Source organism: Pseudophryne corroboree, chromosome 6 (assembly GCF_028390025.1).
Source record: "Pseudophryne corroboree isolate aPseCor3 chromosome 6, aPseCor3.hap2, whole genome shotgun sequence".
NCBI lineage: Eukaryota > Metazoa > Chordata > Amphibia > Anura > Myobatrachidae > Pseudophryne > Pseudophryne corroboree.
The window spans coordinates 747767462-747839550 of NC_086449.1; the positions used below are offsets into that span (position 1 = coordinate 747767462).

The following is a 72089-nucleotide window of genomic DNA, read 5'->3' on the forward strand; positions in this document are numbered from 1 at the left end:
GATTAAGGGGATGGAAAAGCCAGAATATGAGGAAAGGCTTGCTAATCTAGGCATCTTCACTTTGGAAAAGAGGAGATTAAGAGGGGACATGATTAACATTTACAAGTATATAAGGGGACAATACACAGAACTTGCAGAGGATCTGTTTTTGGTAAGATCAACACAGAGGACATGCAGACACTCGCTTAGGTTAGAGGAGAGGAGATGTCGCACAATGAGATGAAAAGGTTTCTTCACAGTAAGGATAATACGAGTTTGAAACTCCCTGCCTGAGAGAGTGGTAATGGCGGACTCTTTTAACACTTTTAAGAATGGGCTAGACAATTGCTTAATGGATAAGGATATACATGGTTATGGTGGGTATATTGCGCACTATATTTAAAATAAATAATAAAATAACGGCCAACTTCTTCATCATTTTCAACGTATACAATTAGTGCTAATAAAGTAATACAGTGTAGTACTAATACACCAATAGGTTGAACTGGATGGACACACTGTCTTTTTTCAAGCTCAGAAACTATGTTACTATGTAACTCATACTTACCTACTCTCCCGGAAGCTGCGGGAGGCTCCTGTTTTTTGGGGTAGCCCCCCGCACCCCCCGAAGAGTGGGCAGGTCTCCCGCATCCTGCTCGCACCTTAGTGATGCGAGCAGGATGGAGAGATAATCTCCCGTTTTCGCGGGTCCGTCGGGTGGGGAAGGGGTTAAAATGACGCAAATTGCATCATTTTAGCTCCGCCCCCTTCCCGTGGACCCGCGAATTGCGGCATTTGCCGATGTGGGGGTGGGGCTTGTGATATCACCATCCGGCCCCGCCCCCCAAAGACTACTGCAGCGTCCCCTCTCCGGGCTTCTCCCGGAGAGAAGACATACAATCAGTGGCGTAACTACTGCCCCCGCAGTCCTCGCGGTGGCTTGGGGGCGAGGGGCTGCGGGGGCGCCACTGACTTAGAACAGATTGACGTGCGGACGAGCGTCCGCATGTCAATCTGCGGTCTCCTCTCCCTCCCTGCTGTGTTGGAGGGACACGGAGCGCATCGCGCGCCTCTCCTGTGTCCCTCCCTGGCTCTCCCCCGGCCGGTCTAAGGAAGTGCCGTTCGTGAGCTCTGATTGGCTCACGAACCGGCACTTCCTTTATTAGACCAGCCGGGGGGAGAGCCAGGAGGGACGCAGGAGAGACGCGCGATGCGCTCCGTGTCCCTCCAACACATGGGGGGGGGAGCAGGCACTTGGGGCATATACCTGGCACTGTGGGGGGCAGATCTGGCACTGGGGGCATATACCTGGCACTGTGGGGGGCAGATCTGGCACTGGGGGCATATACCTGGCACTGTGGGGGGGAGGATCTGGCACTGGGGGCATATACCTGGCACTGTGGGGGCAGATCTGGCACTGGGGGCATATACCTGGCACTGTGGGGGGAAGATCTGGCACTGGGGGCATATACCTGGCACTGTGGGGGCAGATCTGGCACTGGGGGCATATACCTGGCACTGTGGGGGCAGATCTGGCACTGGGGGCATATACCTGGCACTGTGGGGGCAGATCTGGCACTGGGGGCATATACCTGGCACTGTGGGGGGAAGATCTGGCACTGGAGGCATATACCTGGCACTGTGGGGGCAGATCTGGCACTGGGGGCATATACCTGGCACCGTGGGGGCAGATCTGGCACTGGGGGCATATACCTGGCACTGTGGGGGCAGATCTGGCACTGGGGGCATATACCTGGCACTGTGGGGGGAAGATCTGGCACTGGAGGCATATACCTGGCACTGTGGGGGAATATCTGGCACTGGGGGCATATACCTGGCACTGTGGGGGAATATTTGGCACTGGGGGGAGCAGGCACTGAGGGGGCATATGTGGCACTGTGGGGGAATATTTGGCACTGGGGGGAGCAGGCACTGAGGGGGCATATGTGGCACTGGGGGGGGTGTATATGTGGCACTCGGGGCATGTAGCTGGCACTGTGGGGGAATATCTGGCACTAGGGGCATATACCTGGCACTGTGGGGGAATATCTGGCACTGGGAGCATGGCCCTAGCAACAAGCACTACCCCCTAGCAACGAGCATGACACCCAGTGCATGAAACCCCTGGCAACGAGCATGACACCCTGAGCATGAAAACCCCTGGCACCGTGCATGGAACCAAGAGCATGAAACCCCTGGCAACGAGCAGGTAATTTAAAAGTAATTAGAAGCCTTACTGTATAACTTAATGTGTAATGGGCATTACGGTGTGTGTCATAATGTATCAGGCATTACGGTGTGTTGTATACTATATCACGGGCATTGTGGTATGTGGTATAATGTCTCAGGATCATTGTGGTGTGTGTCATACTGTGTCACAGACATTGTATGTGCTATAATGTATCAGGGACATTGCAGTGTGTAGCATAATGTATAACGGGCATTGCGATTCCTGTCATAATGTGTCACAGGCATTACGGTGTGTGGCATAATGTGTCACAGGCATTACGGTGTGTGGCATAATGTGTCTGGGGCATTACAGTGTGTGCATATTGTGTCATGTGCATTATTGTGTGTGGAATAATGTCTAAGGGCCATTGCAGTATGTGGAATAATGTATACTGGGCATTACTATGAGGAGGAAAAATGACAAATAATGTAAGGGGCATGAATCAGGATTATTTTTCTTTCCTGTGGTGGCCAACGTCTGGGCGTGCAGGTTGCAAAACTGGGGTATAAGGTAGTCTTTTCCTGCAATGCCACGCCCTCCACGCAAAGCCACGCCCATTTCGACAAAGCCACACACCCTTTTTGCCGGCACGCGCATTTTTCTACCTTTGCTAGTGCCAATTACGGGGGGTATGGGGGGGGGGGGGGGCGCCGAAGGATTTTTTGGCTTGGGGGAGAAAAATTTCTAGTTACGCCACTGCATACAATGTAGGCAAGTATGATGTAACTCTCTAGAAGTACTGGGTCAGGGACCCCTTCAGTATGTTGCTATGGGGCCCACAATGTTCTGGCTACACCCCTGGTTTATGGGTCAATATTATTGGCTGCAACCAGTGGGGGGTTTTTTCTTGCAGGTGGGAGCACTGAGACAAAGTACCCAGGCTCCAACCTCTGCAGAGACCTGGGGTTGCAGGAGAAACATAACCACAGCACCTGCAAGACGCAACCACATTCCCTGCAGAGAAAATCACATACTGTAAGCTAATACCAAGACGTGGCATAGCCATACCCCTTCCACTGACCTCATCCCGCAGTACCGGGCTCACCTAATGTCTCGGCAGCCCTGTAGCCGACAGTAACTGAGTGACATTACAAAGGAGCACTTGTACAGTGGATTTACACTTCTATGATCTGTGCATTACCCTTTCTGTATACATAACCAATGTGTATTTTTATTGCATCTAAAAAGACCAAGGGGGTAATTCTGAGTTGATCGCAGCAGCAAGTTTGTTAGCAATTGGGCAAAACCATGTGCACTGCAGGGGGGGGGGGCAGATATAACATTTGCAGAGAGAGTTAGATTTGGGTGAGTTATTTCGTTTCTGTGCAGGGTAAATACTGTCTGCTTGTTTTTACACTGCAATTTAGATTGCAGATTGAACTCACCACACCCAAATCTAACTCTCTCTGCACATGTTATATCTGCCTCCCCTGCAGTGCACATGGTTTTGCCCAACTGCTAAAAACTTTCCTGCTGCGATCAACTTGGAATTACCCCCCATATACACACGTCTGAGTTGCCATAATGAGCAAACTGCTGATACATAGTAGGAAATCTCTGTGAAACTCTACCACAATATCGCTTTAAGCTGAACAAAGTCTGGTAAAGATAAAACTGTGGAAACAGTACATCAAACAATGAATAACACATCAGGATTGCTGAGTCAAGCTAGCTCTGGTGCAGCCTCCCAGCCTGGAGAATGTGCTGTGTCATGGTCACGGGACCTGAGGCTTTGCTTGAGAAATGTACAAGCGTCCGTTAGGAATGTTCCTTCATTCTGTAGCTGACGCATAGTTCACTAAAGGTTTAGCTGCCAAACATCTGTTACACTATGAAAACCTTCATGCATGTATATAATGTATATACGTATATAATGTAAAATATGCTTTCAGTTTATATGCAGAATTATTTTCAGTATTATTTTTTTTCCTTTCTTTTAAAGTTATCTTTCACAATAAAACATAGAAGATACACAGAGTGGTAGTGGCACAAATCAGTTTATAGGCCCATCACATAGGGGTCTATTCAATGCATGTTGGGTCCTCTCCGACGGAGAGGATCCGACAGTGCAGTATTTAATTAGTGGGCAGGAGGGGCTCACACTGTAGGCAGACACAAGGGGCCTGATTTAGAGTTGGACGCAATGTTGATGTTCTCACAGTTGAGCGATTTTTTGCAAGTGCACATAACATTTCTAAACACGCACGTGTTATACAGAGTATACGCACAAAGGGGGCTATTCAGTATGGATTGCAGATTCCGCTAAAAAGCAGAATCTGCAATCCTTTCTTTCACATGCTGGGGGCCGCCCATCGCAGGATAGCCTGACCAGCGGCTGCGACCGCACTTTAAATGCGGTTGGAGCAACTGTGGATGAGCCCTTGCAGCCGCAGCTATGCAGGCAGTCAGCCACCATTTTTTTTCATCATTGATGTCACACAGCCGCCCCGAAAATGCAGCTGACCTACCCCCATTTTTCCCGTGCCGCCCCCGCAACGATCTGTCGCCACCCGTCACCCACCTCGCAAACGCCTCTGGACCTGCGTGTGCGCATTGGCGTCAGTAACGGGGTTATTGTGGTCGCATCACTTAGCAATGCTACCTGAATAACACCCAAAGGCACAGTTGTGTTTGGGTCAGACAGTGTCAGAAATGTGGAAAAGTGATGGGTGTTCCTGGGCAGTGACTGGGAGGTGGCTTGTAGTGCACGCAATGATGGTGTGCTCAGTGGGCGTGTCGGTGGCAGGTCAGTGAAAGCGGCTGCGTACACAGACGCACAGCCGCCGGCATAGGAGGCCATGGTCACACGGAGAAACTGCACCTGCCATAGTGTCGCTGCAAATTTCAATGGTGCGACTGATGGTGGACGTATGCGTACGCTGAAAGTGGGCATCTCAGTCCTTGCACATTCGCCGTGCGGATGTACACAAGAGAAGGGGTTCTATAGCCATTTGCACAAAGTTGCAGATGGCCGACCTCCAATAGACGCCGCTGCTGGGTGTGACTCAGAATCAGACCCTAGAAGGGCGCAGTGGAAGAGCACTGAGGGCACACAGCATGCTGGGCAATAGGCAATAGATAGACGGCAACAATAATGTCAATAGTGACAATTCCCTAAGAAGCAGCAATGTGCACAGCAATGCATCTTATAGCTTCCACAATAATACCCTATGTAAAGGTAATTACTTATACAGCTTAAATATACCCTTTGTTAGAGAAAACAATATATAATGAAACTAATGTATGTAATACTAAAGTAAAAGCCAATGTCTCTGTAATGTGGGGACCCCTGAAATCACTGAGACACAAATCTGTGCATGTTGGCAAAACTATAAACTAAGCCGTCAGCAGAATCAGAAACACATCCTGTTATGCAGCCTCCTGCACTTCCCCATGCTCCTTCCAGTAACAAGGGCTCAGAGCTCCTGTGTCATCAGGAGAGGAGGGAGCTGTCCTCCCTATAAAGGGAGCAGACTGGAACTTAGAACAATCACAGCAGCAGCAGCCAGCAGTGACCGAGCAGCGTCAGACAAGGGGACAAGATGGAATCCTCAACAAAGCAGCACACTAACAGGTACAATACACAACTTATATATTGCTGTACACCATGTGTTATCCTGTAGCTGCTATATTGCTGTGATGTGAGGTCACTGATGTATCTTTGCCTATGAACTTCTGTATAGTATAGTTCTTTTATGCACGTTATCCAAATGGATGTACCTAGTTATCAAGTGAGGCTGAGGAAAAAAATCTGTTCTCTAAACTTCTTATGAAATATAGGGGGAGATGTACTAAGCAGTGATAAAAGTGGTGAAGTGATCCAGTGAAGAAGTTGCCCATGGCAACCAATCAGCTGCTCTGTATACTTTAATAGTATGCAAATGATAAATGTTACGTCAATGCTAATTGGTTGCCATGGGCAACTTCTCCACTAGCTCACTTCTCCACTTTTAACACTGCTTAGTACATCTCCCCCATAGTTCAGAAAGTTTTTCTAAAACTTTTAACCCTCTATCCACGCAACACGCAGTATGTGACTGTATGTTTTACCTGCTTCTGCTCTCAGGAACAAAGTAAATTGTGTCTATAGTCACATTGTGTGTCATATAGTCATATGTGCGTATAGTCATATTGCGTGTCATATAGTCGTATGTGCATATATACTCATATTGCCCACAGGGAACCAATAGAATCAGTGCAACAAACAGTTCTGTACACAGGAAATAGTTTTGCTTTGATCTGTATCTAGAACTTTAAAGAAAGATAAGACAGTGGTAAGGAGAGATTGAAGCAAATAAATAGGTGATGGCAATGGACAGTAATATGAAGTGACATGCCTATAGTAATTTTGGCCAGCTGACAGGTGTTGATTCTGCAACCTTGAGAGATGAGTTATTAGTCAACATCTAATTAAGCTGTGTATTAAGTTGTATTATGTTTTCGGGTAGATAAAGCAATTTAAAGCAACAGAAAATAACATTTTAATCTGTGGGGGTTTCCTGTTGCTGGGCTGGTAAGCGTTGCACTGGTATTTCCAGTTTCCACAGGCCACATAAACAGACTGTAGATGTAAATTTTATTGAACTTTGAAAAACAAATTTATAGGAACAACATTAAGTAGCAGAACTGTATATCAGGGAGGTTGCTGGGTGCAGCCATCTTCTCACATGAGAAATGACAGCGGTGCCAGTCTGCCCGCACATCACATGGTCGTGGCACATAGACTTTCCGGAGCAGCATAATTGAATGCCAGCACTGTTCTACTGGGCACTGTCACAGGCTACCAACAACTTATATGCCCGCTGGCCCCAGCTCTCGATAGCCCTGAAATATAACATTTAATGTCAAACATTACAGAATTATTCAGTCAATTTACTAAGCCTTGGAGGGAGATAAAGTACCAGCCAATCAGCTCCTGGCATTTTTCAAACCTAGCCTGTGACATGGCAGTTATGAGCTGCTTGGCTGGTACTTTATCTCCATCCAAGGCTTAGTAAATAGACCCCTAGATCTTTAACGTTGAATGCATTGCTAAATATCCCCATCACACACTACTGTACCATTCACTGATTTTGTTCTTCATTTTTGTACTTGTAGAGCCGAAATGGTGCTTGTAAGCACTCATACTGTACGTCAGGGACCAAATAATTCAGATTATAATGGATGTGAAAGGCAGACAATAAATATATTTAAGGCATACTTGCCTATTTTTGGGAAGTGCATAGGGTATATTACCATGGATTGAATTATTGTGGCCCCCGCTGTGCAATGACGTGATATGCAGCATCTGGAATGTACGGTGCAGACATGGTGATGTGATTTGCTGAAAATCATGTCAAGTTCCCGGTCCCCCCCATTGTCTGCAGATAGTCTACTCACCTCACTAGGAATGTGAGCAGGATGTGAAAGGCAGGTATACTCTGCAGTCTGCAGGTTATGGGGGGAAGGGGGGTATTCTGTTAGCTGCTGAAAATCTTCCCGGGCTATCCAATTAGCCCTGACTGCTGGCACTTATCAGGGATCAATGCATGTGAAAGTCAGGGCATGGAATAAAAACCTTTATGCAAAGTAGATTTACTAAGATTTATGATAGCAACCAATCAGATCCTACCTATCATTTCTCTACAGTAGTGCCAGAAAAATTATAGACAAAATCTGATTGGTTGCTATAGACACCACCACTGTTTTAGAAACTCTACTAATTCTACCCCCAAGCATACAAAACTTACAACATTCCCAACTTTCCTCTGGATTTTGGCTACATAGGAAATACAGTTTATTTCTTGTAAAATCAAAAGTTTATATATAGTATGTATAAGGATATTTACTTTTTCCCCCCAGCAGTTCCATTTGGGAGTTGTCTGAGGCACTGAAGGAGGCAACAAAGGAAGTCCATCAGCAAGCGGAGGATACTGAATTCATGAGGAACTTTCAGAAAGGCCAAGTCTCATTAAATGAGTTCAAGGTAGGAAAAAATGTATTAGACACCGGGACCTTGGTGATTTAACATAAATTTAGCTAAACTGGAAACTTTTAAAAATACAGTAAAAAATTTACTATGCCATTTTTTTAAATGTGATCTAATTATCCTTGTAAAATATGTCACATCAAGACTCATCCTACACTCTTGTTTTTTAGCTGGTCATGTCCTCCTTATACTTTGTGTATGAGGCTCTGGAGGAAGAGATTGAGTACAACAAAGAGAATCCTGTTTTTTCACCAGTTTATTTCCCATTGGAGCTCCATCGCAAAGCTGCTCTCGAGCAAGATCTTGAATATTTCTATGGTCCACAATGGAGAGGGAAGATCACTTGCCCAAAGTCTACGAAGAATTACGTAGACAGACTTCATCATGTTGGTCATAAGGAGCCAGAGCTGTTGGTCGCTCATGCATACACACGGTACTTAGGAGACCTCTCAGGTGGTCAAGTTCTGAAGAAGATAGCCCAGAAGGCACTTCAACTACCAATCACAGGGGAAGGATTGGCTTTCTTCACATTTGACTATGTTACTAACGCAACAAAGTTCAAGCAACTCTATCGCTCACGAATGAATTCTATAGAAATGGACAAGGCTAGCAAACAGAGAGTCTTGGAGGAAGCAAAAACAGCATTTCTACTGAATGTGAAGGTGAATATCTTTCTTTATTAGAAACTAAACATTGCCCTTAAAATGAGTCACTGCTGACTTACACTTTGATTACCTCTACTGTATCAGTATTATTAATATTTCCACTGATGAATACTGCCACACATTGATTCTTTGAAGAGACCTAACTCCAAAAACATCATGTTTTTGTCCTTTCGCCCAACTTACGAAGATGTTGCCAAGAAACGTAGCCATGGACGAAGAGGTCCACTGGCAGGACCCCAGAGTTTACATACCTTGATTAAACTTCTTACACCTACATATTACATTTTGCAAAAATCAGTTAATTATACTATGCGGTTCTGTTCTAACTGAGCTAAGTAATTTAAAGGAGAATAATTTAATTAATAATAGATAAGTTTGCACCATAGAGACATTTGCACCATAGAATAATGTGATCTGTCCTAAGAGATCATATGACTGTAATGTTCAACCACTGGGCAATTACATACATATATTGGTTAATGCATTCCCCTTTCTGTGAAATGTAATGATATTAGAAGTCACCAAGGAGTTGCATAGCAGTATTATAAAGCATTAGGCATTGTTCATGCAGTGTATAAGCAATTGCTCTATTCTGTTATTATATGACTGAGTTCTGTCCTAACTGGCAACCATAGTGACAAACACTATCATTAATAATGCCTGGAAACTGACATCCTACTTTATCCCAAGAAACTACAGCTTCTGTTATCCCAGCTCCGTATTACATTGAACTTGATTCCATGCTTGCTTTCATAAAAATAACATAATCATCATACATTCCAGGATGTCCTTACTAAATTATATATATTTTTCCTATTATTGAAGGTGTTTGAAGAGCTACAGACCCTATCAAGGCAATCTCAGAATGATCATTTCAGATCGGAGTTACCAAAATTAAGAAACCGAGTGTCAAAAGACGTAAATGGTGAGACATAAGCTTTTGTTTTGGAACAGTAGGAAAAGGCTTCACATTAGAAATATATTTCCATCTGAAAACATTAGTTTCTCCCCTTAATAAGGGAAATATGTATCAAACCTTTGAGAAAGATAAAATGGAACAGTTTCCCAGAGGGTCCAATCTATTGACTATGCTAGATCAATGATAACCCAAAGTTGATTGGTTGTTAATGGAAATTTCTCCACTTTATCTCTCTTGAAGGTTTGGTACGCCTCCCCTCTAAGTTAGTAAGATTTTATGTAGAATATTATTGTACTACAGTATATAGGCCATTACAGGAGTCTGTGTAACCTAAAGCCAGGTGATTCAAGACTTGAATTGGGTTTTTCCTGGGTCTGGCTTATTGGATTATAGCAGTGTAATCAATCCTGTACATTGAGTAACATGTGCAGTTTTCTGTCCTATGAGCCGGTGATTTTTATAGGACAACTGATACTCTCCAAGGTAGTGGTTGTGCATGATGATGACTGTGTATTAACATAAGGTTGTTTGCTGTGCATCAACTATGTAGTGGGCTCAGTATTTGAAACTGGATGAGAGTCTAACATATCAATTATTTTTACCTATGCACACCCAGGGACAGACTGGGGATGTAGATCAGCCCCAACATCTCTCTGTGCACACACACACACAAATAAGGGCACTGGTTCATGAAGCATCTCACAGGGTTCATGAAGCATCTCACGGGGGCGTGACTTCATGACAAACCCCAGTCTGCATGCTGGCTGAGCAAAGGGCTGGGAGGTGGAGCTTATCAGCCAGGCTTTTGGCCTTGCAGGCCCATCAACCCTTCTAGCATTAGCCTGTGCACACCAATACTAGTCAGGAGACATTTTGCCCAAAATGTAATTAGCTGAAATACACCTCCATGATGACATCCTCTGATAAAATACAGAACAGACAAAGCAAATATTATCGCCTGATAAAATGACGATTTTGCTATTTATTTATTTATTTATTGCTTCTGCTTTTTATTATCTATTTTCAGTAGGTGAATCCATCAGTGGGACACAGAGCAGCGAGAAGTTAGTATTCTCTAGGCCATATCTCAGATGGTCCGCGGTTGCGGGGTGCTTGCTGTTGGCCTGCATGGGACTGTACATGTTCTAACACAAAAGACTTTCTGTTACTGACTGCCTGAGCCTACAGGTCAACATTGAAGACCGTCACCTCCGCGCCTGTTACAGCCATATATTTTATTTTCCAAGACCTGGACAAAATTTAAATCATGTTGAATTTTCAAGAGAAAATTTTGCTAACATCGCTGCGTCTGCTGTGCCAAATTCTAACAATAATACCTCTAAATCGGTAATCACATACTTATAGTACTTTATCTTGGTGATGCGTCATTATTGTTATAGAAAGAAAAAAACAACAAATAATTATATTAGCCATTTTGGCATTTTATTTGTAATAATATGACTTTAATCTTGATAAAATAATAGGTTATCCAGGGATAATAACATCCAGCAGTACTTATATATGGTTCCTGATCTTATGACTGTTCAGGGCCCTTCCTTCTTTGGGGTGAAGTGAAGACCGTGCCGTAGCTAGGGCAAATCCAGGCTTCTTAAACTTGCCTATCTTATCCAACCATTAATGAGTAACTATATGACTTTCCTTACACCACAGTGAGTCATATGCCAAGCCTAGAACTAATTTCAGTATTTGTTTTGTTTGCACTAGATACAGTAGATCCATTGGAAAAATCTTGTATAAGTAGTACTATTGTAGCTTTCTATTGTAACATACGGTATATGTATTTTAATATATTTAACTATTGTTAGGACTAACTGAGTCACTTCATTTCATTTAATCTTGAGCTGTTTGGTTTTTAAATTAGAGAGCAAAGCACAATTGTATGGTGCAACGGAAAAATGCTGGCACTATATAAGGAAATGTTAGTAGAGATTAGTGATAATGAACGCATGTTCCAAAAAGTTGCACTTTCATATTCTTTAAGTTTAATACTGGTTACTTTTGAGCATTGTTCCAGAATCAGATTAAAAGCCTTCAGTAGAAGCATCCTTGTCATGCCATGTAAATATATTGCTTTCTTGTAAAATACTGTTCAAGATATTGTATATATTGCTAACAGATTTTGTAACGGCACATATAACAGAGCTTTGTACCTAATCATTTATAGAAATGTTTTATATGTTTGTATGTTTTTTTTTTAACAAACTTGAAATAAACTTGTAACTAATTTCTAAATATACTGTAGCAATTGTTCCTATTTAACATTTGATTTAAGGGTATATTTATACTTTCAAAAGATAAATATTTTCATTATTTTTGAATTTCAATGACTTTTGGAACTTACTTAAATTTAAATACACGTCTTTGTCCAGGTTTACCAGAATGATATTCTTTACTTCTGTTGAGGAGCTGTATCGATCCTTCGAGAAATAGAAAGTAGACAAATTACCCATAGCAACCAATGAGCTTGTACTGTAGCTATCATTTGTCTAGCATAGTCTATAAAATGACAATTAAAGGCGGAGTGGTTTCTCTGGGCAACAAAAACTTTGAAGACCGAAGGGGAGAGAGGTTCTGTACAGCAGACTGTGTAATGTAACAGCACTGAGGCCATGGGTTTGAATCTCACCATGTGTGGAGTTTAACTGTGTGGAGTTTGTATATTCTCCCTGTGCTTGACCTAAGACATTAGTAATACTACTTGAAAATATGGTCTATGCTAATGCCGTGCTCTGTATTAAAAATAGGGAATGTCCCACATACACGATTGCAATACATAATAATCTGTCAACACACAACTCAAAGAATCGCTTTATTTAATTAAACATGAGCTGCTTTGTATTTAAATTAGAGAACAAATACTTCTCCTTAAGGGGGGTACTGACGGGAGAGATGTGTGCCGAGCGATCTTAACACAGACCGCCCAGCACACATCTCTCTCCCCGCTCAGCACAGCGCGATGTGCTGAGCGAGGGGGACGGATGGACGGGGGGCCGCTCACTTCACACAACGGTGAAGTGAGCGACCCGCTAGATTGAGCCTGCATGCAGGCTCAATCTAGCACCGGCAATAGCGATGCGCGGGGCCGCTCATCGCTATAGCTGGGGGGCATACACACGGCAGATCCGTGCTTAAAATCTAAGCAATCTAGTCAGATTACTTAGATTTTAAACACGGATCTCTCTGTGTGTGTATGCCCCTTTAGTTTCATATTCTTATCTTGGAAATTCCTTTCCTGGGCTATTAGTGCTGACTTTTTCACTGCTGCTACTGTACAGGTTGGCTTATTTATAATGGGCATGGTATAAAATGTCGACATTCAGAATATCCATTTTCGATTGTCTAACTGTGAAATGTTGACTAACCCTAACTGCAACCAAACCCTAACATGAACTGACGTCATTGTGCCTACCGACATTAAGGCATCTATTTACTAAGCCTTGGAGAGAGATAAAGTGGACGGAGATAAAGTACCAGCCAATCAGCCCCTAACTGCCATGTTACAGGCTGTGTTTGAAAAATGGCAGTTAGGAGCTGATTGGCTGGCACTTTATCTCCATCCAAGGCTTAGTAAATAGACCCCTAAGAGTGTTGACATTATGTTAGTGTTGGCAACGTGAATGTTGACATGTTGACTATTTACATAATGTCCATGATGACATTCCACATTTCAACTACATGACTTTATAATGACAAAGTAAAATCTATTATGGGCTTCTTAGAATATGACAGTTATCACATTTTAGTACATAGTGAACACTAGATTGTTGTGATTAATATATATTTGAACCTGGACTGTCAGGGCCCAAAGTAATAGCCCACAATTTTCATGAGCCAGCGCAATTCCAGTGAGATATTCCTCGGATTTAAACAGCAATTGGTTTCAAGGTAAGACCAATCGGGTTTTGCATTTAAACTACAGTTATTGCTGCTGTGCTGGGTCGGACAGGCCCACAGGGGTACAGGGGAAACCCCCGGTGGACCCCAGTGCCTGAGAGCCCACCTACTCCTCTAGGGATCATGTACTAAGCTGTGCACTTGAATTATACATATGTTACATTATACTGCACAGAACCTGTGGTGCATTTTCTACAGAGCATTGCTGTTCTGGTTCTTTGCTATGCATGCACTAACAGTATTTACTATATATATTTAGTAAAAGTCCCAAACCATGCACTCCCTAATGGCTACCCAAGCCTCTATGAAGGTTGGCAACACCCCCTTTGGAGACTGGCCACACCCCTAAATATGGGCCCCTATCAGTGCATTCACCCGGTGGATCCTTCATTCCCCAGGCCAACACTGCTGCTGTGACTCTAATGACTATCTCACTGGAATAAAGCCGGCCCCTGAAACTGCGGTCTATGATATTTAGCACCTGTAGTGTATATTTGCTGAAAAGAATAGCTTTAGCTCTTTTTGGTCATTTAAGAGGAGGACCTACAGTCTACCATCCACATGTTCTTCAATTTTGTCTTCTCTTCCACCATCCACTGAAGTGCTTGAAGTGGGTCTTTATTAGCAGGTAATGGAAGTTTTAATAGAACCAATGGGTGGTGGAAGCCATATCAGGCCGCCAGTAGCTGCTTCCCTCTACATTCTCTGTACCACCTTAGCAGCAGATAATGGCCCAAATGCATTAAGCTGTAACAAGAGATAAGGTGGAGATGGATACAGATTTATAAATGACCAACCAATAAAGGGGCAGATGTATTAACCTGGAGAAGGCATAAGGAAGTGATAAACCAGTGATATGTGCAAGGTGATAAAGGCACCAGCCAATCAGCTCCAATATGTAAATCAACAGTTAGAAGCTGATTGGCTGGGGCGTTTATCACCTTACACATATCACTGGTTTATCACTTCCTTATGCCTTCTTCAGGTTAATACATCTGCCCCAAACTTCCTAACTGTCCAGTCACAGGCGGTGTTTGAAAAATGACAGGAGCTGGTTGGCTGTTCATTTATCACTCTTTATCCATTGGGCCAATGTCCCCCTCAGCAACTGACCTGGGCCCCCCAACAAGCCTGTACTCAGGTGAAGAGTACCTACCACCCTCCCCCTTAGCCCCCATGGCCCCACAGCCAGGGTGTATACCTACTCACCCGCAAGCACTGCCCTGAACTCCACCCATGTGAGACTACACATTGGTGGCTGAGAATATCTGTCACTCTGGACTCAAGTAAAATGTTACACTTCTCAACTCCGCAGACATAATTATAATACCAGACAAACTATGTCCTATATTGAATTGTAGCTTGTTACATTGAAATCAGGGATGTCCTGTATTATACAGGACAGATGGCAACCCTGGACAGGGCATGTTCACTGGTGGAGATTCTCTGCTCTGCAATGATGATTCTCTGAGCTTGTTGGTTCAGCGTGATGTGGTACTGCAATTTGACCCTTCTCTTTAATATGTCAACCAATAATTCATAAAGTGATGTTTTGATGTTTTAACTAGTTAGTAAAAAAAATGTTGATTACACAGACTTATAATAAATATGATTTTCGCCAGGTTTTCTACTATACAAGATTTGCAGCTGCAGATATTGACTTGTTCGGGTAATATTCCATTAAAATGTATTCTTACAAAAAAAAAGAAGCAATGCTGCCATCTGGTGGGGGATTAGAAGATTGCCTCAATGCGTGGAGCATAAAACGGAGATTTTTTTTTTTTTTTTATCAAACAGGAATACAGAGATAGTCTAATATACTACAACAACCCATGGCACCCCTGCAAATGCCCTGCGGCACCCCACTGGACTAGATAAATGATAGACAGAAGCTGCTTGATTGGTTATTATAGTAGCTCAGATAATGGGCAGGTCCACCAGGATCAGGAAGAATCTGAGCGCCCAGCAGGCATTTCCGCGGTGAATCTCTAGGCAGTTACGGTGCTAGGTTCTGTGCCTGTGGAGGTGGCACCAATCTTTCATCCTTTTTTACAGCCCTGATTATTTGGCACTACAATATTTTCTCTGACGTCCTAGTGGATGCTGGGAACTCCGTAAGGACCATGGGGAATAGCGGCTCCGCAGGAGACTGGGCACAAATAGAAAGCTTTAGTACTACCTGGTGTGCACTGGCTCCTCCCCCCATGACCCTCCTCCAAGCCTCAGTTAGATTTTTGTGCCCGAACGAGAAGGGTGCACACTAGGGGCTCTCCTGAGCTTCTTAGTGAAAGTTTTAGTTTAGGTTTTTTATTTTCAGTGAGACCTGCTGGCAACAGGCTCACTGCATCGAGGGACTAAGGGGAGAAGAAGCGAACTCACCTGCGTGCAGAGTGGATTGGGCTTCTTAGGCTACTGGACACCATTAGCTCCAGAGGGACCGATCACAGGCCCAGCCTTGGAGCTCGGTCCCAGAGCCGCGCCGCCGGCCCCCTTACAGAGCCAGAAGCAAGAAGAGGTCCGGCAAATCGGCGGCAGAAGACATCCTGTCTTCCACAAGGTAGCGCACAGCACTGCAGCTGTGCGCCATTGCTTCTCAGCACACTTCACACTCCGGTCACTGAGGGTGCAGGGCGCTAGGGGGGGGCGCCCTGAGCAGCAATAGAAACACCTTGGCTGGCTAAAAATACATCACATGGATGAATTTTAACCCCTGCCAGATTTTCACAAAAAGCGGGAGAAAGGCCGCCGAGAAGGGGGCGGAGCCTATCTCCTCAGCACACAGGCGCCATTTTCCCTCACAGCTCCGCTGGAAGGACGTCTCCCTGACTCTCCCCTGCAGTCCTGCACTACAGAAACAGGGTAAAAAAGAGAGGGGGGCACTAATTGGCGGGTTATTAACAATACAGCAGCTATAAGGGAGAAACACTTATATAAGGTTGTCCCTATATCTATATTTAGCGCTCTGGTGTGTGCTGGCATACTCTCCCTCTGTCTCCCCAAAGGGCTAGTGGGGTCCTGTCCTCTATCAGAGCATTCCCTGTGCGTGTGCTGTGTGTCGGTACGTTTGTGTCGACATGTATGAGGAGGAAAATGATGTGGAGGCGGAGCAATTGCCTATAATAGAGATGTCACCCCCTAGGGAGTCGACACCTGAGTGGATGGCTTTATGGAAGGATTTACGTGACAGTGTCAGCTCCTTACAAAAGACAGTTGATGACATGAGACAGCCGACTAATCAGCTAGTCCCTGTCCAGGCGTCTCAGAAACCATCAGGGGCTCTAAAAAGGCCGTTACCTCAGGTGGTGGATACTGACGTCGACACGGATACTGACTCCAGTGTCGACGGTGAGGAGACAAACGTGACTTCCAGTAGGGCCACACGTTACATGATCACGGCAATGAGAGAGGTGTTAAACAATTCTGATACTGCAAGTACCACTAAAAAGGGTATTATGTGGGGTGTGAAAAAACTACCTGTAGTTTTTCCTGAATCAGACGAATTAAATGAGGTGTGTGATGAAGCGTGGGTTTCCCCCGATAAAAAACTGATAATTTCTAAAAAGTTATTGGCATTATACCCTTTCCCGCCAGAGGTTAGGGCGCGTTGGGAAACACCCCCTAGAGTGGATAAAGCGCTCACACGCTTATAAAAACAAGTGGCGATACCGTCTCCTGATACGGCCGCCCTCAAGGAACCAGGTGACAGAAAACTGGAGAATATCCTAAAAAGTATATACACACATACTGGTGTTATACTGCGACCAGCAATCGCCTCAGCCTGGATGTGCAGCGCTGGGGTGGCTTGGTCGGATTCCCTGACTGAAAATATTGATACCCTGGATAGGGACAGTATATTGTTGACTATAGAGCATTTAAAAGATGCATTTCTATATATGCGAGATGCACAGAGGGATATTTCCACTCTGGCATCAAGAGTGAGTGCGCTGTCCATTTCTGCCAGAAGAGGATTATGGACGCGACAGTGGTCAGGTGATGCGGACTCTAAACGGCATAAGGAAATATTGCCTTATAAAGGGGAGGAGTTATTTGGGGTCGGTCTATCGGACCTGGTGGCCACGGCAACTGCTGGGAAATCCACATTTTTACCCCAGGTCGCCTCTCAACATAAAAAGACGCCGTCTTATCCGGCTCAGTCCTTTCGTCCCAATAAGGGCAAGCGGGCCTCAATTTCTCCCTAAGGTGGTTTCAGCGTTTCACCTGAACCAGCCTATTGTGGTACCTGCGGCTACTAGGGACTTGGAGGACTCCAAGTTGCTGGACGTAGTCAGGGCCCTGAAAATATATGTTTCCAGGACGGCTGGAGTCAGAAAATCTGACTCGCTGTTTATCCTGTATGCACCCAACAAGCTGGGTGCTCCTGCTTCTAAGCAGACTATTGCTCGTTGGATTTGTAGTACAATTCAGCTTGCTCATTCTGTGGCAGGCCTGCCACAGCCTAAATCTGTAAAAGCCCATTCCACAAGGAAAGTGGGCTCATCTTGGGCGGCTGCCCGAGGGGTCTCGGCTTTACAACTTTGCCGAGCAGCTACTTGGTCAGGGGCAAACACGTTTGCTAAATTCTACATATTTGATACCCTGGCTGAGGAGGACCTGGAGTTCTCTCATTCGGTGCTGCAGAGTCATCCGCACTCTCCCGCCCGTTTGGGAGCTTTGGTATAATCCCCATGGTCCTTACGGAGTTCCCAGCATCCACTAGGACGTCAGAGAAAATAAGAATTTACTTACCGATAATTCTATTTCTCGTAGTCCGTAGTGGATACTGGGCGCCCATCCCAAGTGCGGATTGTCTGCAATACTGGTACATAGTTATTGTTAACTAAATCGGGTTATTGTTGTAGTGAGCCATCTTTTCTAGAGGCTCCTCTGTTATCATACTGTTAACTGGGTTCAGATCACAAGTTATACGGTGTGATTGGTGTGGCTGGTATGAGTCTTACCCGGGATTCTAAATCCTTCCTTATTGTGTACGCTCGTCCGGGCACAGTATCCTAACTGAGGCTTGGAGGAGGGTCATAGGGGGAGGAGCCAGTGCACACCAGGTAGTACTAAAGCTTTCTATTTGTGCCCAGTCTCCTGCGGAGCCGCTATTCCCCATGGTCCTTACGGAGTTCCCAGCATCCACTACGGACTACGAGAAATAGAATTATCGGTAAGTAAATTCTTATTTTAATTGTCTTCATCAATCCCCATATTATATTTATAAACCCCCACCCATGTAATAAAAAGAGACCCCATTCTATCTGAAAAAGCATGTACTAGAAATAAATTGATGTATACAGACAGTGGCGTTTCTATAGAGAAGGAGGCCCGTGTGCAGGCTCTGGCTGGGCCCCATCCTCTCTAGCCGGCAGCGCTGTGTAGACTCTGGGCACTAGTGTGTACAGCGCATGCGCAGATCTCTGGGAAAATGACACAGCAGCCATTTTCCCAGTGATTTACCTACTGTGCATGCGCGAAACACCGGGAAAATGGCACCACATCATTTTCCCAGTGATTTCGGCACTGCTGCTGCTGCTGCGCCACGGGACTCCGGAGGGTAAGTATTTCTATTAATGGGTGCAGGGTGTGCGGTGTGGGCCCACCTGGACTCCTGGGGGCCCGTGTGCACCGCACACACTGCACCCATTATAAATACAGGGGAAAGAACAAAGAAAGACTCTGTGTTGGGGCACACTTTGAAATTTACAATGAATTTATTAAGACTTAACTTTTAATACAATAAAGTATAAAATAAAGAGAAAATTTGATACCAGAAAGTGTTCAAGATACACAAAATATGCATATAGTAATAAACATAATAAATAGAATACACATACAAAATTTAGATTGTATATGGTATACCAGTGAATTGGAAAAAGAATTCCACACAGGGAGAAGAAGTAATCATATATCGTTAGTTAGCAAAGTCACTAACGAAAATCAGGTTACACTGATAAAGAGTTAGGGGCACCTGTGGTGAAAAAATATAAATTAAGAGCAATTAATATGCCTTAGCTGATCTCGGAGATGAGGAGTACCAAGCAAGACCAAACACATATAATCTCAGTGGTGATAATTAAGGGTAGGTACAGAATTAATGATCTAATAAAACCAGGATAACAGGCATAAAAAGGAGTATAATTAATAATTGAAAAAGTCAATTAACAGAAGTTTATCCCCTGGTAGGAACTTTGTTTGCTATAAATAAGATCCTAGAGGAAAAAAGTATGTTGGAAAGAAAAAAGAAAAAAAAAAAAAAGAAAAAAAAAAGGAATTTTTTTTGTAATATCTAGATGGTATTCATGACCAAAATTAACTTGCCTGAGAGAGTGTCATAGAGTTGAATACAATTCTATATAAAGTAGGGGATATGAATAAGTAACGCAAATGTGGGTATAGGAAGTTCAGAAATTGCTCTAACACTTCTACTGTTTGTAATCGAAGGTTCCTTTTTTTACTGCACCTGATATTCCCAAATGGTCACCCAATAGGGTACTAATCAGGCTTACCAACGCTTAGCTTCCAAGATCGGATGAGGTTGGGCGTTTCCGCTGGAATATGGCAGTAATTGAAACGATTGACACAAATGAGGGGGTGTAATGGAGGAGCAATAAGGGTACTTCTGCTGTCCAGTTAATAGCGCAGATTCTCTGTTGCTACAAGCATTGCAGAGAGTGGTCTCGCATCTGGATGAGAGGGTACTGAGAAATAGATGAGGTAGTTAAAGAATAGGGAGGGGACCCCACCTTCTGCTGTCCACTGTCTTATAGAATTATAGCGGACAATGGATGAGAGAGGTAGGTTAGGCTCACCAATTGAAAAGAAAAAGGGGAGGTCATAGGTATAATGAAACCCCAAAGGTATGATGGGCTAGTGAAATTAGGTCAAATTGCTAATGTACCTAGGACATTTTTCTTTTCTTTTTTAACAGACAAAAAAAGTCAATTAGACTGCCTCATAATCATTGAGAGGTGTCTGAATATCTAGAGTAATCAAGTACTAATAAAATAAAGTACAGACTAACATAAGGAAAGAATTTAGGGCAGGTAATAGGAAGTCCAGTTATGCTGGAGAAAAAATGCTGATAAAACCATTTTTTTAAAGCAGAAAAAAAGAAGGGGGGTTTTGGGATCAAAAATTTGGCAAACAGAGTAAAGCAAAATTCTAGCTATATCAGGTTAAATAACATAATAATAGAATGTCCCTAATGGGCACATACAATACCAGGGGATACCAAAAGGTGATCTGAACTAAGGAGAGTTCAGCATCACTGTGCACAGACGGACCGTTTCACCAGGGTGGCTTGTTCACTGTGTCAGGGCCTTAGGAAATACTGCCGTTTATATAGTAAGAAAATTAAGGAAAGTGGGAGGTGTCTGAGGGGGCTTGGCGTCACACCGAAATCGGATTGGTCAGAGACCGGAAACCTTCGATGACGTCATTTACCGCATGAGAGGGACTGTGCCAGTAAATAGCTATTAAAACCAAAGCATACACTTGCAAATGGCATGTGAAGTCACTTGGGGATAGCCAGCATTGAAAACATGCAGATAGTTCTCATTAGCGGTCACACGATCGCGTCTGACCGGAAGTCCCGTCTTGTTGCCGGAAGTCTCGTGTTCACGACTGTGTCGGAAGTCGCGTCAGGTCAAGGTGACGTCTTGGGCGGAAGTTGCTTCGTCGTGTTACATGGGTTGCTAGGTAACCGTGGTTGAATACACAGAATCGCAAGGTGATTTCAGTCAAAACAGGGTGGCAATGATGCGATGCGTTCAAACGGGTTAAAGGGTCATCCGATATCCATATCATGCCTACATATAAATGGATCCTTTGAGCTTTAATAATTTAAAATCACTAAAATGATAAAGTAAAAGTTTTAGTATTAAGTTTTAAGATGCCGTAAAGCATCGCCGGGGGGGGGGGGAGGGGATGAACAATTAATTGGTGGAGGTGGGAAAAAAATTTCATACAGTTATTAAAAGATTAGGATAAATGGGTTTAATAATTTTTTTTTTTGTTATATATGAAATATAATAAAAGAATTAATTAAATTTTTGAAAAAGGAAAATAAATAGTTAATGTCACAGGAAATGAAACTGCATGAACCTAAAGAAAAGGGGACATGAATAATATTAATAAGATGAAATGAAAATGCAGCCGAGGCATGATATATATAGAAAGTTGTAGAATTTTTTGGGAAAATATTGTTTTGCCATAATAGGGTAAAAGCAATAGATATGAGAAAAAACCTGTAAGAGCAAAGGCGTGTTATTGAGTAGGGTGACGGGGAAGTGAGATAGGGGAAAATAGAGGGAGGGAAGTGGGGTTGATTAGGTGGGGCTGTGTAAGAAAAATGATTACAGGGAGTAGCACATTGGATAATGGGGATGTAAGGAGATGTTGACTGGATGCGAAAGGGGGGAGGCAGGGGGAGTGAGTAGTGAGAATTAAAGTGAGCGTGGGAAAAGTGACATCAGGTATTGTTGAAGCTGGAGATGGTTTTATCAGCATTTTTTCTCCAGTATAACTGGACTTCCTATTACCTGCCCTAATTTCTTTCCTTATGTTAGTGTGTACTTTATTTTATTAGTACTTGATTACTCTAGATATTCAGACACCTCTCAATGATTATGAGGCAGTCTAATTGACTTTTTTTGTCTGTTAAAAAAGAAAAGAAAAATGTCCTAGGTACATTAGCAATTTGACCTAATTTCACTAGCCCATCATACCTTTGGGGTTTCATTATACCTATGACCTCCCCTTTTTCTTTCTTTTCTTTTCAATTGGTGAGCCTAACCTACCTCTCTCATCCATTGTCCGCTATAATTCTATAAGACAGTGGACAGCAGAAGGTGGGGTCCCCTCCCTATTCTTTAACTACCTCATCTATTTCTCAGTACCCTCTCATCCAGATGCGAGACCACTCTCTGCAATGCTTGTAGCAACAGAGAATCTGCGCTATTAACTGGACAGCAGAAGTACCCTTATTGCTCCTCCATTACACCCCCTCATTTGTGTCAATCATTTCAATTACTGCCATATTCCAGCGGAAACGCCCAACCTCATCCGATCTTGGAAGCTAAGCGTTGGTAAGCCTGATTAGTACCCTATTGGGTGACCATTTGGGAATATCAGGTGCAGTAAAAAAGGAACCTTCGATTACAAACAGTAGAAGTGTTAGAGCAATTTCTGAACTTCCTATACCCACATTTGCGTTACTTATTCATATCCCCTACTTTATATAGAATTGTATTCAACTCTATGACACTCTCTCAGGCAAGTTAATTTTGGTCATGAATACCATCTAGATATTACAAAAAAATTTCCTTTTGTTTCTTTTCTTTTTTTTCTTTTTTCTTTCCAACATACTTTTTTCCTCTAGGATCTTATTTATAGCAAACAAAATTCCTACCAGGGGATAAACTTCTGTTAATTGACTTTTTTCAATTATTAATTATACTCCTTTTTATGCCTGTTAATCCTGGTTTTATTAGATCATTAATTCTGTACCTACCCTTAATTATCACCACTGAGATTATATGTGTATGATCTTGTTTGGTACTCCTCATCTCCGAGATCAGCTAAGGCATATTAATTGCTCTTAATTTATATTTTTTCACCACAGGTGCCCCTAACTCTTTATCAGTGTAACCTGATTTTCGTTAGTGACTTTGCTAACTAACGATATATGATTACTTCTTCTCCCTGTGTGGAATTATTTTTCCAATTCACTGGTATACCATATACAATCTAAATTTTGTATGTGTATTCTATTTATTATGTTTATTACTATATGCATATTTTGTGTATCTTGAACACTTTCTGGTATCAAATTTTCTCTTTATTTTATACTTTATTGTATTAAAAGTTAAGTCTTAATAAATTCATTGTAAATTTCAAAGTGTGCCCCAACACAGAGTCTTTCTTTGTTCTTTCCCCTGTACGACTATTACTGACTCTGGGAGCACCACCAACCACCAATAATTTTGAGATACCCTTATTAAGGATCATTTAGCTCCTCGGTATTGTTGGTTTCTTGAACAGTTTTCTACAATCTTTGTACAAATCTATGTTCATTATTTTAATAACTTTCCTGTGCGGATCCAAACCAAATCCTTCTGTTAACCTTGTAACCATTGCTGATTAAATCTTCAGTTTCAGGCTCCAGCACGGATAAACATCAATTCTGTATCCTAATTTTTGACGTTTCTCGTTATCTAATTTCTTTTTGATACTTCTAATTTGTTCTTTAAACACACTTGCTATATAACAAATGACAATCTTACATGCAATTTAAAATTCAGGACTTTAGGAATAACCTGCCAACACTTATCACAAGATGGCAACTTTCAGCTTAAGAAATGAACTGACCAGCAGACATACTATGCCTGAAAATCTTGATGATATATTCGCCAATATTTCGGAAACATCATCCAGCAATAAAGGGTGGGAATCTGATCTGCATAAATTGAGATCCTGTCTCCAAAAAAGACTACGGTCATCTTGGGATATCAAAACTCTGGAAAGCTATAACAAGAATAAAATCACCCCACGGGGTTTGAGACCCAAAATATTCCCTACTTTTCAACTGATTACTGAAAGTCTGACCACAGAATGGGAAGGAATACTTTTAAAATGCTCACAAGACCTTATGGCGGTACTACTCAAACATAACCATCTGGTACTCAATGAGTGTGAGAAAGAAATAGAGGAACTCACCAAAAATCTGGAGGCATGGGAAAAAAATGCCAGATTTCAGGAAATTTTTGAAAAAATAAAAAAGGATTTAGAACCATATGAACAAAGAATTACTGATCGTAAAAAACACAAGTTTATTCGTGATATGAAAGATTTTAAGACCGGCAACATCTTTCACTGGAAGAACACCAACACACGCAGGGAATATTCCAAATTTCAGGACAGATTTTCCTCATCTGAAGCAGAATCACCTGGTGGCGAAGACCCCCCAGATCCTGGCGATAGGGAAGTTGATCTTTATAACTTCCGAGACGATCTCAACACCAATACATCAGCCCATTTTTTAGGGGCTGGCAGGGGTGGAGGAAGACCAAAATTTCGTCAAAGAGGAAGACGAGGAGGGGGAGCAAAAAATCAGCGAGATCCAACAGAATGGCAACAACCGGGACCACCGAGATATCCCATCAGAGCCAACCGGAGGAAATAACTGACCAGCTCACAGTGATTAATTTATCCAACAGATCTCTGACTGATGATCACATCAAGATATTCACGAAGGGACTCTCCTTCTCACCCTCCCAACATCTAAATCGCTTCGCATGGGAAAAAGATCTAAAACTCTTAGGGCGCAAATTACTTTAAAAATTTTTTTTGCATCACGAACCTCGCCTCCAGCATCTCTGGACCCAGATGATATCTCTCTGTCTCAATCATTGACGGCTGAAGAGTTAGAAGCTCTACATACTCTGGAAGAACTGCAAAATTCCAACCCAAGATCCCACAGCTAAGCAGTCAAGACCAGCAGTTAAGAACAAATCGATTTTTTTCCCACCTGAACATCTCTCAGCCGAAATCAAGATCTTCCAAGAACTTGTCTCTAGAGATTTAGACAAAATATACCTACAATCAAGGAAGAACCCCATTTCTGGTGACAATCTAAATCCAATAGAGCGTCAAACCCTCCGAGAGATACAATCCTGGTCGGACATAGTAATTAAACCCTCTGACAAAGGGGGTAATATAGTACTATGGCCGAAGGCAATGTACACCACCCCGAGGCCATGAGACAGGTGATACACAATGCTACAAACGCATACTCTTTGACCCCACTGACAACTTTAGGATTGCCCTAAACAGGATTCTGGATCGTGCTTACTCATGGGCACTCTTACCAAGGAAGAAAAGACATATCTCACGACTGACAAACCCAAAACTCCCACCCTGTACTTACTGCCTAAAAATACACAAAAACATCAATGTCCCACCAGGACGCCCCATTGTATCTGGACAAGGGGGATTACTTGAAAAACCCAGTGTCTTTTTGGACTTACACCTGCGGCAACATGTGCTCAATCTTCCCTCATATCTGAGGGATACCACTGATGTACTCCAAAAATTGCATGACATCAAATTGGACACCAATCATCTTTTGGTTACCCTTGATGTTGAATCTCTGTACACTAGTATCAACCATCAGGCCGGCATACGAGCAGTACAATACTTCCTTGATATGGCTGACGACAGTGAATTCCATAACTTTCTGATTGAACTTTTGGAATTCGTTCTAACCGCAACTATTTTACATTTAATGACCACTTTTACCTTCAGACTCGGGGCACAGCGATGGGTGCCGCCTGTGCCCCCACCTACGCCAACCTGTATCTAGGTTGGTGGGAAAGAGAAATCGTCATGCATCCTGATAATGACAAATTTACTTGACCACATAGTAGCTTGGTGGAGCTACATTGACGATATTATCCTGATTTGGGAAGGTGATGAGAAATTACTACTATCTTTCATTCAGGAATTAAACTGTAATAACATCAACCTCAAACTCAAGCATCATATCAGTACCAATCAAGTATCTTTTCTGGACCTCAATATATACAAAGCCTCAGATGGCCTTATACAAACCGAACTGTATCGCAAAACGACAGCTACCACAGTCTCCTCCATCAAACTAGCTCACATTTTCCGCCCACCATCACAAACATCCCCAAAGGGGAATTTCTGCGCCTCAAAAGGAATTGTTCAGATCTTAACACCTTCAGACTGAAAAGTGACAAACTTACCTCAAGATTATTAGAACGAGGTTATAGCCATCGCTCTATTAAAAGAGCAAAATGGCATACGAATCAAATACCCAGAGATACGCTGATCTTCCCATAAAAGAAAACCAGGAATCTATCAGAACAAGACAATACTTTGAGATTCGTAGGAACTTTCTGTAAGGAGTGGAAGTTGATTAAAGAATCCATTGATAGACATTGGCCAATTCTACACCTGGATGAAGATCTCTCTAAAACTTACGGACAGAAAGTTTCCATGAGCTGGAGACGGTCCAGCAATCTCAAGGACAGGCTCACCAGTAGCCACTTCATCAAGAATCCTAAGAAAAAACACAACTCTTAAAGGCTCTTTCCTTGTGGAAACTGTAAAGCATGTTCACACATGACTAAAAATGTCTACCATACGGGATCGTTATGACAATTTACTCAGCAATTGAACAATTTATCAACTGCAATGCCATTGGAGTTGTGTATTGCATCCACTGCAGCTGCGACATGAAATATGTGGGTATTACTACTAGAGCCCTTAAACAACGTATTTTAGAACATGTTGGATCTGTAAGGAATGCCTCGGCTGATCTTCAAAAAATAAAAAATTGACCTCTGTCACACGCCCATTTTCACTACCACCATGGGAGCAACCCGAATGATTTGAAAGCTTTTGGATTAGAGAAAATCAGTTTGGGCATACGTGGTGGTGATCTCATGAAAGAACTACTTCGACATGAATCAGAATGGACTTTCAAACTGGACTGCTTAGCACCGAAAGGCATGAATGAATATATCAATTATGCAGCTTTTCTTTAATCCCTCTAATACCTCACTCACTAACCTACACACTTAGGCTCACTCACCATCTCCAGCTTCAACAATACCTGATGTCACTTTTCCCACGCTCACTTTAATTCTCACTACTCACTCCCCCTGCCTCCCCCCTTTCGCATCCAGTCAACATCTCCTTACATCCCCATTATCCAATGTGCTACTCCTGTAATCATTTTTCTTACACAGCCCCCACCTAATCAACCCCACTTCCCTCCCTCTATTTTCCCCTATCTCACTTCCCCGTCACCCCTACTCAATAACACGCCTTTGCTCTTACAGTTTTTTTCTCATATCTATTGCTTTTACCCTATTATGGCAAAACAATATTTTCCCAAAAAATTCTACAACTTTCTATATATATCATGCCTCGGCTGCATTTTCATTTCATCTTATTAATATTATTCATGTCCCCTTTTCTTTAGGTTCATGCAGTTTTATTTCCTGTGACATTAACTATTTCTTTTCCTTTTTCAAAAATGTAATTAATTATTTTATTATATTTCATATATAACAAAAAAATAAATAAAAATCTTTTAATAACTGTATGGAATTTTTTTCCCCACCTCCACCAATTAATTGTTCTTCCCCTCCCTCCCCCCCCCCCCCCCTCCCCCCCCTGCTATGCTTTCCGGCATCTTAAAACTTAATACTAAAACTTTTACTTTATCATTTTGATTTTAAATTATTAAAGCTCAAAGGATCCATTTATATGTAGGCATATGGATATCGGATGACCCTTTAACCCGTTTGAACGCATCGCATCATTGCCACCCTGTTTTGACTGAAATCACCTTGCGTTTCTGTGTATTCAACCACGGTTACCTAGCAACCCATGTAACACGACGAAGCAACTTCCGCCCAAGACGTCACCTTGACCTGACGCGACTTCCGACACAGTCGTGAACACGAGACTTCCGGCAACAAGACAGGACTTCCGGTCAGACGCGATCGTGTGACCGCTAATGAGAACTATCTGCATGTTTTCAATGCTGGCTATCCCCAAGTGACTTCACATGCCATTTGCAAGTGTATGCTTTGGTTTTAATAGCTATTTACTGGCACAGTCCCTCTCATGCGGTAAATGACGTCATCGAAGGTTTCCGGTCTCTGACCAATCCGATTTCGGTGTGACGCCAAGCCCCCTCAGACACCTCCCACTTTCCTTATTTTTCTTACTATATAAACGGCAGTATTTCCTAAGGCCCTGACACAGTGAACAAGCCACCCTGGTGAAACGGTCCGTCTGTGCATAGTGATGCTGAACTCTCCTTAGTTCAGATCACCTTTTGGTATCCCCTGGTATTGTATGTGCCCATTAGGGACATTCTATTATTGTGTTATTTAACCTGATATAGCTAGAATTTTGCTTTACTCTGTTTGCCAAATTTTTGATCCCAAAACCCCCCTTCTTTTTTTCTGCTTTAAAAAAATGGTTTTATCAGCATTTTTTCTCCAGCATAACTGGACTTCCTATTACCTGCCCTAAATTCTTTCCTTATGTTAGTCTGTACTTTATTTTATTAGTACTTGATTACTCTAGATATTCAGACACCTCTCAATGATTATGAGGCAGTCTAATTGACTTTTTTTGTCTGTTAAAAAAAGAAAAGAAAAATGTCCTAGGTACATTAGCAATTTGACCTAATTTCACTAGCCCATCATACCTTTGGGGTTTCATTATACCTATGACCTCCCCTTTTTCTTTTCAATTGGTGAGCCTAACCTACCTCTCTCATCCATTGTCCGCTATAATTCTATAAGACAGTGGACAGCAGAAGGTGGGGTCCCCTCCCTATTCTTTAACTACCTCATCTATTTCTCAGTACCCTCTCATCCAGATATGAGACCACTCTCTGCAATGCTTGTAGCAACAGAGAATCTGCGCTATTAACTGGACAGCAGAAGTACCCTTATTGCTCCTCCATTACACCCCCTCATTTGTGTCAATCGTTTCAATTACTGCCATTTTCCAGCGGAAACGCCCAACCTCATCCGATCTTGGAAGCTAAGCGTTGGTAAGCCTGATTAGTACCCTATTTGGTGACCATTTGGGAATATCAGATGCAGTAAAAAAGGAACCTTCGATTACAAACAGTAGAAGTGTTAGAGCAATTTCTGAACTTCCTATACCCACATTTGCGTTACTTATTCATATCCCCTACTTTATATAGAATTGTATTCAACTCTATGACACTCTCTCAGGCAAGTTAATTTTGGTAATGAATACCATCTAGATATTACAAAAAAATTTCCTTTTTTTCTTTTTTCTTTCCAACATACTTTTTTCCTCTAGGATCTTAGTTATAGCAAACAAAGTTCCTACCAGGGGATAAACTTCTGTTAATTGACTTTTTCAATTATTAATTATACTCCTTTTTATGCCTGTTATCCTGGTTTTATTAGATCATTAATTCTGTACCTACCCTTAATTATCACCACTGAGATTATATGTGTATGGTCTTGTTTGGTACTCCTCATCTCTGAGATCAGCTAAGGCATATTAATTGCTCTTAATTTATATTTTTTCACCACAGGTGCCCCTAACTCTTTATCAGTGTAACCTGATTTTTGTTAGTGACTTTGCTAACTAACGATATATGATTACTTCTTCTCCCTGTGTGGAATTCTTTTTCCAATTCACTGGTATACCATATACAATCTAAATTTTGTATGTGTATTCTATTTATTATGTTTATTACTATATGCATATTTTGTGTATCTTGAACACTTTCTGGTATCAAATTTTCTCTTTATTTTATACTTTATTGTATTAAAAGTTAAGTCTTAATAAATTCATTGTAAATTTCAAAGTGTGCCCCAACACAGAGTCTTTCTTTGTTCTTTCCCCTGTACGACTATTACTGACTCTGGGAGCACCACCAACCACCAATAATTTTGAGATACCCTTATTAAGGATCATTTAGCTCGGTATTGTTGGTTTCTTGAACAGTTTTCTACAATCTTTGTACAAATCTATGTTCATTATTTTAATAACTTTCCTGTGCGGATCCAAACCAAATCCTTCTGTTAACCTTGTACCCATTATAAATACGCCAGTGTATACAGATATGTCCTCCTTCATCATTGCTGCAGTCACATTAAACAGCTCTCCACTGCGCCTTGTTGTTAGCGTGTTTACTAAAGCCAAGCATCTTCTTTTTTTTTTTTTTTAACCGTTTATTAAAGGATTTATTAAAGGATTTTAGCAAAAGACAAAAGACAATAAACGATTGGAGGGAGGAAGGGAAGACAGAAGGCAAAAGAGGGAAAAGGTGGTGGTGGGGGGAGTGCAGAAATACACACAATTGCAGCAAAATATCGAGAAAAGTGACGCCATTAAGTAACATCTATCAAGATATTAGCAGCTAGAAGTGACATGTCAGATAGTTGAAAAAACTTTAAAAACAGAAAAAAACAATAAATGTAGTCCATATCTAGTGAGATAGAATCCAACCAGGGCTACACAAGGCTTTTCAACTCCGTAACCAAATGTCAAGGGAGGGGGGCTTTATAATGAGCTAACCAAGGGGATCAGGTCTCGGCGAAAGATATTGCATTGTTGTCTACAATACTGGAGAGGAATTCCATATGGTAAGTGTCCCAGACTGCCGCAGTTACAGCTATTATAGAGGGTATCGTCTGGGATTTCCAATGAAGCGCAATTTTAGATTTCAACGCATTTGTGATGTGCCAAATGAGTTTTGAGATGATTTCGCTATCCCTGGAATACTTCGAGGAAGGAGAAAGAAAGAAGGGGAAAAAGACATGTCTACCGCTGTAATTCATGAGATAAGCCCACGGATAGCTTTCCACATTGGAATTAGCCTGGGAAAATCCCATAACATATGGAGCAAGGTGGCTTTCTGCCCACATCTTCTCTAGCACAGATCTGATGTGGAAGGGAAGATTTGATTTAGGCGCGTCGGGACTGAATAACAGCGAAAATATAATTGAAGTCAGTTTTCTCTATGGCTAATGGAAGTGGCCGATGAGACTAGATTCTGCCTAATTTGTTCCCAAATGTCTTGACCCAGTTGTTCTCCTAAGTCACTTTCCCACATCTTCTTGTGAGGAGTTAGTGTAAGCAAATTAAGAAAGAAGAGAAAAGGCCTTAGTAAGCCTGTCCGAGAGCGATAAAGTAAATGCAATGGAGGGGATAGCGGACCAACGCGAAGGTCTTTGGAAGTATGGTATCTAAAGAAGGGTGGAGACAGAGTAAGTGTGAACTATATCAGATTCTAGCTGAAGCCATTTTAGGAAGATCAATCATAATGCCATATGTACTGCTTGGGAGAGATGAGCTGCATAAAAATATAATTTAATATGTGTAACTCCTAATCCACCCTCTTTGGTTGCATTATAAAGAGTTTTCAGTCTCACACGAGGCCTTTTGCCCGACCATAAGAAGCGCAAGAATTGCTTCTGTAAGCTTAAAAATATCTGCGAGGGTATCGTGACAGGGAGGGCCTGGAAGAGAACGGACAGTATTCATTTTCAAGGCGTTAGCATGACCCGATCATTATTTAAATTGACCTGACCATGTGAATCTTCGGAGATAGAATGAATTAAACCAGGGTAATTACACATATATAGTTGGGAATATCATCTGGTTAAATATATGCCTAAATATTTCATACGGAGTCTTTCAAATAATTTTAAATAGGTTTGGAAGAGAGAGGAGAGGATTAGAAAGATTTAGTAAGATATAATCAGCATAGAGCGATATTTTATACTCCGAGGTGCCCACAGTGATCCCCGATATGTCAGGGCAGCTACAGATCCTGGAGGCCAAGGGTTATATCATTAACCACTTAACTGACAATTTTTTCCCCAAAAAAACTGCTCAGAAATTGTCTGGGTTTTTTATGAGTGAATTAGGTGAAGAACGTGAATTTAACCTTATCCAAAATGATTTTAGTTAAAAAAAAAAAATATATATATATATATATTTTTTTTTTAAAACTATTTTTCTCAAACATTGGAACATCTGTCAGGAAGATATGTAACATCGGAACATTGGTAACATCCCGATGTTACTTTTTACACCCAAGACAGCTACCAGGTACACAGGGGGGAGGGCTGGTGGGGTTGGTTTACCACTTTCCCAGTGGCTGCTATTGTCTGCAGCCCCTGGGTGGGGGAATCCTGCCGTGCTGACCGATCAGCAGTGATCAGCTGCACGGCAACACTGGGGTAAGGGTGCAGGGAGGCAGAGGGGCCTTCCGGTCCCTCTGACAGCAGCAGCGGAGGGAGGTTTCTCTTCCCTTTCGCTGCTAACACTGTTTATCTGACTGGTTGCATCCTGTGCGACAAGGTCAGATAAAGCACTAGCTGGTATGGTCGCATCTGATGCGACCATGCCAGGCAAGTGGTTAAAGCAAAAATCAAAGGCGACAAGGGGCAATCCTGTCTCGTATAATTTTTAATTGAAAAAGGGTGAGAGACTGAGTCTGGGACTCAGGGTCGACAACAAAAAGGTCGACAAACCTTAGGTCGACGCCAATTGGTTGACACACCTTAGGTCGACATGGACAAAAGGTCGACATGGACAAAAGGTCGACAGGAACAAGGTCGACATGGAAAAAGGTCGACATGAGTTTTTTATGTTTTTTTGGTGTCGTTTTCTTCGTAGAGTGACCGGGAACCCCAATTAGTGCACCGCGTCCCCTCGCATGGCTCGCTTCGCTCGCCATGCTTCGGGCATGGTGCCTTCGCTCCGCTACCGCTTCGCTCGGCACAGATTACCGTTCCAATCGTAGTCCACGTGGATCGTTAAGTATGAAAAGGTTCAAAAAAAGAAAAAAAATCGTGGAAAACTCATGTCGGCCTTTTCCCATGTCGACCTTGTTCATGTCGACCTTTTGTCCATGTCGACCTTTTGTCCATGCCGACCTAAGGTGTGTCGACCAATTGGCGTCGACCTAAGGTGTATCAACCTTTTTGTTGTCGACCTGGAGTCCGGATATCGAGAGACTATACCATTCACCAATACACAAGCTGATGGCGAGTCATAGAATGACTATCCCTGTGAGGAAACAGTCCGAAAGGCCGAATCGCCGCAGGATGCGATCCAAAGCCACGAGACTCTATTGAACGATTTTTCTAAATCCATCACCAGAGAAGGAGTATTAGTGGACCAATATGTATAGTATCTATTACCCGTCTAACATTATCCATTTATCAAAGGCTTGTCTGCCAGGGATAAATCCACCTGATCTGGGTGGACCAGGGAGGACATTACCCCAGCTAGCTGATTTGCCAGTATCTTTTCGAACAGAGTTTAAGAGCGATATATGACAATAGCTACCACATGCCGTGGGGTAATGGCCAGGTTTAGGTATAATAACTGTTTGCTCTAGTAGTGGCACTATCGAAATGTGTGCCTGTTATCAATGCATTAAACAGTACTTTCATGACGGGAGTCATTACTTGACAACATCTCTTATACTATAGGGCTGGAAGGCCATCTGGGCCGGGGGCTGACGTATTTTTTAGTGTCTTAATCATTAAATCGATCTCCTCAGCAGTTATTTCTGCATTAAGTGACTGGATTTGTGAATCAGAGAGGACGGCGAGGGAACAATTAGAAAGAAGGAGGCCCTAGGGCTGGACCAGGTTAGGAGGTGGGGTCTTATTTGAGAAAGACCCTTGAAACAGGGCCACGCCCACCATATTAATTCCAAATTTGCACAGGAAGACTAATAGAGGGGATGAATTTTATTATAACTGTTATTGCCTTGCTAGTCTGTGATGTGCTTTTACCTGTTGTGACAGCCTACTGTTACATGGTTGTTATATCCACACCAAATGATTTAGCACAACATCAGAACTCTTTAGGGGTACATTTACTAAGATTCGTATTTTCCAGAATCATGTCCAAGTTCAATCACGAATGACATCGACAGTGTAAAATTGCAACTTTTTGAATTGATTACGATGGATTTACTAAGCTGTCGTATTCGGGGTTTTTCTTTTGTTCCGATGTCGATGTCATTCGTGGTTTTTTACCTATTTTTACGGCAGTGATTAGCAAAACACTGCCGACTTTTTTTACAATCAATCTCGGCCGGATCTGTGTGATCCGTGCTGGGGTTTTTTGTTTTTTTTTAATTAAATTAAACACTGTAAAATCATTAAAAAAAATGCGTGGGGTCCCCCCTCCTAAGCATAACCAGCCTCGGGCTCTTTGAGCCGATCCTGGTTGCAAAAATATGGGGGAAAAAATGACAGGGGTTCCCCCATATTTAAGCAACCAGCATCGGGCTCTGCGCCTGGTCCTGGTTCCAAAAATACGGGGGACAAAAAGAGTAGGGGTCCCCCGTATTTTTAAAACCAGCACCGGGCTCCACTAGCTGGACAGATAATGCCACAGCCGGGGGTCACTTTGATATAGTGCCCTGCGGCCGTGGCATCAAAAATCCAACTAGTCACTCCTGGCCGGGGTACCCTGGGGGAGTGGGGACCCCTTCAATCAAGGGGTCCCCCCCCCCAGCCACCCAAGGGCCAGGAGTGAAGCCCGAGGCTGTCCCCCCCCATCCAATGGGCTGCGGATGGGGAGGCTGATAGCCTTTGTTGTAAAAGAAAAGATATTGTTTTTAGTAGCAGTACTACAAGGCCCAGCAAGCCTCCCCCGCATGCTGGTACTTGGAGAACCACAAGTACCAGCATGCGACGGAAAAACGGGCCCGCTGGTACCTGTAGTACTACTACTAAAAAAATACCCAAAAAAAGACAAGACACACACACCGTGAAAGTATAATTTTATTACATACATACACACATACATACATACTTACCTTAAGTTCCCACGCAGGTCGGTCCTCTTCTCCAGTAGAATCCAAGGGGTACCTGTTGAAGAAATTATACTCACGAGATCCAGGGGTCCAGGCTCCTCGGGAAATCCAGGGGTAATCCACGTACTTGCATAAAATAAGAAAACGGAAAGCCGAGCCACGAACTGAAAGGGGCCCCATGTTTTCACATGGGACTCCTTTCCACGAATGCCAGAAACCCACTCTGACTGATGTCTAAGTGGGTTTCTTCAGCCAATCAGGGAGTGCCACGTTGTAGCACTCTCCTGATCGGCTGTGAGCTCCTGTCCTCACTGACAGGCAGCACACGGCAGAGTTACAATGTAGCGCCTATGCGCTACATTGTAACCAATGATGGGAACTTTCTGCCCTGCGGTTGACCTAAAGTGACGTCACCGCTGAGCAGAAAGTTCCCATCATTGGTTACAATGTAGCGCATAGGCGCTACATTGTAACACTGCCGTGTGCTGCCTGTCAGTGAGGACAGGAGCTCACAGCCGATCAGGAGAGTGCTACAACGTGGCACTCCCTGATTGGCTGAAGAAACCCACTTAGACATCAGTCAGAGTGGGTTTCTGGCATTCGTGGAAAGGAGTCCCATGTGAAAACATGGGGCCCCTTTCAGTTCGTGGCCGGGACACCGTTTTGTTTTTTTTGTCAAGTACGTGGATTACCCCTGGATTTCCCGAGGAGCCTGGACCCCTGGATCTCGTGAGTATAATTTCTTCAACAGGTACCCCTTGGATTCTACTGGAGAAGAGGACCGACCTGCGTGGGAACTTAAGGTAAGTATGTATGTATGTATGTGTGTATGTATGTAATAAAATTATACTTTCACGGTGTGTGTGTCTTGTCTTTTTTGGGGTATTTTTTTAGTAGTAGTACTACAGGTACCAGCGGGCCCGTTTTTCCGCCGCATGCTGGTACTTGTGGTTCTCCAAGTACCAGCATGCGGGGGAGGCTTGCTGGGCCTTGTAGTACTGCTACTAAAAACAATATCTTTTCTTTTACAACAAAGGCTATCAGCCTCCCCATCCGCAGCCCATTGGATGGGGGGGGACAGCCTCGGGCTTCACCCCTGGCCCTTGGGTGGCTGGGGGGGGGGGACCCCTTGATTGAAGGGGTCCCCACTCCCCCAGGGTACCCCGGCCAGGGGTGACTAGTTGGATTTTTGATGCCACGGCCGCAGGGCACTATATCAAAGTGACCCCCGGCTGTGGCATTATCTGTCCAGCTAGTGGAGCCCGGTGCTGGTTTTAAAAATACGGGGGACCCCTACTCTTTTTGTCCCCCGTATTTTTGGAACCAGGACCAGGCGCAGAGCCCGATGCTGGTTGCTTAAATATGGGGGAACCCCTGTCAATTTTTTCCCCATATTTCTGCAACCAGGATCGGCTCAAAGAGCCCGAGGCTGGTTATGCTTAGGAGGGGGGACCCCGCGCAATTTTTTTAAATAAAATAACAACTTTCCCACCCCTTCCCACTGATATACATGCACGGATCTCATGGATCCCTGCATGCCTATCCAATCACGGAAAAAAAAAGTAGGTCTGTTTTTTTTTAGCACTTTTTTACGAGTTGTAATTTTTCACGGCAGTGTTTGTTCTTTTTTTGCTTTGCACTTCTTAGTAAATGACCGAGATTCATACTTAAACAGCCGCGTTTTGACCGATGGTGTATTCATTCGTAATTTTTTACCTGAACTTGCAAAAAATTACGAATGCCCTCATCACTGCCGTGATTAGTGCTTAGTAAATTACCGAGATGACACTTTGATGAAAAAACGGCATCTCGGTCAAAATCGGGAGCTTAGTAAATTTACCCCTTTAGAGTTGCTTTTTCCTCCTTTCAGGCTTTTTTCCACACAGAGACTTTTGACAACGTCTTTATATTATCCAGACAGAGGTGTTTATTTTTTATTATCATATGAAAATGCTTTGGATATACAATGGTACCCCATTTAATTGTAAAGCACAACGGAATTTGATGCGCTATATAAAAAACTGTTAATAATAATAATAATGTACTAAAATTGTGTAATATGTAAGGGTAATGCAAATAAAAACCTCTGCCTAGATGATGTAGTGGACTTGGTGAAAAAAGAGTAAACTTACTAATTAGCGCTTTTCAAAGGCACCACATCTTTAGCCACTGGACTTACTATATAATAGTACATGCATATCACGTTTTGTTGTGTATTTAAATGTACTGACTCTTTTTTAATCCAATGGCCAAAACCTCCAAAGATGCACTGGTTTTGAAAAGCGCTGCTTATTAAATTTACACCATAGACCAGCGTTTTTCAACCGCTGTGCCGCGGCACACTGGTGTGCCGCGAGCGGTTCTGAGGTGTGCCGCCAGAGATGCCGCCAGAGATGCCCGCTGCATAACCCTGCCGCTGCCTCACTTTAATTCATAATGTCGGGCTCGGGCGGCGCTAGGCTCTTCCGGGTAGTCCAGACGCAGCCTGGCCTGTGACCTGTATGGAGCAGCAGCGTGACTCATGGGTTACACACGCACGCTACGTCGACCGCCCGCCCAGTACTCCTCCATGTCACCTGCCCGCCGAGCGCTGCTCCACGTCACCTGCCCGCCCAGCGCTGCTCCTGTGTCCTCGCTCCTCTCCGCTGGCTGCACCGCTGAAGGAGGGAGACCGTACACAGCTCCTGCCTCCTCCACAGCTACAGATCAACCAACCTACTCAAGCACAGTAAGTTCCTGTACATTTGTATTTATTGTTACTGCCAATATGTTCTGCAATTACCTTTGGGTCAGTGTGTTCTGCATTTACCGTGGGGGCCAATTTGTTCTGCAATTATCATGGGGACCAATGTATGCTGCAATTACCGTGGAGGTCAATGTATGCTACAATTACCGTGGGGGCCAATGTGCTGCAATTACCATGGGGGTCAATATTTGCTGCAATCAGTTTCAGGGCCAATGTGTGCTGCAATTACTGTGGGGGTCAATGTTTTTAAATTGCTGAGGGGGCCAATATGTGTTTTGTTTATCTGGAGGCCAATGTGTGTTTCCCCAAACCCGCCCCCACCCCCCCTTGGTGGTCGTGGGGAACTGATGGTGTGCCTTGGCATTTTAAAAATTCGGTTTGGTGTGCCGTGAGTTGAAAAAGGTTGAAAATCACTGCCATAGACTGAGGTATGAAAGATGAAGAGGGTAATTTAGGAAAGGTTGTATAAGCTTCAAACTACAGTATGTATACATATATTGTAACTTGTGGACAAGGTATCTTTTTTCTCTTCTTATTGGCAGTAGTTACTGTAGAACACCTGTAATGCACAATTTTGCCTGATGCAATGACACAATGACAATGATACATACTTTGTGAAATCCACATTATAAAGCATGTTTCGGTTTATGGAGTGGAACTGAAAGCTAGGGTCATAACTAGGGGTGGGTCCAAGGTTGGACTGGCCCACAGGGGTACAGGTGAAACCCCTGTTGAGCCCTGTTGCCTGGGGGCTCACCCTCTCTAGGGATAAGGGACCAATTCAGACTTGATCGCAACAGAAAACTTTTTCTCTAATGTGCAGAGCAGGGGCGTCATTCAGACCAGATCGAACGCTAGGATTTTTCGCTGCGCTGCGATCAGGTCAGAACTGCGCATGCGTATGCACCGCAATGCGCAGGCGCATCGTACGGGTACAAGGAGGATCGTTGCTGGGTAATGGATTGTACGAAGAATCCAATCGCACAGCCGATCGCAAGGAGATTAACAGGAAGACGGCGTTTGTGGGTGTCAACTGACCGTTTTCTGGGAGTGTTTGTAAAAACGCAGGTGTGTCCAAGCGTTTGCAGGGCGGGTGTCTGACGTCAATTCCGGGACCAGACAGGCTGATGTGATCACAAGTCCTGGGCAACTCAGAAACTGCACAAAACTTTTTTTGTACCACCCGGCTGCACATGCGATCGCACACTTGCAAAGCAAAAATACACTCCCCTATGGGCGGCAACTATCTGCTCGCAGCGCTGCAAAAAAACCTTAGCGAGCGATCGAGTCTGAATTAGGCCCCAAGTGCAGTGCAGGTAGGACAGATGGGTGGCACTCCATATCCCGGCTGTCAGGATCCCAGCGCTCAGCATACCGGTGCCGGGATACCGACAACTATTTTCCCTCTTGTGGTGCCCACGACACCCCTGGAGGGAGAATAAATAGTGTGGCGTGGGTAGCGCGCCATAGAGCCCTCAGTGTGGCGAAGCAGCGTGGTGAACGCAGCATGGCGAATGCAGCGTGGTGAACGCAGCATTCCCGCAAGTGACTCTTTTTCGCTCGCCCCGCTGCCGGCATTCCGGCGGTCAGGATCCCGGCAACGGTATGCTGGGCGCCGGGATACCGACAGCCGGGCAAACGTAGTAGACCCGGGACAGATATAATATGTGCAGAGTATGGTGCACATACACTAGACGACCTGTAAATGATGAATTCTCGTTAACGATTTACTTTGAACTCCCGCGGCAGCTCCCCGGCAGTCCTGGACAAACGATATAGAACAATACACATGATACTGTATATCTTAAAGATCTGGGAGTGGCTACATCCAGGAGCATGCTGTCGTTGACAATAGCTTCAGATCAGCCCTGCAGCGGGGACAATCAGAAGTTCCGACCAACGATGAGCGGGACCGCGCATCGTGATCATTATCGCTCACAGACACTGAATGACCTGCACTATTATGAACAAGTTGTAGTTCCAATCGCTCATAATATCGTCTAGTGTCTGGGCACCTTTAGATTTGGGTGGGGTGTGTTTAAACTGAAATCTAAAATGCAGTGTAGAAATAAAGCAGCCAATATTTACCCTGCACAGAAACATATAACCCACCCAAATGTAACTCTCTCTGCACATGTTACATCTGCCCCACCTGCAGTGCACATGGTTTTGCCCATTAGAGAAAGCTTTAGCTTTAGCGATCAGGTCTGAATTAGGCCCAAGGTTCCAGGTGCACCCTAATTATGCACAGGACTATGGTGTATTCACTACAGTGCATTTATAGTTTTATTCTGGTACATTATCATGGTTGCACTAGCAGTATTTACTATATAAAGACGCACATGGTTTACATTTAAGGTGATCTGTGATTTTTGTGTGTGTTATTTTTAGGTGCATTTTAATGTTAAATTGTGTTATGTTTATTGTCTGCACAGCCCCGTTACTATGGGAACGCTCCGTATACAGACTGAGCGGCGATGGCTACTCCGAAAATTACTGGGGTAGCCAGGTGGAGCGCAAGCAAGTGGTTGCCTTGATTCCATTTCCGGTGAAGACCGGATGTGCCTTTCCGTATTCAGCTGGCGGTCCAGACCTCTGATGGACGGAACGGTGTGCAGGTGAGTATGAGAGGGGGGTATTTAGGGCTTGTGTTTGTAACATTGTATGTTGGTGTGGTTCTGAGGACAGGGCTGTGACCCCGAAAACGTTAAACTGATTTACTGATGTTTATGGTGAATACAGCGGATCGAAAATTATATAGTCTCTGGGTGCCGACGTTTTTGGAAAGGTCTCTCTCTGTCTCTCTCTCTCTCTCTCTCTCTCTCTCTCTCTCTCTCTCTCTCTATATATATATATACTAGGTGATTCATCGCGCCCTACGGGCGCTCTTCACACCGTCGTTAGGGGCTACGCCCCGTTAACCCCTGCAGGCCTTTAAACATACACAGCCCGGTAGATAATAGATCCAGAAATTCAGGGCAGTATAGAGGGCATACAGAAATGGTGTCCGGTTGAGAAAAGATAGAGAGATGTCAGGGGGGAGGGAATGTACAGAAATGCTGTGCGATCGGTAAAGGATAGGGAGAGTCAGGGTGGTAGGTAGAGGATAAAGAGAGGGAAGGTGTTAGAGAGAAAATACCGTTGCGAGAATTTTTTTTTTATGCCAGTGGGTAAATATTGCAAGGGGGAAGGGCGTGCGATTGTCAAGGGGGCGTAGCCCTTTTTGAGGGCGTGCAGAGTGGCCGCAGGGCACAATGAATAACATAGTGTAGTTTATACTGCTAGTGTCTGCATCATGAAGTACCAGATGAGTAACAGCAATGCACTGTAGATAAGACACCAAAGTGCTGTGGCCACAGGTAGCAGAGCCGCTTATACACACAATACCCACAGGCAGCAGAGTCGCTTATACACACAATACCCGCAGGTAGCAGAGGCGCTTATACACACAGTGCCCACAGACAGCAGAGTCGCTTATACACACAACACCCGCAGGTAGCAGAGCCGCTTATACACACAATGGCCACAGGTAGCAGAGTCGCTTATACACACAATACCCACAGGCAGCAGAGCCGCTTATACACACAATACCCACAGGCAGCAGAGTCGCTTATACACACAATACCCGCAGGTAGCAGAGGCGCTTATACACACAATGGCCACAGGTAGCAGAGCCGCTTATACACACAATACCCACAGGCAGCAGAGCCGCTTATACACACAATACCCACAGGCAGCAGAGTCGCTTATACACACAATACCCGCAGGTAGCAGAGGCACTTATACACACAGTGCCCACAGGCAGCAGAGTCGCTTATACACACAATACCCGCAGGTAGCAGAGGCGCTTATACACACAATGGCCACAGGTAGCAGAGGCGCTTATACACACAATACCCACAGGTAGCAGAGGCGCTTATATACACAGTGCCCACAGGGGGTGTAGTACTGGTGACCGGCGGTCTCCTGACCGCCGGTCACCTTACCGAAGCCGGGATCCCGGCAGCATACCGACGCCGGGATCCCGTCGGGGAGGGGCGAGTGCAGCAAGCCCCTTGCGGGCGCGCTGCACTCGCCGCACTGCGGGCTCGGTAGCGACCTGCGGTCGCCACGGGTTCTATTTCCACTCTATGGGTGTCGTGGACACCCACGAATGGAAATAGTCCCTGTTGGTTGGCATGCCGACCATCGGGATAGTGAGCCGTCGGGCTCATGGAGGAGGTCATGTGACTGTCGGTCAGCTGACCGGCGGTCACATGAATACCACCCCCCACAGGTAGTAGAGGCGCTTATACACACAGTGACGACAGGTAGCAGAGGCGCTTATACCCAAAATGGACACAGGTAGCAGAGCCGCGTATACACACAATACCCACAGGTAGCAGAGCCGCGTATACACACAATACCCACAGGTAACAGAGTTGGTTCTACACACAATGGCCACAGGTAGCAGCGCCACTTATACACAATGGCCACAGGTAGCAGTGTTGCTTATACACACAATGGCCACTGGTAGCAGCGCCACTTATACACACAGTGCCCACAGGTAGCAGAGTTGGTTCTACACACAATGGCCACAGGTAGTAGCTGCGTTTATACACACGGTGGTCACAGGTAGCAGCGCCACTTATACACAATGCCCACAGGTAGCAGAGCCGCTAATACACATAATGGGCACAGGTAGCAGAGCCGCTTATACACACAGTGCCCACAGGTAGCAGAGTTGGTTCTACACACAGTGGCCACAGGTAGTAGCTGCGTTTATACACACAGTGGCCACAGGTAGCAGCGCCACTTATACACAATGCCCACAGGTAGCAGTGTCGCTTAGACACAGAATGGCCACAGCATTAGTGTTTCTTATTAATCCAATGTCCATTGGTAGCAACTATACTCACAGAAGTTCAGTGTGTGTGTGGGGGGGGGTTTGGAAAGGGGGTGGGTTCAGTGAGGTGCCTATCCGTGCCGCTGATCACCCCGATTCAGGGAATCCCTTGTAGCGGCTACAGATGGTGTCCGAGGTGCTACGTGTGGTGGAGGGGTGGGTGTGGGAGGGGGTCCAGAGGTATTGCGGGTGGCGGAGGGGTGGGTGCAGGGGCACGGATGACGGAAAGGGTGCAGAGGTGCTGTGTGTGGGGGAGGTGTGGAGGGGGCGCAGATGGGGGAGGGGGTCTAGAGGTGCTGCGGGGAGGGGCGGGTGTGGGAGCTACGGTTGGGGGCGGGAGTGCCGCGGGAGGGCTGCAGGGGTGGGGGGCGGATGCGGTGGGTGCCGCAGGTGGGGGGCCGCGGGTGTTGGTGCTACTGGTGGGGGAGCATGCGGGAGTGCCGTGGGTGTTGTTGCTACTGGTGGGGGAGCGGGCGGGGGGCCGCGGGTGTTAGTGCTACGGGTGGGTGGGGGGCGAGTGCGGCTGTCAGTAGCCTTCTACTGTATAGTAGCATTTTCCCCTGAACTCTGCGGCAGTTGCAAGACTGAGGTGGTTAGTAAGAGTCCCGCTTACAGTCAGCGGCTGCAGTGTCACCCGACTCCCTGGGAGACACGTCTCTCGCACAGCTACTATACCCAGGCACGTGGCCAGCAGCAGCAACGTCACACCGTGACGTCACCCGGGCACAATACAGCAACACTGCAGCAGCTGGTAGAACAGTGACGTCACCCGGACAATAATACATTAATACTGCTGCAGCATTGCATCACACAGTGACGTCACGCGGGCACAATACAGCAACACTGCAGCAGCTGGTAGAACAGTGACGTCACCCGGACAATAATACATTAATACTGCTGCAGCATTGCATCACACCGTGACGTCACCCGGGCACAATACAGCAACACTGCAGCAGCTGGTAGAACAGTGACGTCACCCGGACAATAATACATTAATACTGCTGCAGCATTGCATCACACAGTGACGTCGCCCGTGCGGCTGACAGTGACATGAACAGTCACATCCCGGACTTACAGTACTGCACCACATAGCAGATCCCTATGGCCGCGGTGTTGTGACATAGGAGGGAGAGAGAATATCTTCCCGATCCCGAGGGCGCCTGTGTAACGCAGTGGTGGGGCTAGGAGTAGTCACTGGCTATTCTATTTAATGATTTGCAATAGGTGAGGGGCGGGAGGCAGGGTGAGATAGGAAACCCGTCCATGTCACTGCCATACCTCCTAACTTTTCTCTTTTTGAAAGAGTGACACACGCGCTAGTGATGGGTAGTTCATGAATGATTAGTTCAAAATGAACTATTCTTCAAAGTGAACTAGTTCGTTCAGTTCACAGCTTTGGCAAAGATTAGTTCATCAGGAAGGAGGAGTCAGACACAGACACAGACAGAATAGAGCCAGCAGCTGCATTAGGCTTATCACTGTCTCATTCACTTAACTGGATTTTCACTTCCTGAATCTGATGCTGTATAAAGAAAGTTAAAAGTACAACACAGCCCAGCAATACAGATCTAATAAAAAATATAGCATCTGCACTGCCTAGCCAAAGTCTATGTGTGTCTGTGAGTGAGCATGTGTGGTCATGCTGCTCACCTTTCTGTGATATAATCACTGTCCTATTAGTCCAGATATCCAAACACTTGCTGCCAGTGCCGTAACTAGACATTTTAGCGCTGTGTGCAAGAAACAGCACCGGCGCGCCCCCCCCACCACCAATACACAAAACAGGGTCAGTGTGCGCCACGGGCACGCTGATAAAATATAGGGGCGTGTCTTCATGGGAAAGGGGTATGTCCACCGAGCTCCCTTTTACACATTAAGGCAGGCAGAGCTCGCTTTTACACATCACGGCAGGCAGAGCTCCCTTTTACACATTAAAGCAGGTAGAGTCCTCTTTAATACAGTACAGCACGTAGAGCTCCCTTTTACACATTACGGCAGGTAGAGTCCCCCTTTTTACACATTTTGGCAGGAGTTTCCCTTTTTACACATTACTGAAGGCAGATTCCACCTTTTTTCCAAATTAGACAGGCAGAATCCCCCTTTTTTACACATTACAGAAGCAGAGTCCCCCTTTTTACACATTAGGCAGGCTGAGTTCCCCTTTTTACACATTATGGCAGCAGAGGCCCCCTTTTTACACATTAGGCAGACAGAGTCCCTCTTTTTTACACATTGCAGCAGCAGAGTGGCACACTGGGGGAGAGCTAGGGAGAAAGCAGGTGAGAGGAACGCGGGGGAGGGGTAGGGAGAGAGCATGTGAGAGGAACGCAGGGGGAGGGCTAGGTTGAGAGCAGGTGAGAGGAACGCGGGTGAGTGCTAGGGAGAAAGCAGGTGAGAGGAACGTGGGGGGAGGGCTAGGGAGAGAGCAGGTGAGATGAACGGGAGAGAGCAGGTGAGAAGAATGCAGGGGGAGGGCTAGGGAGAGAGCAGGTGAGAGGAACGCGGGTGAGTGCTAGGGAGAGAGCAGGTGAGAGGAACGTGGGGGGAGGGCTAGGGAGAGAGCAGGTGAGATGAACGGGAGAGAGCAGGTGAGAAGAATGCAGGGGGAGGGCTAGGGAGAGAGCAGGTTAGAGGTATGCGGGGGGAGGGCTATGGAGAGAGCAGGTGAGAGGAATGTCAGGTGCCAAAAGGCTGTGTGGGCGCGCATGATCTGACATCATGCCTGGCGTTGAGGAGCGCAGCCGAGGGGAGAAAGGATTGGTGAAGGACATGCTCAGCCATATCCCCCAAGATCAGCTGCTGCCGGGTTATAGTCCTCATCCTCCAGGCTCCACACCGAGTCCACGTAGTAACGCTGGTGAGCGGTGCAGCCCAGTCTGGGGCGGGGAAGGAGAAGGGGTATGTAGAGCACACATGCTTTTCGGCAGCGCTGCAGTTACCTAGCGGCGATGGCGGGCGGTAGTGTGGTGTTGGTCAGAGCTGGATTAAGACTTCGGGGGTCCCGGGGGACTTAAGACAGGGGGGCTCTCAGGTCTAAAATTAAAACCATAATACAAATGTCTATATAAACAGTATATTATATATACATATATACATATATTTGTACAGAAATACATGCACACACATATATCATATACATATACATATATATATATATGTATGTATGTATGTATGTATGTATATATATATATATATATACACACTCACATATATACATTGTATATGGGCACAACTTGCTGGCAAAAACTCACACAGTGGAAGAAGAGCTTGAAGTTCTCTTCTCTGACGAGCTGTGGCTGTGTGCACGTTAGTAGTAATCAGTGCTTTCCCTGACTGGCGAGTGACAGCTCAGCTGTCCAATGGTGTGTGCAGCAGCAACCTGCGGCTCCATGATTGGCTGGAGCGCAGGCTGCAGCTGCACACACCATTGGACAGCTGAGCTGTCACTCGGCAGACAGCCTAGGAAAGCTTTGCGGCGCCGGCGGCTAGCAGTCACTCAGTGCGGTATCAGAGGGGAGCACGGTGCTGCCGCTGCAGATCGGATCAGTAACACAGATCCGATCTGTGGCTGGTGGCAGGGGGCCCTTTCAGATTGGGGATGCCCGGGGTACTTAACCCTGGAACTCCCCCTTAATCTAGCCGTGGCCCGGCGGGTGCCTGCGGAGGTTTTTCCGCCTCACAGCGCATTGCGCTGTGTGCAATGCCCCTCTAGCCCATAGCTGGTTACGGCACTGCTTGCTGCTACTTCTGGTACTACTGGCTTCTGTGCATACTGCTGTGCTTAATCTTCTGCTGGGTGTTGTATACGTGCAGCAGCAGCACTGTTGTTATTCAGCTCTCACTGTGCTCAGACATGGAGTGGACTCACTCTGTGGAGCTGATTGAGTTACATTGTCCTGACGACTCATGAGTCATTCTCCTTGCAAGTAGTTCAGTAGTTCAGTGATTCATTACAGTTCAGTGATCAGTTCACTGACTCAATGACTCATAAAGCCATACGAGTCAGTGCAGTACCTCTAAGCTACCATGTGTGGCACTGCTGTGCACAGGCATTGTATGGAGCTGATACTGAACTGCTTATAGCCATCATTAATTCACCTAGCATATTAGGTGATCACAAGGTACACTGTCACTCCCAATCAGCCAAAGACACAGTTCTGAGTGCTGCATTCTATCCTGTAGGGTCTGATTACTCTACACAAGACATAGGGGGGGGGGGGGGGGGGGGGTCACTGCTGTGCTCATGGAGTCAGTGGACTCTGTGGAGCTGAGTGAGTTGCATTGTCCTGACGACTCATGAGTCACTCTCCTTGCAAGTAGTTCAGTAGTTCAGTAGTTCAGTGATTCATTACAGATCACTGATCAGTTCACTGACTCAATGACTCATACAGCCATACGAGTCAGTACAGTACTTCTAAGCTACCATGTGTGGCACTGCTGTGCACAGGCATATGCATTGTATGGAGCTGATCCTGAACTGCATATAGCCATGATTCATTCCCCCAGTATATTAGGTGACAAGCTACACTCCCAATTAGCTAAAGACACAGTGCTGAGTGCTGCATGCTATCCTGTAGGGTAGGATTACTCCACAGAAGACACAGGAGGATATGTACTATGAACCTTCAAGTGACATAAAGTAGAGCAGTTGCCCCTAGCAACCAATCAGCTTCTGTCACTTTATATACAGTTGAAGATAAATGACAGAAGCTGATTGGTTACTTTACAACAGCTTCACTTTATCTCTCTCTAAGGTCTGTTACATTGGGGCAAAGGGACTTTTTTTCTTTTAATTATTGTATTTTAAAAGCAGAAAAAAGTGACTTATGACATTACTCTGAATTTGGGTCTTTCACTTGCATATTATGAAGTAAAAAGGAGTACCAACAATGGGATTAATATTGCAGAGCTACATATGTCACTATAAGGTTGCTATATAACTTATTGCTTTTCTTAAAAATAAAAAAATCTGACATTTTAAACATATCTGATCATTTGAAAAAGATTATAACTCCTACAATGAGCTAGTATTAGAAATACCTACTCTATGTGTAATAGTCTAGACTAGTTCTAAACCTAATCACTCCTTTCAGACTCAGAGTCAGCGAGTGAAATGATGAACTAAATGAACTAATGAACTAATCTTCTGAACTAATCTTTTGAGTGAACTAGATCATAATGAACTAATCACCAAAGTGAACTAGATTTCCCATCACTAACACGCGTGGCGAAGCTTCCGGAAAGGGGGCGTGGCCTACGAAAAGGGGGCGTGGCTTCGCGGGAGGACCCGCGATCGCGAGTCACGTCCCCGTTTTCGTCACTGAAGGGGCATGCCCAGCGCTCTGTGAGCTGCTGGCATGCCCCCTCTCCCTCTGTCTCCAATGAATAGACGCTGTGCGCATGCGCACAGCGTCTATTCACCGCTGCTCTGCTAAGCAGGGCAGCGAGAGACGGAGCCTCCCAACTGCCCCCCCCACCGCGGGACACTGCGGCCCGCGGGTGGGACAGCGGGACAGTCCCCAAAAAACGGGACTGTCCCGCGAAAATCGGGACAGTTGGGAGGTATCTCACTGATGACTGCAATAATATTATCATCTGGCTACAGCCGCCCCGAGCACGTGTGTGACAGCAGATACTGCCGCGGGAGCCCCGGGTACTGGCTGGATATATACAGTGCTGCGGCTGGGGTAGTGTTAGCAGCGGGACAGCGTGTCACCATGTGGTAGCCGCCCCGCGGAGTACAGTGACCAGGAGCCGGCAGCACTGCTGCAGGGAGTGTACGGGGAGGAGAGAGACAGGGGAGTGGGCGGAGCCAGGGAGGAGACTGGGCAGGCTTAGGGAGGGGACTGTTTCTGGTAGATCTGTGACTGTGACTCCGCCCAGCGTTACGGGCAGGCACAGAGTCACAGATGTAGCCAAATATATAGGAGATATATATGAGAATCAAAAAATGGTCAATGCGCTACTTCCCCTTTATCCACAAACAGGTAAATATTAAATGAGTCTTTCCTGTAGTCTGTTTGTTTTCGCACCCGGATTCCACAGGAGAACCTATGGATGGCAACTCCGTCCTTCGAAAGGCCACTAGGTGATAGTGGAAAAAATCTAGAAAAGAAAAGTGAAGAACAAGCGCCTAATGGTGCAGTAATTTTGGACTTTGATCTCTGTCACGACAACATTCATGTAGGTATTAAGCGTACCAGATGAGTAAATATGGCATGCACATCAAAAGCTGTTGTCTTCCGTCTATTGTTCACAGCCTGGGGGTCGGAACACTTAAAAGGTGACGGCACGTCACGGGGAGTATTTGATCCTCCAAAGCTCCGATAGAATCAGCTCACAGCACAGGGATTCTACAGATAAACATAAAATGTGCCTCTCATAGTGCAATATTGTTGTTGCAATGCAGGATCGTAAATCACTTTTAGAAGTAATGAGTGTACCAGAAGGTGGAAGTATAACAGCACGTCACGGATGGTCTTTATCCTCCAGTACTCAGCATGCGATTGGATCTATAGTTTAAAGATACAAAATACACTCCTCATAGTGCAGTATGACCTGATGTATTGCTGTTTACAGTATTAATCAATTGATAATACGCGTACCACATCAAAAGAATATTCAGGCATAGTACAAGGTCTTTTCCGGAACAGGTATTACACGTCACCGCTAGTGAGCACTCTCATTCCATGGTCCAAACCAGTAGTAGTATAAACAATGATTTTAATTCTCGTATCAGAGGTAAATAAAAAAGAACAATAATAAAAATACACAAAAAATAAAAAATGGCTTATCTGAACAGAAAAAGGAGAGGGAAGTTTTTGAACGGCAGTCCAGGAATCTGTCCACAATGAGTGCCTTAGTCTGGAGGTAGTCAGGAAAGTCCTCAACGCGTTTCACCTTCAAAAGGCTTCCTCAGGAGTGTCTATAGGGATTAGAACTGGCTTCCTTCTTAAAACTCTCCAGAATTATGGGTGGGGATCAATTATGCAAATTACTTCCGGTGGTATTTTCCCGCCAAAAGTGATTACACCAGAAAAACACATATATTATCTAAATTATCTATACAGCCACAATAGATAAATAAATTAATAAAACCATTAAAAAGAAATTCATACACTCCAGGCATTTATGATATATATAATTCACAACCTGGTTAATCGGAAGTGACGTCCCGGAGGCCTGGGAGCGGAAGTATTATATTTTAAAACGTATTTATTAACCCCGTATTTTGAATCAAGAGTGCATGATAGAGCCAGGCACAATAATATTTACCTCTGATACGAGAATTAAAATCATTGTTTATACTACTACTGGTTTGGACCATGGAATGAGAGTGCTCACTAGCGGTGAAGTGTAATACCTGTTCCGAATAAAGACCTTGTACTATGCCTGAATATTCTTTTGATGTGGTACGCGTATTATCAATTGATTAATACTGTAAACAGCAATACATCAGGTCATACTGCACTATGAGGAGTGTATTTTGTATCTTTAAACTATAGATCCAATCGCATGCTGAGTACTGGAGGATAAAGACCATCCGTGACGTGCTGTTATACTTCCACCTTCTGGTACACTCATTACTTATAAAAGTGATTTACGATCCTGCATTGCAACAACAATATTGCACTATGAGAGGCATATTTTATGTTTATCTGTAGAATCCCTGTGCTGTGAGCTGATTCTATCTGAGCTTTGGAGGATCAAATACTCCCCGTGACGTGCCTTCACCTTTTAAGTGTTCCGACCCCCAGGCTGTGAACAATAGACGGAAGACAACAGCTTTTGATGTGCATGCCATATTTACTTATCTGGTACGCTTAATACCTACATGAATGTTGTCGTGACAGAGATCAAAGTCCAAAGTTACTGCACCATTAGGCGCTTGTTCTTCACTTTTCTTTTTCTTCACTTTTCTTTTCTATATATATATATATATATATATATACAGAGAGAGAGAGAGAGAGAGAGAGAGAGAATATTTATATCTATCTATCTAATCTATATATATGTATCAAGAAAAGGGTGTTTTGGTAATATGTGTACAACTGCGCACTATAGGCTGCCCAACAATGCAAATATCAAAAAAGTGTCCCTCCAGAGCACTTTAAAGAACATAAACAGTGGTAGATAGATAAATGCTATATCGGGCGCCACATAGACAATATGGGTGCAAAAGAATGTCAATCACACATTAATACATTCCTTTTAAGCGGCGATTGTCCACATAACTTTGTCGTCCTCCTATCTCGTATCGTCAGCACATATGGAGAGAACAAAATTCTATCATGTGTAGTACAATAAAATTTAATTACATACACAATTATATTTGATTGTACTACACATGATAGAATTTTGTTCTCTCCATGGCCCTCATTCCGAGTTTTTCGCTCGCTAGCTGCTTTTCGCAGCAGTGCACAGTGCACACGCTAAGCCGCCGCCCTCTAGGAGTGAATCTTAGCTTAGCAGAAGTGCGAGCTAAGTATTCGCAATATAGCGAAAAGATTTTTCTTAGCAGTTTCTGAGTAGCTCGAGACTTACTCTTCCAGTGCGATCAGTTCAGTGCTTGTCGTTCCTGGTTTGACGTCACAAACACACCCAGCGTTCGCCCAGACACTCCCCCGTTTCTCCAGCCACTCCCGCGTTTTTCCCAGAAACGGCAGCGTTTTTCCAAACACTCCCCTAAAACGGCCAGTTTCCGCCCAGAAACACCCACTTCCTGTCAATCACACAACGATCACCAGAACGAAGAAATTTCTTCGTTAAGCCGTGAGTAAAATAACAAACTTTATAGCAAATTTACTTGGCGCAGTCGCAGTGCGAACATTGCGCATGCGCAGTTAGCGGAAAATCGCTGCGATGCGAAGGAAAAGAACGAGCGAACAACTCGGAATGAGGGCCCATATGTGCTGATGGTACGAGATCAGAGGACGACAAAGTTATGAGGACAATCGCCGCTTAAAAGGAATGTATTAATGTGTGATTGCCATTCTTTTGCACCCATATTGTCTATGTGGCGCCCGATATAGCATTTATCTATCTACCACTGTTTATGATATATATATATATATATATATATAAAAATCTTTATATATACACCCCCTTAAGAATGGCCATACTTCTAAACATGGGGTCCTAACTGCCAGTTGGAAGTTGATTGGCTGGTACTTTATCTCCATCCACTTTATCTCTCTCCAAGGCTTAGTACATAGAACCCTAAGCCTTGGAGAGAGATCAAGTAGAGAGAGATAAAGTACCAGCCAATCAGCTCCTAACTGCTATGTTACAGACTGGGTTTGAAAAATGACAGGTATGAGCTGATTGGTTTCAGATTTTCAGATTTGGTACTTTATCTCCGTCCACCTTATCTCTCTCCAAGGCTTAGTAAATAGACCCCTAAGAGTGTTGACATTATGTTAGTGTTGGCAATGTGAATGTTGACATGTTGACTGTTTACATAATGTCCATGATGACATTCCACATTTCAACTACATGACTTTATAATGACAAAGTCAAATCTATTATGGGCTTCTCCGAATATGACAGTTATCACATTTTAGTACATGGTGAACACTAGATTGTTGTGATTAATATATATTTGAACCTGGACTGTCAGGGCCCAAAGTAATAGCCCACAATTTGCGTGAGCCAGCGCAATTCCAGTGAGATATTCCTAGGATTTAAATATTAATTAGTTTCAAGGCAAAACCCATTTGGGTTTCTAGGGATCATGTACCAAGCTGTGCGCTTGAACTATACATATGTTACATTATACTGCACAGACCTGTGGTGTATTTTCTACAGTGCATTACTGTTCTGGTACTTTGCCATGCATGCACTAGCAGTACTATATATATATATATAATCAGGAATAAACGAGGCGGCACTCAGAGACTTGCAAAAGACATCAAACGTGTATTAAGTGCTGTCAACGTTTCGGGGACCACCTCCCCTTCGTCAGGATAACTGCACAAGTGTACAAATCAAACTTATATAACAAAAAACTTACCCCCCTTGCACGATTCCCCATGCTCGTTCTCCTCTGGCCACGCCACTCGGGCGTCCCGTTCGGCGTCACCGCTCGCATCAGCGGAACCGGAAGTGACGTCGCGGCTCCCTCCTGTGTGGCCATGGAGACGCTACAAACAAAACAACATATGTAAAAACACACGTGTCTATTTAGAAGACTGCAACGTCAAATGTGTTGCAGATAAAAAGTGTACATTACCTTACCAATACAAAACCAACAACATGATTACTAATAAATAAAAATACATGATGCTGCTATCATTCATAAAAATACGTTCATCAGTATAACATACATAATCAAGCAGACGAAATCATGTATATGTGCAAAGTGAATACAGATACAGTATCTAATGATAAAAAGACTGCGGCACGCCAAGATCACTATAGGTATACTGTCAATAATAAAAATAAAAATAAACCTACATGTGGTCAGAACACCTAAACTGTCTCTGTTTTTAACCCCCTACTACAACCATACTGGAAATATACGTGCAGGCCATATGTGTCACAAAGGGCGCTCCCTATTTATAGAAAATTAATGAGACCTAGGCTGTCATTGAGCCCACCTGGTTTAAGGGTATTGAGTCTATGTATCCACATAGACCCAAGTTGAAGGAGTTTCTTACCCCGTTGCCCCCACGAGGAGACTCAGGGACATGATCTATTATACGGTGTTTAAACGTAGCCATACTATGTCTGTGTTCTACAAAATGTTTGGCTACTGGCTGTTCCCCATTACCAGATGCCAACGCATTCCTTATAGCAAGTCTGTGTTGGGCCATCCTCACCTTGAATTGGCACTCGGTCTTTCCGATGTAATAACGCCCACAAGGACAAATGATGGCATACATCACGAATTTGGAAGTGCAGGTGAGGGGCCATCTGATGTTAAATTTTTTCCCGGAGAATGGATGCGAAATGCTATCGCCAGGAGACATGTGGGTGCACGTAGTGCACCCTGTGCTCTTAAAGCAGCCATTTCTGCGGGACATGAAGTGTTTAGGAGGAGGTGTCTTAAACTTGGCCATGTCAGTCTTAACTAGCATGTCTCTGATGTTTCGGCCTCTGGTGTAACTGGGCATAACCCTCTTATCTCGAAACACTTTTAAATCTGGGTCCGTGGACACTATTGGCCATAGTTGGCGCAACTTCTTGGAGTTTTGTTCGCTGTGTACATTAAATTCTTTGACCCACGGGATGACTCTAGACATGTCCCGTGTCTGAGTGGTCTTTAGTAACTCCTCCCTATTTTTGGCTGCCGCCTTTTGTCTGGCTGTACGAAGGAGGTCTCGAGGATAGCCTCTTTTGACAAACCTCTGCTCCATTTCTTCCAGCTGTGCATCTCTCACTGTGCTATTGCTATTCACCCTACAAACCCTCAGGAATTTCAGGCACACGGGATCTCCACTTTGGGCACCTGGAACTGTTTATTTCAGTGACTTTCCACCCTTCAGGATTTTTCACAGCACTAGAGCACTTTATTTGTTGTTTGCATATTTGCACGTGGCTTTTCAGTGTATTGGCACAAGTCTATTTCATTATCTTGCACTACTGAAGCACCAGCACTTTGTGAGTGCACACCATGGCTACGGCAGCCGCTGATCAAGTTGATTTTACCTCCTTCTTACTACATTGTGATACATACGACACCCTCAGTTTTTCTGACATTGAGGCCGAGCAGATTTTGCACAAAGAACCCGTGTTTTCCGAAGTCACCATCACCACCAATGAGGAGGCATACAGGGATTTGCTACGATTAAAGAAACGTGAGCTCGATTATTTGTTTCACAGTCGCACACTATCGGATTATTATAGGGCAAAGCAGTTGCCCCGTGGCTTTAGGGTGCATAATATACCCACCATAGGACGATATAACATGGAGTTTTGCAAAAAGTGGGTTTCTGTGTTGAATAAGTGCTCCAAAGACTTAATTCTGCTCGTAATTGAGGAATCAACCAAAGAACATGGTATCACCAGGGACCTCATCACTAAGTTTGAAACTGAGCATGCTGATTTGCTTGCAGCTGAGCAGTCCAAGGGATGGATCACTAAACTACAAGAACAGGTGGAACAATACAAATCCAACTTACTTAAATTTAAAAAGGAGAAATTGAATAAAGTTCAGTTGGATTATGCCCAACATAGGGTATACACCTGGCTTGGCAGCACCTCGCACTTTAACAGAGGGACAGGCCCCCACCGTATGCGCAGACCCAGAGGAGGTGGCAGATATGGACAAACGTCGGCTAGTGATTCCGATGATACGCACAACAGCTCTTCAACCACGCCACATTGGGAGGCCCCTTTAGGGGTTCGAACCCGTGCTGGGGTAGCAGCATGGGGAAAAGGCTCAGGCGCACGCGGAGGGGTCGACAGAACCAAAGACAAAAACAAATCCAAACCAGCGAGGACGAAGAAGCACTGATTTTTAATCTATCAAGGACTCCCCTTGCCCCAGCTGAGGTAAGGGTTCTTAACAAAGGACTGTCGTTCGTCCCCACCAATTATGGTGACGATTTTAGAATGAAGGTGGATTCCTTCAGGTTACATCGCACACTGAAGTTAAAAGATCATTACCACAAAATGCCACCTGTTACCACTGACATTCCATTACCAGCAAGGGTCCAGAGGTTAGGCCCCAAATCCCGGTTTGATCCAGTATCCAACAGTGCGTCTCTTAAGACCTTTCACCGCATGCTGGATAGTCCAGAGAGTGATGTGAACTGCAGGAAATTCCACAATTTGCAATATGAGGAAAGACAGGCACTTAAAGCACTTGGTAAAAGGACTGATATCGTGATTCGCAGTGCGGACAAAGGGGGAGCAATTGTGGTGCAGGAGGTCACGGACTACACGCAGGAGTGTCAGCGATTGTTATCTGATGGTGACACTTATTGCATGTTATCCAAAGATCCCACTAAGATGTATCAGGCTGAATTGACGAAGCTGCTTCAGAAGGCCAGAGAGGACGGCATTATTAACACCAGTATTGCACAAAAGTTATCCTCTGAGTGGCCAGTTATTCCTCTGTTCTATACCATCCCCAAGGTGCATAAGGACGCACAGAGACCCCCGGGGAGACCAATTATTTCTGCCCGGGGTTCTCTGTGCGAGCCTTTAGCAATATACCTAGATGCATATTTACAGCCCTGTATACAGGGTACCTTTACCCATTTGAAGGATTCGAGTATGTTATTACAGAGGTTGTCACAGGTAAACCAAGTACCAGATGATGTCACTTTGGCCACTATAGACGTCACAAGCCTGTATACATGCATACCGCACGAGCAGGGTTTACAGGCAGTGAGGCAGTTGATTGTGGGAAACAGTGCATATGTAGGTCCTGACGTAGATTTTTTTATTTCATTATTACGGTTTACTTTATCACACAATTTCTTTATGTTTGATGGCGTCTTCTACAGGCAGCGAACGGGGTGTGCCATGGGGTCGGCCGTGGCAGCCTCGTTCGCTAATGCGTATATGTGGGAGGTGGAGCGGGCGCTGTTCTTTACTAATCCCTCAATAGCACAAAGATTGTTTGTCTACTACAGGTACATAGACGATCTGCTACTATTTTGGAGAGGTGATGTGCAAGATCTACTCGATCTTGTGGCGATGCATAATTCAACGGACAGCCCCGTGAAACTGACTATGAGTTTTAGCAGCACTGAGATTTGCTTTCTAGACATCCAACTGAACCTTAGAGCAGGGATGGTTGAGACGAGCCTTTATAAAAAACCATCAGATCGCAACACAATCTTGAGGTTTGATAGTTTCCACCCCAGGTCGACGGTACAGGGGCTGCCATTTTCCCAATTCCTGAGGGTTTGTAGGGTGAATAGCAATAGCACAGTGAGAGATGCACAGCTGGAAGAAATGGAGCAGAGGTTTGTCAAAAGAGGCTATCCTCGAGACCTCCTTCGTACAGCCAGACAAAAGGCGGCAGCCAAAAATAGGGAGGAGTTACTAAAGACCACTCAGACACGGGACATGTCTAGAGTCATCCCGTGGGTCAAAGAATTTAATGTACACAGCGAACAAAACTCCAAGAAGTTGCGCCAACTATGGCCAATAGTGTCCACGGACCCAGATTTAAAAGTGTTTCGAGATAAGAGGGTTATGCCCAGTTACACCAGAGGCCGAAACATCAGAGACATGCTAGTTAAGACTGACATGGCCAAGTTTAAGACACCTCCTCCTAAACACTTCATGTCCCGCAGAAATGGCTGCTTTAAGTGCACAGGGTGCACTACGTGCACCCACATGTCTCCTGGCGATAGCATTTCGCATCCATTCTCCGGGAAAAAATTTAACATCAGATGGCCCCTCACCTGCACTTCCAAATTCGTGGTGTATGCCATCATTTGTCCTTGTGGGCGTTATTACATCGGAAAGACCGAGTGCCAATTCAAGGTGAGGATGGCCCAACACAGACTTGCTATAAGGAATGCGTTGGCATCTGGTAATGGGGAACAGCCAGTAGCCAAACATTTTGTAGAACACAGACATAGTATGGCTACGTTTAAACACCGTATAATAGATCATGTCCCTGAGTCTCCTCGTGGGGGCAACAGGGGTAAGAAACTCCTTCAACTTGAGTCTATGTGGATACATAGACTCAATACCCTTAAACCAGGTGGGCTCAATGACAGCCTAGGTCTCATTAATTTTCTATAAATAGGGAGCGCCCTTTGTGACACATATGGCCTGCACGTATATTTCCAGTATGGTTGTAGTAGGGGGTTAAAAACAGAGACAGTTTAGGTGTTCTGACCACATGTAGGTTTATTTTTATTTTTATTATTGACAGTATACCTATAGTGATCTTGGCGTGCCGCAGTCTTTTTATCATTAGATACTGTATCTGTATTCACTTTGCACATATACATGATTTCGTCTGCTTGATTATGTATGTTATACTGATGAACGTATTTTTATGAATGATAGCAGCATCATGTATTTTTATATATTAGTAATCATGTTGTTGGTTTTGTATTGGTAAGATAATGTACACTTTTTATCTGCAACACATTTGACGTTGCAGTCTTCTAAATAGACACGTGTGTTTTTACATATGTTGTTTTGTTTGTAGCGTCTCCATGGCCACACAGGAGGGAGCCGCGACGTCACTTCCGGTTCCGCTGATGCGAGCGGTGACGCCGAACGGGACGCCCGAGTGGCGTGGCCAGAGGAGAACGAGCATGGGGAATCGTGCAAGGGGGGTAAGTTTTTTGTTATATAAGTTTGATTTGTACACTTGTGCAGTTATCCTGACGAAGGGGAGGTGGTCCCCGAAACGTTGACAGCACTTAATACACGTTTGATGTCTTTTGCAAGTCTCTGAGTGCCGCCTCGTTTATTCCTGATTGTGTACTGGGGTGACCCCCCCCCCGGGGGAAGGCACCTTAGCAAGTTGGTCCGGAGGGACGTCTGGAGTGCCGGAGTTAAGTGTTGGTTATATATATATATATATATATATATATATATATATTTTAAAGGTCACAAACCATGCACTCTCTATGGCTAGCCAAGCCTCTATGGAGGTTGGCAACACCGCTAAATATGGGCCCCTTTAACTGCTTGTTCGACATTGGCTGTGCCAGTGGTTCTGTCTCTATGGGCCATATAGAGGCAGCACCATCACTGCCGTATCTCTCCTGAATCTGGCTAGCAGGGCGCATGGAAAGACATTCTGCAGCCAGTATTGCAGAGTATCCTGAGGATATATGGGCAGTGTCATTCTTACCAGTGCTGGTGGCCCCATCCCCTCGGTAAGATGTCATGCACTCAAAGGGCTGGAACAGGGCACACTGCTGCCCTGTTGTGGCACTGCTGAAAGCTCAGGTCTATATGAGCTGGCTAGCTAAGTCACACATACAGATATCCCTTGAGATGTAGCCAGGGCCGGTGCAAGGTCTCTCTGCACCCTAGGCACAGCTTCAGCCTAGCGCCCACTAACCTGCAATCCCCACCACCACCTCTCGGAGGGGAGATGCAGGTGGGCTGGGGTGAATTGCATCATTATACATATGATTAGACCTGCAGCAGCAGCCAGCACAATGTAAAAGGAGGAGGTTGCATATAGAGACATCCTTCAGACTTTTGCTAGCTTAATTTAGTGGTGCCCCCCAGAGGCCGGAGCCCCTAGGCAGCCGCCTAAAGCTGCCTAATGGTAGAGCTAGCCCTGGATGTAGCCCTCACTGTTCCAGGCCAGTATCACAGAGGTAATCTGAGTATCCATCAGCTGCTCCAGTGATAAAATATCCATAAATTGTGGCGATAAGTCTTTTTCACAAAATCAATACAAAATCAGCCTCATTGCCACCCATTGATATCAAGTATTCCTAAATTTCCTGTACAGCTGAAGAGTCTCAAAAGAAACTGTAGACACTGTATTAACTTCATGCATAGTCGTTGCTGCGCATGAAATGTAAATGTATAACATTAGCTTAAAGTTAATACTGTAAGTAGTTTTAAATAAATAACATCCTTTGTGCTGCTTTGAAGTGTGGATATAGTTGGTGTTGACTTGCTGGCTGCATATAATAACAATGTGTTTGTTTTGCTAACATTTGCTATATTGGTTATACATTGATTTGTGACTGGGAGATTATTCTCTTATTATTTTAACATAAAGACACGCACTTACCCCAATAAGCTTTTTAGAAAAAAACAAATACAATACGACATTGTTGCAGCAAAGTATATGGCTAGTGTGCCTTTGGCTGGAGTATAAGACGATGTGGATTACCACCTCTGACTGCGTTCTTAACACTCTCCAAACCTGCCATTTTACCTGAGAGATGTTGTGATTAAACTCTTCAAACCAGGTATTATCATTAGCATCAGAATAAGCAGGGCCAAAACTAGGATTCTCGGCACCTGGGGCAAGGCAGAAATTTGGCGCCTCAGCGTGATGCGTACGCAGTGACCTATGGCATCACCCCGCTGCAACGCTGACTGTAGGGTCACACCCGGGTCATGTCTGCGAAGATCCCAGGGGTGCCAGGGTCAGGCCTTGATTGTGCTATGTATAAAGTTAACTTGTTCCATCACTTCAATGCGAGAGTTTCCCCACCAAACCAGACTACAAAACAAGGTCATATATTAATCGTAAAAATATATATATAAGTTGTTTATACATTACATTGTCTATTCCATCCACACTCTCCCACTCCCTCCTCCCAGGTTACCTCCTCTCATACTGGCATAAACAATTTCTCCAATTCTGTCCTCTCCCCTGGAACTCACTCCCTCTCAAAGTCAGACTTTCCATAGATCTTGACAACTTCAAATGTTCACTAGGATTCAGTACAAAATCCTGGAATCGGGATCCAGACAGTTAGAAGAGTGACCAGAATCATGACACATCCCAGTAAGTATTTTTAATCTACCCCTAATTTTCACCCTAACCCACCCTTCCCGCAGCATAACCCTATCCCCCCTCCCAGCAGCCTAACCTTAACCTCCCCCACCCCTGCAGCCTAACCCTTCCCCTAGTGCCTAAACCTAACCACAGTACTTACCTTCAGTATGTGTTGGGATTCTAACTATTGGGTTCCCACTGTTGATCTCCTGACTGTTGGGATTTTAGCCACATCCTGTTCACTCCAATGTAATCTTTTGATCAAAGCCTACCATCTCTCCTCCTAACTCGCCACTCCTCTTCTTCCCTGCCCTTCACTTCTCCACAGTTCACCCTTCCTCTTAGCATGTGGGCTCTTATGGGCAGGACGCCTTCTTCTTCATGTACCTCCCCAGCACTATCCTTGCTTCCAGTGCTCCTTGTCTTCTAGTCATAGGGGGAGATGTACTAAACAGTGAAAAGAGTGAAGTGGAGAAGTTGCCCATGGCAACCAATCAGCTGCTCTGTATAATTTTATAGTATGCAAATTAAGTGTTACTTCAATGCTGATTGGTTGCCATGGGCAACTTCTCCACTGACTCACTTCTCCACTCTTTTCACTGCTTAGTACATCTCCCCCTGAGATGTGCTTGCCCTTCATTGGCCACCAGCTCATTGAGTGCTGGACTTCTCACCCATTGACTCACCTCCGCTAGCTTGTCAACATACAGTGAGATCACCAATACTTACCACTAGTTTGCATCCTACAGTTAATGCACCATTCATATGTTGTGTTTTATTGTTATTGTGTATAGAGTATGCCCTCTATGGCACTGTGGAACCTTTATGGAACTTTAAAATAAAGCAAATAAGAATATTTGTTTATTGAAAGTAACGAGATATGTGGCTGTAATGGATATACAAAAATTACATTTTAACCTAAAAGTAAATTAGTAATTTACTGGACATGTGATAAATTAATTGTTTGGTCCCATTGACATGAACCCAAGTTAGGTAACTGCCAGTCTATAGCAGTGGATTGGTAGTAAAAGTTATTATTTATTTATTTATTTATTTATTAACAGTTTCTTATATAGCACAGCATATTCCGTTGTGCTTTACAAATAGAACAGTAATAGAACAAAACTGGGTAAAAGCAGACAGACATAGAGGTAGGAAGGCCCTGCTCGCAAGCTTACAATCTATAGGGAAATAGGCGTTGATACACGAGGATAGATGCTATTTATTGCATAAAGGTCCACCAGATTGCTAGGTTCTTAATGGGTTGTATGATGTGATCACCCAGCAATGTTGGCCATGGGTCAGGAGGGTGTGAGAGTAAAGAAAAACAAGATATGTGATGTTATGTATACTGTACAGAGAGGATGTAATTAGATAGGGAAGCACTGAAGGTTATGTGGGTGGGTCTGGAATTTGGTAGGCTTGTCTGAAGAGGTGAGTTTTCAGGGAACGTGTAAAGGTTTGGAGACTAGAGATGAGTCTTATTGTGCGTGGGAGGGCATTCCACAGAGTGGGTGAAGCCCGGATAAAGTCCTGTAATTTTGAGTGTGAACAAGTAATGAGTGTGGATGAGAGACGCAGAACTTATGCAGAGCGGAGAGGTCGGGTAAGGAGATATTTTGAGGTAAGCAAAGAGATGTACGTTGGTGTAGTTTGGTTAATAGCCTTGTATGTAAGTAAAAGTATTTTATATTTAATACGGTTGAATACCGGTAACCAATGGAGGGACTGACAGAGGGATCTGCAGTCCCTCCAAAAGTAAACCAAGAACATATTTCAAGTATAAATCCTCCCCCAGTTTATGTTAGTAATAATACAAGAATCTACTGTACATAAAAAAGTATTAATACATCTCACAAACAAATGTAATTTTAGCCATATAAGGAATGTTCCTGAAGCCGCTACAAAATCTCAGTGGTATTCAAGGCATATTGTTATCCCTAATTCAGTGCAGTTTTCTCCAGTCCTGCTTGCATTGTTATATTTGTAGAATAGTAGCCTTAAACAGAAACGGGAGAATGGAAAACAAAAGATTGTATACAATATGTCCTAAATATTATAATGGCAATAAAAATAGGTTTGCATGGCAGATTTTTTTATATGGCAGAAATGATAGAGTGTCTCAAATGTCTATATATTCAAGTTGCAGTTGAAATGATGTTATGGTATAAAAGGTTCTGAATGTGCTTATAAATAACTGAAACATGTAGACAAGTTTTCTAAATCTGTTTCTGATGGCCATAAAAGTATATTCTATCTGAGCAAACCACTATTCGCCTCCTCATATACACAATGTAGATCGGGAGATGCAGCAGATTTGAGTAGTCACTAGAAATATAGGGGGTCATTCTGAGTTGAATAAGGAAAGGAGGCCCATAGCTAAAAGATGCTCAGCCCCCTAACAACACCAGCAGACCTAGGGGGTAATTCAGACCTGATCGTAGCAGCAAATTTGTTAGCAGTTGGGCAAAATCATGGTGGTCATTCCGAGTTGTTCGCTCGCTAGCAGTTTTTAGCAGCCGTGCAAACGCTATGCCGCCTCCCACTGGGAGTGTATTTTAGCTTAGCAGAAGTGCGAACGAAAGGATCGCAGAGCGGCTACAAAATAATTTTGTGCAGTTTCAGAGTAGCTTCAGACCTACTCAGCGCTTGCGATCACTTCAGACTATTCAGTTCCTGTTTTGACGTCACGAACACGCCCTGCATTCGCCCAGCCACGCCTGCGTTTTTCTTGGCACGCCTGCGTTTTTTCGAACAGTCTCTGAAAACAGTCAGTTGACACCCAGAAACGCCCTCTTCCTGTCAATCACTCTGCGGCCAGCAGTGCAACTGAAAAGCTTCGCTAGACCTTGTGTGAAACGACATAGTTCGTTGTAATAGTACGACGCGCGTGCGCATTGCGCTGCATACGCTTGCGCAGAAGTGCCGTTTTTTTGCCTGATCGCTGCGCAGCAAACGAAAGCAGCTAGCGATCAACTCGGAATGACCCTCCATGTGCACTGCAGATGTGGCAGATATAACATTTGCAGAGAGAGTTAGATTCGGGTGGGTTATTTTGTTTCTGTGCAGAGTAAATACTGGCTGCTTTATTTTTGCACTGCAATTTAGATTTCAGTTTGAACACACTCCACCCAAATCTAACTCTCTCTGCACATGTTATATCTGCCCCACCTGCAGTGCACATGGGGGGTGATTCCGAGTTGATCGCTAGCTGTCGTGTTCGCAGCGCAGCGATCAGGCTAAAAATCAGCATTTCTGCGCATGCATATAAGCCGCAATGCGCACGCGCATTGTATGGGTACAAAGCCCGTTGTGTTTGTGCACAGGTTGTAGCGAAGTTTTCAGTCGCACTGATGGCCACAAGAAGATTGACAGGAAGGGGGCGTTTCTGGGTGTCAACCGACCATTTTCAGGGAGTGTTTGCAGAAACGCAGGCGTGTCTGAAAAAACGCAGGCATGGCTGGGCGTTCACTGGGCGGGTGTATGACGTCAAATCCGGACACGAATAGGCTAAAGTGATCGCAAGCGCTGAGTAGGTTCAGAGCTACTCTGAAACTGCACAAACTGTTTTTGCAGAGCTGGGCTGCACATGCGTTCGCACTTCTGCTAAGCTACAATACACTCCCCAGTGGGCTGGGCATAGCGTTTGCACGGCTGCTAAAAACTGCTAGCGAGCGATCAACTCGGAATGACCCCCATTGAGTCTCATTGTACTGTTGCCTAATTTACACCTGACTGCAAGTCTGTTGCAGCACTCAGATTCCAGATTATCGCGACTCTGCAGCTGCGTAAGGTCCATTCTGTTGCTATCTCACTCGCACTTCTCCTCTTCTGCAGCCTGAAGCTCAGAATAAGCATAGCCAGCTTTAGGTGGTCTGAACACAGATTTACTTGTCATGCTGACAAGCCTCCGTGTGAATTCTGTAACTAAGCACGTAAAACCTACACATTAAATGGTTTATAATTTCATGGTAGCATTATTGCACTATATAGTAGTCCATAAACCTCAAAATAGAAATTTTTAGATATGAAACATGAGGGCAAGGTATAATGTCAACTGTTACTATATCTATCACTGTGCAGAACACTTTCCTGCTTACAGGAGAAAGGCTCTGTCCTCACACTGGCTAAGGAAGAAATGGCAGAATGTCCTTTCTTGGCCTTACATGTATGCTGTGTTACACTATAGGCTGGTACAGCCTTTATTGGTTTATTTAGCTTTTTATACAGTAACCCAAGTACAGATTTGCTGCTCAACAGACTAGCTGATGAACAAGTTATAGTGTCACAGGGCACCCATCAAGCGTGGGGGGGAGGTCCCTTCTCCCCAATGTTTTTCCATTAAGTTCCTGATACCATGCAACTTATTCTTCAAACTTGCTTGTTCCTTTGAAGCATTTGTGTTGGGAACAAGGAGACAAGGCTGACAGGCTTTGTGGACAATATTTTGACTGTATTGGGGAGCTGTCTAGGTACCAGGTCAATTTCAGTAAGCCTCTACTATGGCTTTGGTCGGGTTCTTTCTCAATATGGGGCAATCTCAATTTTGTGGGTACCTCACTCCATCCCATATTTCAATATCCAACTGTAAGATTTTGTCCCAGTGGTATCGCATCACTAAATTGATTGCTACTGTTGAAAGGGAGGACTTTGGTTGCAGTCATCAGTGCTTGTTGTACATGGCTATGTCACGCTCGGCGTAAGTTTGGGTTCCGACAACCGAGTTTTGGCTGAAGGGACAGCTACCTGTGAGGAGAGTAAATGAGGTGGCTGAATGTAATTCCTCCTCATGGGGTGAAGGCCAAACTAAGAGTTAATGTTGGCCGGAGGGCTAAAGAAAAGGAGGACTCCGTAGGAAGATAACTGTAGTTTTAATGAATAACAGGCTGTACACGAATATTGGAGACATTGACGAAACTGGAAGAATTAGAGTCTATTTTTTAATGTCTTGAAGAGTGAAGCTGAAGAACTCCGGTAAAGAAGAACTAAAGACTGTGATTAAAAGATGAGGCAGAAGAGCTTGGACTTTGAAGAAATGAAGACTGTGGTTTGTGATTGAAAGACAAGGCTGAAGAACTTGGACTTTGAAGAAATGAAGACTTGTGATTTGTGATTGAAAGAAGAGGCTGAAGAACTTGGACTTTGAAGAAATGAAGACTGGTTTGTGATTGAAAGACGAGGCTGAAGAACTTGGACTTTGAAGAAATTAAGACTGTGGTTTGTGATTGAAAGATGTCTGCGAGAACCACCATAGCACCTGGAGCTACTCTACGACCTGGGACCCCGTGAGCGCTTCCACGAATGGCGACAGACTTAGACAGCAGGACTGCAGCAGCATTTAGGTAACCGATAGATGAGAGCAACCAGGACCAGGGCACCAGAAGTAACCTAGGAGCACAGAGCTGGAGAACCTTTCACCAGGAGGTAACTTGAAGCACTGGCACTCTCCCTCTGAGCCATCCCCCTTTTGTAAGGGGAGAACACGCAGGATTGGCTGGACACAGAATGGGAACTTCATTGGTAATTCTCTGGTCTCCAACATGGCTGTCCCCACAAGAGACACACTCAGCTGTTAGCACATAGCTTTAGCCAGCTTCTATCTCTGACACACTATACTGTGTCACCACTAGAGGACCTTACCGCAGCGATCCCCACCGCAGCCCCCGGCTCTCCAGACCCCTGGCCCTCAGCAGCCACACATCCGTCCAGGAGGACCTGCCGCCGCAGACACGCCAACCAGCGGGACGGCAACCCCCGGTAAGGCTCCGGAGCCTGACAGGCTAAAGCCAATCTTTATCCCCTTCAGACATTAACCTTGCTCTTGATATGCAGAGATGCCTCCTCTATAGACACCATATTTAGCAAATTTGTGTGGGGTCGTAAGAAGTCCAGACTGGGTCCCATTAAGTAACAGACTCTAAATCCCATGGTGGCGATAATGTTCTGAATATGACTCCGTACAAGGCGGCACAGCTGTATTAGCTCTGACAGTGAATTAAAAATACAGAAATGTATGCTAATAAAACTCTTTAAAACAGGCCTTTCTGCCTGACATGTGGCTGACTGCATGTGTCCTTGTCCACAATTTTGAGGTCCTGCAGCATGTGGGTGAGAATCACCTTCTGAACTCCATGTGGAGGGTACAGCATATATTTGGATTTGAATCCTTATGTAGTACAAATTATACCAAAATGTTTTTGCAAAGCTTATCACTTTGGCTACTTATATTCCTTGTTTTATATGTTTGTAGGGAACGTTTTCAAGTGTAGCTGTATTTTGGGGCAGCCCAAGGTATGCATGCAGCCTCTTCAAAGGTATGGGTTGTGGATTGACAATTAAAGCAAAAGACCCAACCAACCCACTATAATTTGGCATCAAATTTTTGGCACCCCTGTCTCTAGGTAGAGTATGCTCTTAAGGTACAGTATTGCTGCTGCATCTTCCTGATGTTAAATTTAAAGTCCATCTGAAGGGAATACTGGATATCTCTATGGCTGTTGCAATCCGTTCCTTTTCATTCAATCAATGCATCTCTCAGAACTTTGTAGCTGGTGGCACACACCAAGAACTGGCCAGTCTGACGTGTCCGATTGTTCTATAACAACAAATGCACATTCATGAGACTTCTGGACCAAATGCATAGGATAAAATATCAGAGTTGCATGTGAACAAAATATACATTTTAAATATGTTAATTGCATAAAAAACATTTAAACATCTTAACTGAGGATCTTTAACATGCCTTTGAACAGTGTCAATGCCATCCATTTGCCAGTTTGCACATTTAATAAATTCTGTACTAGTCATTGCCAGACTGGGAGCATAAATCCTTCACGTACTTCAAGTATTTTTCATTCTTGGATCCTGAAACACAATTTTGAGGTGACATTTTTTTATTCCCAACAGACTAAGGGGGTTATTCAAATAAGGGGTATAATCAATTACCCCTTACAAATTTTCAGGCAAAAAAAAAAAAGGTCATTGGGTCTAATTCCGAGATGATTGCTGCAACGGCAGCGATCACACCCTGAAGCCCATTGTGTTGTGCACATGCACAGTGTCCGGGCCATTGCTGAGAAGGGCCGTTGCAGCTGCGCGGCGTCACACACAGCCGCTGCGTCCCAAAACATGGTGGGTAGCTGTCTGCCACCGCAGCTAGGCTGCATAGGCAGGGAACTACTCGCCAGGTGTGATGCTTTTGCACCCCTGCGGGGCGGATGGGGGGGGGGCTTGACATGCGGGACTAACTAGCCCTTTGGTGGGTGTCCCCCTGCATGTCGGAGATTGTGATCGTATATGTGCTATTTTTAGCACATCTACGATCAGCTCTGAATTGCCCCAATTATCGGGCAATACAATTGTAGCACATTTTTTTCATGCAAAAAAGTTCCCGGAGCTATGTGTTTTTGCAACCAAGATCCCGAAATGGGACCTTTATTTGGGAATTTTTTCTTTCCTGCCTCAGGCAAGTGAAGAAAAAAAATCCCAGATGACTTTTTGGGGCTATTTGGATAATGATATGAGGACACATCTGTATGTACTTGATTGGAACAATTCTACTATGCAACGGGCTGACCATTTGCATTGTCTTATACAAGTCCTACAATTCAGACAATGCAAGAAACTGCAACACAGCCTTTAAGATACAAGACCCTGATCTTGATGCACTTGGCTTGGGCTCCGTTTTGCTCGGAAGATCAAGAGCCACGATGGCAGACCAGGATACCTGTCCATAAATTGCAGTTCCTGCCAATGAGGACTCCGTGCCACCTATAGACAGGCCTTACACCATCACTGTGGGTGAGTACTTAGCAATGGTATTGTAAAGTACAGTGTAACGTCATGGTGCAGCTTTCTGACCTGCATCATTGTACTTTCCTTATAACAGACTGATAACTCAGCTAATGTATATGGGAAATTAGTCACAAGCATTGTGGGTAAGTGGAATTTTAGTATAACGATTTATTCTGGTCAAATAATGGGAAAGTGAACAGATTGTTATCACACACAGAATGCAGCAATTATTTGGGATAAGCAAATGTTCACTTATTGATTAGCAATGAACTAGTGACACCCCTGAGGCCTTATGCATTTTATACCTCAGTGACATAGTGAGACGTGCAAGATGGCAGCTGAGTACTCTCTATCATCCGGATGTGTTTTCCTAGGGAATAGGTGGAGTCAGTCTCAGGAATATGATGTCTTCTACAAATAATTGTGACCACTGTGTGTGTGTGTGTGTGTGTGTGTGTGTGTGTGTGTGTGTGTGTGTGTGTGTGTGTGTGTGTGTAGGCCGCAGGAGTTCCCGTAGTGTCCCTTTGTGTTTAGGTGACTTGTCAAGAAAGCTAAAGGAGCATTACTATAAATCCATGATTGTTACGAGTCTTCATTACGGCATATGGATTACAGTGTAATGCATAGAGAAGCTCTAATGTGACTATCAGGAGTAAAATACGCATTATGGTTTGTCTTCTGTAGATAATGAGACAATGCTTTTTCCAGCGAAGCCACCATCATACTTTGAGGCTTCGATAGACGTGGAAGACCCACCATCCTCCTATGCTTCTCTTTTTAGCAGCAGGTAGGACTGTGGACAGAGCAAATACCACTACCAGTGTTATAGCTATAAGTTACTGGACATAGTAGTGAAAAGACCTCAATCTTATACACGCCACATCCCATTGCCGTGCCATTGGGAAGAATACAGCCTTGGACCTCTCAGCAGTTTTTTGGGCTGCTATAGCTATATCTGGTCTTCTACCAACTTAGAGGTTTTTGTCATAGCAGAGAGAACACTCTAAGCAACACTTTGCTGTGGCCACAAGAATATATAAGTGCCCAGCAAAGCCCAGTTGTACACATGTAATTATGTGTCACTATCACTGTCTCACGTACGCCACTTGCACTGTGCATGCACTACACCTGGGTGAGGATAAAGCACAGGCAATGCAGTGCCATATGCATATCCATGGCATCACCACTTACAGCTACAGAGACAAAACCAGTCCACATTGGGGTGATCTCATGTAGTCAAAGCTCAGAGACGGCATGCTGATGGGACCGCGGGCTATGCAGAGTTGGAGGTAGGCATATATATATATTTATTTTGTTATGACGTATCTTCTAGACCTGATGACAGCCCTATTTTGCACCTGGAATAGGGCAGACATCAGTGCACCTTGATGATGATTAGTGTATGGGTAGGGGGCATGCACAAACTAACTGTACGTGTAGAGGGCGGGCACAGCACAGAATATGTACAGTTCTACATAGTGCATACCAGCATATAGATGCATGTTTTTGTGCATGTAATGCAGGAGTACATATACCGATTTCCATCTAACTCTGCACCAGGCCCCTGGTACTCGCTATTGTGCAATACCTGAGAATACATAGCCCTGCTTACTGACTTTACCAATCTGTTTGCATTATTTATTTCATTACAAAACATGGGTGTAAGAGCACACTCAGTGCAGCTAAACAAAGGCTAATGGAGGTAATACAGTGTTGATCGCAGCAGCAAATTTGTTAGAAGTTGGACAAAACAATGTGCACTGCAGGTGGGGCAGATGTAACATGTGCAGAGAGAGTTAGATTTGGGTGGGTTATTTTGTTTCTGTGCAGGGTAAATACTGGCTGCTTTATTTTTACACTGCAATTTAGATTTCAGTTTGAACACACCCCACCCAAATTTAACTCTCTCTGTGGCCATGTTATATCTGCCCCCCCCCCCCCCCCCCCCTCCCCTGCAGTGCACATGTTTTTGCCTAACTGCTAACAAATTTGCTGCTGCTGAATTAGGCCTTATGAGTGGATGCTTTGCCTATAGACCTGATCCTTGAGGAAAGTGTCGCTGGTATTCCAGCTGTCTCCGTCAGTAAAGTATGGTAATATCTTTACGGGACTGTGCATGTAACCCATTTCCCTCTGAGAAGGTAGATCTGGCTCTTGTGCAACTGCAGGACAGTCAGTTTCTCTGTACTTCCTGCACTGGAATATGGCTGTCGATCATAACTGTCTGGGTTTTATTTAGGAAAGGTGACTGACAACTTACTGCTTGCCTCTAACACTGAATGACAATCACTATCTGATTAGGATACACATCTCCCCACGCCTGTTACTGTGATTGAAAGAGATCCACTGAGGTATAAATGGTCAACACTATCATCAACTGCATTTACCGTCAGACGTAACAGTGATCTCATGGAAGTTTGATATGAGCACTATTGTCCATCACAGTTATTTTACTATATTTAGGGTATGTAATAGGCATTAGTCTATTCATAACTTATGACTCCTACAAGCACAGCCTCCCATTAGTGAAGTGCACATGAGCCTACTGCTCCCTGGCGTAACTAGGGGGCCGCAGCCACTGCGGTTTCTTGGAGGCGCAGGGCTGCGGGGGGCGCCGCCCTGAGCCTCCAAGTGACCGCAGTGACTGCGGGCCCCTAGTGCGGCTGTTTTGGGAAGGACACGGAGGGCACAGTGCACGCCTCTCCTGTGTGTCCCTCCTGGGTCTCTGGCGGCAGCGGCGTGTCTGTTAAATGAAGCGCCCATTCATGATCTCTGATTGGCTCACGAACCAGCACTTCATTTGACAGACACGCCGCTGCCGCCAGAGATGCAAGAGGGACACACAGGAGAGGCACGCACTGTGCCCTCCGTGTCCTTCCCAAAACAGCAGCGGGGGAGCCCGGGGGGGGGGGGGGGAGAGGGGGCACTGGGGGGCATGTTTGGCACTGGGGGTTTGTACCTGGCACTGGGGGGGGCATGTTTGGCACTGGGGGTTTGTACCTGGCACTGGGGGGGGGGGGGGCATGTTTGGCACTGGGGGTATATGTGTACCTGGCACTGGGGGGGCATATTTGGCACTGGGGGGTATATCTGTACCTGGCACTGGGGGGGGGGGGGCATGTTTGGCACTGGGGGTATATGTGTACCTGGCACTGGGGGGCATATTTGGCACTGGGGGGTATATGTGTACCAGGCACTGGGGGGGCATATTTGGCACTGGGGGTATGTGTGTAGCTGGCACTGGTGGGGCATATGGGGCACTGGGGGCATATGTGTATCTGGCACTGTGGGGGAATATCTGGCACTAGGGGCATATGTGGCACAGGGAGCACATGCCTAGCAACAAGCATTACCCGCTGGTTACAAGCACAACACCCAGCTCATTAAATCCCTGGCAACAAGCATTACCCCCTAGCAATGAGCATGACACCCAGTGCATGAAATCCCTGGCAAAGAATATTACCCCCTGGCAACAAGCTTGAAACCCAACACATGATACCTCTGGCAACAAGCATAACACCTACCGCATGAAACCCCTGGCAATGAGCATGACAGCCCCTTTTAGAGGTGTTGTTTTTTTTGAGATCTGGATTGAGGATTCCGAATACTGTGGTCCGGTACCCGATGCGGGTGTTGTTTATATGATGCAGTCCCGTTCTATCTATCCCTACTGACCCTACCTTGCAAGGCGCTGGCTGCGGCTTGCTTCCGGTTTTCAGACCTGGTCTCCTCGCCGCTTGCTAGCGGTGTCCGTGCAGGTTGTATCGCCGGGCGGTCAGTGATGACGTGTACCTGCACCTCCGATCTCTGTCTCTCTCTCTCCAACGCGTTTCGGGGTGTAACCCCTTTCTCAAGGATGAGGGAGTGTGATTTCCTTTTCCTTTTTATTTGTTAATTTTTCAAAAAAAAACTACAAAAAACTTTATTGTTCATTTTGTTAAAAACCGGAAGTAATCATCCCGGAAGTTATGTGTTTGGCGGCAACCATGTGCCAATTTCATTCTGTTAAAAAATTATGCTTTAAGGTATGGCGGTTTTATCAATAATTAAAAGTAATAGTAAAATAGATAAAAGTAAATTAAAATTTAGTTTGTATGAATTAATTTATGGAATTATTAATTTTTTAAAAATGCATTTATGTCTATCTCTACGTTAAGACCAGAGGGTTGTAATGTTTGCATGAAGTAAATCCATTTAGTTTCTTT

The 72089-nt window shown here is 44.6% G+C and overlaps 1 protein-coding gene and 3 pseudogenes across 2 annotated transcripts; 3 read left to right on the forward strand and 1 right to left on the reverse strand.

The window, feature by feature from the left end:
• The first annotated feature begins 5674 nt into the window (after positions 1-5674).
• Positions 5675-12016, forward strand: HMOX1 (heme oxygenase 1). Of its 2 annotated transcripts, none has more exons than XM_063928524.1 (5): positions 5675-5783; positions 8051-8174; positions 8348-8839; positions 9668-9767; positions 10789-12016. In XM_063928524.1, exons 1-5 carry the CDS (start codon positions 5752-5754, stop codon positions 10908-10910), a joined length of 870 nt encoding a protein of 289 aa, XP_063784594.1. In that variant the 5' UTR covers positions 5675-5751; the 3' UTR covers positions 10911-12016. The 2 variants fall into 2 exon arrangements, with proteins under 2 accessions (XP_063784594.1, XP_063784595.1); XM_063928525.1 differs by having other exon boundaries at positions 5676-5783; positions 8054-8174.
• An 8111-nt stretch (positions 12017-20127) lies between these two features.
• Positions 20128-20246, reverse strand: LOC134937844 (5S ribosomal RNA; annotated as a pseudogene).
• A 2458-nt stretch (positions 20247-22704) lies between these two features.
• Positions 22705-22823, forward strand: LOC134937845 (5S ribosomal RNA; annotated as a pseudogene).
• Positions 22824-29222: 6399 nt separating this feature from the next.
• LOC134937544 (5S ribosomal RNA) lies at positions 29223-29341 on the forward strand (annotated as a pseudogene).
• Positions 29342-72089: the final 42748 nt, after the last annotated feature.

What these genes read in the sequence shown, in the direction of transcription:
- HMOX1 (XM_063928524.1), top strand. Translation starts at nt 5,752, where the DNA reads ATGGAATCCTCAACAAAGCAGCACACTAACAG. An exon ending in TCTCATTAAATGAGTTCAAG is followed by an intron (nt 8,175 to 8,347) that starts GTAGGAAAAAAT and finishes CTTGTTTTTTAG; the next exon opens with CTGGTCATGTCCTCCTTATA. An exon ending in CATTTCTACTGAATGTGAAG is followed by an intron (nt 8,840 to 9,667) that starts GTGAATATCTTT and finishes CTATTATTGAAG; the next exon opens with GTGTTTGAAGAGCTACAGAC.